This window comes from Typopeltis vanoorti, chromosome 6, assembly GCF_054136105.1.
Source record: "Typopeltis vanoorti isolate ZY-2024b chromosome 6, IOZ_Tvanoo_1.0, whole genome shotgun sequence".
NCBI lineage: Eukaryota > Metazoa > Arthropoda > Arachnida > Uropygi > Thelyphonidae > Typopeltis > Typopeltis vanoorti.
In genome coordinates this window covers 73380292-73452380 of record NC_143554.1, presented here as the reverse complement: position 1 = coordinate 73452380, position 72089 = coordinate 73380292, and positions in this window count along the sequence as shown.

Genomic DNA, 72089 nt, shown 5'->3' with positions numbered 1-72089 from the left:
ATGTTCAGGATTTCAAGAAATATATTCTCTATCCAAAAATGCGGCACATTTACAATTGGTATCTCTAATAGGATTTCTCAAGTTCTTTCCGTTTTCGTTTACTAATTTTCACTTTATTTTGAAATTTGAGTTATGAAATATTTCTGACTTTCTTATTGATCGTCAATAGGACTTAAAATATACTTCAAAAATAGACACTGTGCTCAAATGTGTTGAACACAACACCCAAGAAATGAGTAGTCTCTGATATCTCTCATTGCTGAGAAAGGCCATCTTCTCCAATGGCGGGGGGGGGGAGTCTACTTCTTACATCGTGACCCAGTCCGTCTTGGAAGAGTGCATATAGTGAACGTATGAATGGAAACAAGGACATGACAAACATTCATGCCCAAGGTGGTATTCGAACCTGCAGTCTTTTGGCTGTAGGGCGGATACGTAACTACTCCAGGCGGGTACCAGAGAAATAAAGACAAAAATTAAATTGTTACCTTCCCCAATAAGATTAAACCCAGCTGTAACCTCTATTATTATTTAATCTATATTACTGACCTGGTTTTCCGAGTGTTATGATCTCCAGTGTATAACCAACTGGCTGTGGATTTACCCATGGAAACATCAAATGTCTGGCTGTGTTTCATTTTGCAAATGCAATTGGTGTTGTTACGATGTTCAACAGGAGTTAATTAAATTTTCTACCATAGGTTATTCTGGGTACTTTATTTTTGAAGAAAACTGAAATATGTACCTCACGGCGAAACAAACAACACCAAAGAGTTATTATTTCATTACTTAGGTAATAACTTAACATATTGATTTTCTAGAATTGGTTTAGCGATACCCCCGATAATCATAATACCTGGGTATTATGATTTTCAATGCCAGACTCTAATCTTTGAAAATTTTCATCTCCTTCCTTTATTTCTGTGGAAATTCTTACAGATTAGAAACTATTTTACGAAGATATCTTAGTAAATATTTTATTTATCGAAATTGAATAACTTAAGTGTTTTGTGACTCCGTACTTCACTCAGTATCGACGATTCTCTTTGGTTGGAGAGACCTGGGTTGGTATCTCGTCTGGGAATCGAAGAACCTTTATCAAACCGAATAAATTCAAAGTGAGTTAACCGATCTCATATGGAGGTGGAAGGATTTTTTGTTCCTCAAAAGAGGCAAACTGATCAGAAGCCTAAGCCTAAAATAGATTTGGGGACTAAGATTTCATAAATAGAAATAAGTCTAACGTATGAAAATTAATACATCTCGTATTTCTAAATAATGGTAATCATATTTGTACTTTATAGAAATGAACAGTATAAAGAATTTGGCAGCAAGCAATGCAAGCTCGGTACAGTTTACACTGACGTCGATTTTTCGAACTTGAAACCCGGAATATTTAGAAAGTAGAAAATTTCTGTTGCCTGTTGTCTAAAGATAAATCAGGTGCATTTCTCAAGGCGGCCACAAATGTTACCAAAAGTTCCATAAATGTCATTCTTCTAGTTTATACTACTAAATCTTCAGCGGCCTGTCTTGTTTATCGAAAACTAGAATTATCTTCATCTCGTATTATAATTCTCAGATCTTCACTCAGCTACAAAATTCTCTTCTCGTGACAGTATCCATAACGTTTTTCTGACATGAACACACCACCTTCAAATGTTTCATTATGCATCCTAAACTTTCTCATTAATTCCCCGCATTATTTTTTTCAGCACAACTCCTCTCCCTTCAAATGTCGGATACGCTCCGACATATATAGGTGACCGCAGTAACTATTTGCCTACCACAAAAAGAAAAAAATGTTTGACTCCAACATAAATCATGAATGTTTTATAAATCCTGTCGTATACAAACTGTTGGCTTTGTGAGTTTAGAATTGTGTTAAAATCGTGCATTATATTTGGAAGATCAAATAATTTAATTAACTACTCTTTTCTCACCGATTCCTTTTATCTCCCTATTGTACAAAAACGTAATTCTTGCTGTATGCTGCTTCTAGATACTTCAATATATTTTTTTTCTGAATGTATACCTATAGTTTCACAACAATGTCACACTTGTAATCATGCATTCACAGTCCTTCAAGCAAACTAAGTAACAGTTGCAGATTTAATTACTATTGTAATTATACATGTGCTTGGGATTACATCTTTTTTTGTTTATAGAAAAGATGAATAATAACACCCGGCACAAAACTCAACTAATCGTCATCTATAGACCCCGGGGCACTCTCAAAGTCAATTATTAAAGAAAATCTTTTTTTTTTTTTTTTTTGCAAAACCTTTTTATGCCTTGCTTAAAATCCTTTGTATTGTCGTTTATAATCCCCAAGAAACAAAAGTAAATAATTTATGTCGTAGTTGCGTGTATTCTCCAACATGTTTGTTTGTGTTCTTTGAAAGGGGAGAACTAAATCTGAATCCAGCACAAAATATGTTGGATCAGCACGCAAAATAAAGGAATCTACTTTGAAACTATCTAATTTTAATTCATTTAATTTGAGTAGAAGTTCCAATTTCAGAAACTTTTAAATAATTTATGTCGTAGTTGCGTGTATTCTCCAACATGTTTGTTTGTGTTCTTTGAAAGGGGAGAACTAAATCTGAATCCAGCACAAAATATGTTGGATCAGCACGCAAAATAAAGGAATCTACTTTGAAACTATCTAATTTTAATTCATTTAATTTGAGTAGAAGTTCCAATTTCAGAAACTTTTCTCTGTGCATTTTTTATGTGCGATCACGGAAGAATCAAATATTTTCATAAAAAGGAAAGTTACGATTAAGGAAATTTTATTAATTCATTGGATCTCCTTTTTTCACACTAGAAAAGCGGATTAGTTCCTAACTAACGAATGGACTTATCTGCATTACTCTGAGAAATGGCGTTTATATACTAGAGAAACCGGTGCTTCATCGGAAAGGTGAAATTGATGATGCTGATGATTTAAATCCCTAATGCAAGTGCATAACTGAGATCTGCTTAGAACGAAGTTATGTACAGAAAATATGTACTTTTGTCCACTTTTTTCACCACTCTAATACGCAGATAAAGTTTTCCCTTCAGAAAGAAAATACAAAAAAAAAAAAAATACTAGCTGGAGAACTCTTGTAATGATTAAACAATATATACTCATATTAGAGCCCTCGATGTAATCCCAAAACAACCAGTTTCCTTTTTAATTATGTATAAGATGCATTAGTTGCCATTTTCGCTACTCTGAACATTCTCGCGAAATCATTAGCACATAACGCAGATGAGGAGATAATGAGTTTCCCTTCTAAAGACTTTCATTCACTTAGCTAAATCATTTAGAAGTAATGTTGCCAATCAAATTTGTCTTAACGAGTGAAGTTCAAGTTCTGCTGAGTGAATAAGCAAAATATATGTAATGATTTTTGTCGCATTATGGATAATTTTTAGTATGAACCATTCCTTTCTTCATCCCTGAATTTAAAATACTTGGAAAAAGCGCTTATACAAATGAGAAATAAATATGATAAAAAAAAGAGAAAAACTTGTAAAAATGACAAAAAATGACTTGTAAAAAAACATTTGAAAAATAACGTGTTTGATTTTGTGTCTGTTTAATCCGATTTCGTTTTATTTTAATTTATTTGTTTGCTTCTCGGATGAGAAAACATGGCGGATTTATATCCTGCATACTGAAATAACTTCAATGCCGTTAGAAAACTCATAGCATTCCTTTTTGTCTTGAAAAGTAAATAATTCCTCTTGCATAAGAAAGAGGAATTATTCACTCTTCTCAATACTTCACAAGAGTGAATTAGGTTGCCATACTCTTGTTGCATCTAAAGAATGGTTGGGGGGGGGGGCATAGAAGAATCTGCTAACAGGCACGTTTGAGTACTGTCGACTAATGACTGCAATCTGTTACCAGAATCAAAGATTGTGTATGCGATCTTTGATCTCAACATCTGATAACAAGCAGCTAAGCGAGGATTCGTGCGTGTGATAGGTGAACGTACTCAAGATTTTTAACATGCATATTTAGTATTATATTACTAATTTGCGTTTCTTGTGCCACTTCTATAATAGACGAAAGTACTGAAATTGTACAACCAAAATGTAGATTTCTCATAAATTTAGAAAATCTCTTGTGGAACTTTTTCGCGCGTTCCTATGGTTCGCTTCCTTTCGATTTTTTATTCGGTACTCGAAAGATGAAGCTATTTGTTATATGCAATAAATAGTTCTTCATATTCATCTCACATATCCAATTTTTCCTTGAATATTTTACTAAAATTCCGTTGTTTCGTTCTACGTTTTATACATCCAACAGTAATTGCACGTACCTTTTTTTACATGACTTCCACCACCAAAGGTTGTAAACCAGCAATACGTTATCGTCATGAGTGGACTAAGATTTTTTTTTCTGTTTTTATAAATTTAATATATTCCTTTCTATTGTTATTCATTTCTACCTAATCCGGAAACTCTGCTCTCTCTTGAAGCCACTTCGGGCCTCTAAACAAGCAGGATGATGGCCTCACCCTGAGCAATGAAATTCATCCTTCACTTAAAGACATTCGCAAACATACGTGCCCACAGCGGTATTCGAATCCGTCTCTTAGTTGTAGAGCAGGTATTGGTCACTCTGACAAAAAGGTCGGAAACCTAAACGAGTGTTGTTTCTTATAATGCTATATATATATATATATATATATATATATTTTTTTTTTTTTTTGAATATTCAGTACGAATGCAAAATATTAAGAAAATTAATCTTAAGATACAATAAACCGCATTTCCTAAGTTATATTCGTACATTCTGAACTGTGTATATGTTGAAACAAAATGAATCATTGGGCTATAATTTTAGCTACTTTATCAATAGGATATCCTTTATCAGTTTGTTACATTGTTTTAGGGAGTCTTTATACTGGTCCCTTGGGCTCTGAATAAATTCTTTTGCAGAGATTAATGAGCGATCGATTCTTAGAATCTGTTGAATTTTTATGAGACAGTTGCCAGATAGATGCATTTACTAATGAATATGAAGCAGTTTGTCTAGATTTTAGCACAGCCTTTAATATTATTCATGATCTGATTGTAATGCACAAAATTGGTATTGATAATTAGTTAGTAAAACGGGTAAAAAATTAGTTGACTGGTAGACTAGAGGAAATAATACTGCTTAGAGGGTAGTTTCCTAGAAACCCTGATGGAAAACTCCAGCAGTTGAATTTTAATGGGCCTTCTTTGCTTATTTTATTCATTAATAACTTGCATATGATGTGAAACTAGGCAGAGTAGTAAACTTGTTCCGACAATAAATTCTCTTCGGGATGATCTGAAACAACTGGGAATACAGTTTAATGTTAAGAATTGTATGTGTGATTTGATTTTAAAAAAGTGCATTATATCAATACGAATTGAATGGATATTATTTGTAAAGCGGTTTGTTTGCTAATAAATGAAAGGGCAGAAATATGTTTGTAAGATAACGAATAAACTCAGACAAGTGATCTGTGACCCGGCCAATACGAAATTTGCCAAGATAATTGTGAGAATATTTAGATATTTCTAAATGTATTTTAAAATTCCCTTCTAAATACATTTAGAAAATAGCAGAAAGAAGTGAAGCTCAGGAAAGAATTATAGAAGAACACAATTTAGGTAGTTTGAAATAAAATTAAGTAATTGTTATAGGTGTGTTGTACGTTAATTAATTGTATAAATGTACAGATACTGTTTATTCTTCAACACTGCTGAAAAAAGGCATGTATTTAAATGAAGAATAAAATAAAAATATATAAATTTAAAAAAAAAAGCAATGTATAAGAGAAAAATGGAAGAGAGAGAGAGAGAGAGAGATGTGTTATAGGAACAAATGCAAAATCCAGTGTGGAGAATCTCGCATTACTTCTATCGATTACTTCAGGCCATAGCGGTGATTAGTCAAAATACGGCACACCTGCTGATCGATCTCTTGTCAGCTACTGAGTTAGTCTTGTTTGGCTGTGAAGTGTTCCTCCAGATGCTCCAGTTTTCTCTTCGACCTTGGACACAATTCATGGTTGATTTCAAGCGTGTGTATTAATGATTTCAAGAGGACCAATGTTACAAACCCGAGCCAACTAACCACCCAAGCACTCTCATGGACACCAATTTTTTTTTTTTTTAAGGAATATTTACTGAATTAAGTAAATGTCACACATTGAAGTAGCATTATGTTGCAGCTGACTACATAATATGTTAATTTACCATTATACTGTATATACTCTATAGTGACAGATTTTTTTTATTTATTTTCAAAATTAGACCTTATTAAAAATTATTTCGGTCGAATGATTTCTAGAAAGCCAGTAAGTATATTTGCAAGAATCACAATAAAACAACTAAAATTTGAAGTATCTTAAGTGGTGCATACACTTTTATTGCATAGTACCATCTTGTATAAATTTAAAAAAAAATTCTATAGTTAAGGATTAGCTAATCCGGAAATCTTCTTCTTCTAGAAACCAAAATAGAACTCTTCTTTCACGCTTCAGATCTTTCGGTATGTAAGATGATTTCATACCCGGTGGTGAAAATCATCCACCCAATCCAACTACAAAAAAATTAACCGTTTATTTAGATACTTAATAAAGGAATGGTTAAATTTTAAAAAAATCAGTTATTTAAATTTAAACTAAATAACTTTCTTTTTTTCGAGAACGATAAAAATAATCCCAATTTATTAACTAAGAAAATTGGTAATAAACTGAAGCTAAAATAAACGTTAATTTCTCTCTCTCTTCTCTCCCTCTCGCTCGGTAATAGCCTTGAGAGAATATAGGCTTAAGCTACCTTAAAGCGCAAAGAATCCACTCGATATTGCGCTGCTCAAAATACTAGATTCCCTGGATGGGAACCGTATTTAGCCTTTCATTAACGTTCTGGAAGGCATTCAGAAAAAGGTACTCCAAATCCCAAGTGCAAGAAGCAGCTTCGCATGTCAAGTTTCTTGCATTCAGGATAGCACGCACTCTTCTTCAGCCATTGCTTCTACTTATTATTTTTTGTCCAATCAGAAATTTGAAGACAGACATTTTTTTAACATTTTCTTGTTCATTTTCCTTTAAATATATTTTTCCTCGCAGTTTTTTGTAAAATGTTCTGAAATATTTCTATTAATTTTTCTGTGAATAGGTACTTTTTTTAAGCAAAATTCACACCATTAGATCTTAGTGAAATTGTAAAATAAATAAATTTTTAATTTCCCTACAAAATTTATGTACCTATCCATGGGATACCAGTACTGAAATCTGTCTGAGCCACTAATATACTTTATATTGGTACTGATTAGAAAATTACTCCAATACAGAGTTATGGGACCAGTATATTATATGTCTGTATTATTTTGATAATTGGTTGATTTGTCCGTTTTGTTGGTTTCCACTCAAGAAGGAAAAAAAAGATAGGATTTTTTTTTCTGAAAAGCTATTATAAAGATTCCTGTCATCTCAGATGAGATTCAAACTCAATTCTTTCCGACTAAAGAGCAGTCGCTTTGTCCTTACCAGCACACACACACACACACGTACGTACGTTTGGAACTGATTAGGACGTTACAAGCTCAGTTAGAACTAGAGTAATGGAGTAGTTTGAAAAATTCTGGATGGATTTTGGTATAGAGGGGGTAAAAATTATAATAATTTTGATTTTAAATAGTTTTAAAAACTTCATAACTGTTGAAACAAAATAATTCATTCAACTTGTACAAACAATGTACAGTCCATTTCTTATAAAGTATAGTTATAATATTCTCAGTTTTCTTTTCTTTCTTTCCTTTTTTTTTTTTTTTTTGTAGTATTTTAAAAATTTTTCTGCAGTTGAAAATTTCTAGAAATGTCTATATCTGTAACCGTGGCAGATTTACATAGAATTAAATATATCCGGCTCACTGGGACGAGCCATATTTGCGTGCATTACCTCGTGACAGTTGGTAGTTATGCATAAATTATATTTCGAGTAAATTTTAGTAGCAGACCTTTAATGATTTAATATATGTGATTAAAAAATCTTTATTTTTCTATGTAATAAAAATATGTGAGGACATTTTTACTAATTCTGATCTGTTTATAAGAGCTATAAATATTTGATTACAATAAAATCCTGATTAACTGAAGTCGTAAAGTATATTTTACTTCTAGAAAAACTTTTTATTAAGCATTGTTTTTCCATGACTGTGAACAAGTAGAGTATCTCTTTAAAAACATGACATCGATCTACGGGTCCATTTTTTTTCCCATCTGATCAACTTCATTTGATTCTCTTCCGAGTAAACAGTTAAAAAGATCTTGCTGTATAACGACACTCACTCACTGGGAAGAAATGTTGATGCCAAGAAATTTTAAATAAAGTATTCTTGACTCTCACGAAATGTAAATAAATTAATTATAAAGCATTACTATTTATTAATTAACATTATTGCGGTACTAAGTATACGAACTGCGTCAATCGAGTAGTGTCTTTTGAATACATTTGGAATTTCTGGAATCTAATATCTTTGAAACTACAGTAAATAAATAATATTATTTCTCATAAAGAAATGTAACCGGAAGGAAAGAAATGTAACTTTTGCACAAAAAACACATTTTTGTATAGCTCTGTTCTTTCTCTTAACCACTTGAAACTTCTAAATTGATCATTTTTCTTTCAACGAATGACATGTTAGGTGATTTTATCTGAAAAGGGATTATTATCAGCTTTTCTAGCTTGCAATTATCCAATTATCTTTGTTCAGTTAGGATCATGTGATTAGGATAATTATTTAATTATTTGTTTGGCAACTCCTCGGTGTTCTTATTTCTTCATTATTAATATAATAAAAACTGTTAATTATCTTAAGCGTTGATTAGATAGTTTAATGTGACGGAAAATAAATTAAACGGACGAAAGTTAAAAGAAAACGTTTAGTACGATTCGTTCATATTACTCTTTTTTCCTAGATTGATCAAAAATCCATTTAGTCTATAATATTTTTTATTCTGAGGTATTTTTAATAGAATGTTTAGAAAACTTGGCCAGAATTTTCCCCCAGCAAATAATACATTTTCTTAAGTGGTCTCGGAATTGGTGAATAAGATTGAATTGAAAGGATTTCTCCAGTTGATAAAGAATTTCAGTTTTCTAAAACTTATGGATTCTAATCTGGTCGTGTTGAATCTAGGAAAAATGCATTTTTTTTTTAATTAACCACTTTAAAGTGGTCTTTAAGGAACGGAAAGCTCTGCTTTTATATCCACTCCAGGTTTATGAATCTTACTTAGTGAGATAACAAGATTTGGCATTACTTAATTTACTTTTGTCCATTTATGTTAGAATGAACTCGCGATTTACCCATGGTTATCTGTTCTTGTCGATGTTCTCATATCCTGCTGCAGCAGATATCATCATCTAGATTCTTTGATTTTAAGTTAGTGAAGAATGCTTTCAGAAAATGGTCTAAAATTTAGAAAACATATTCCTGCTATTTAATTTAAAAAATATAAAACCCTAATGCGAGTTTAATTCTTGAAAATTCCTTTCACATTACTATTGTATTTTCCTCTCAATTGTTTATTCTAGATTTTCATTAATATAAGTGCTTGGTTTACTCAGTGTCGGTTCTAAGGTTTGCGGATCCAGTAATTTATATTCATAAAGTATATTCGAATTATTTTATAACTGTAATAAAATATGCAATTATCACAATAATAATAATAATGTGTTTCTGTCTTGCTTTGGGGACAGGGAGAATAAATACATAAAATATTTTTATAACATAATAAATTATTGTTATTAAGTAAATGCATTTCTTTTGTTCTTGGGATCCCATGCCTGCTATTTGAAAAATTGCCTAGCAACTCAGTTATCTAAGAAAAGTTTGTGTAGCTCGATTTAGTATTATCAGACGAACTGTTTCTGTTAGCTGCTAAGTGTCTTATTCAGTGGGAAGTCACGGGATCAGAAACTTAAAAAGTTTTCGAAAGACTAATGATCTATTAAACGTGAGGCAAATTTAAATAATAACTGTTTTCATAATTGGTTAACTTTTGAGCTGTTTTTATTTAAATATATTTAATAAATATATTATTTTAAAGACGCCATGCGTTGATACTTTTTTATTTGGTATTTAACTATTTCCTGTATTTTTGTACATTCCCAGCTGCCATCTTTATAAATAGCGTAATACTAAAGTGTAGATTGAGATCCGATACGAAATCAGCTAAGTAACAAAGATCATAACGTTTCACAGTTAGTGAAAAAAGTTGATAAGTATGGCATGCTCTCCAAATGAAAAAAAAATTTTAAAAAAAAAAATATATATATATATATAAGATAACAGCTCATTGTTTTTAAATGCCTTAAAATGGCCCCAGCTTTCTTGAGGCATTTGTGTGTGTGTGGGGGGGGGGGGGGGGGGGTTAACAGATGGTTAGTCCTTAGAAAGATAATCGTCGTTTGGAATTTAAAAAAAAAGAAAAAGGCTAATACTTAAGAATTAGCTGAAAAGAGCAATGCCAGATGTCATTCCTAGATCTAAATATATGAAGCTTGTCTGCTCTATCTGTTATGCGCAGTTAGATGCGAGTATTATCGTAAGACAACTGGGCACACTGTACTGCTGTATACTTATGGAGAAATTACAATCACTTGTTTTGCATTATGCATGCAATAACAATATAGCTTTTAAACTCGATGAAAAGCTAAATGAGAGCTCTCATAATATTAGAAACTATTCGATCTTTTCTCATGGCAACTGATTTATTGCTGGGTAAGAAAGTTTAGAAAACACTGTTCCAACTGTTCTTTACCCCATGAGGTCGACTTACCCTCCCCCCCCCAAAAAAAAAATAATAAAACGCTTTGGTCTAACCTGAAATTCTTATCCGAGAAGTTTAAGTTCTAGTTGATGCCTCACAGAGAATGAATATGAGTGTCAGTAGCTCTCTTTCTTATTAATTAAAACTTGCAACATTTGGTCATGTCACAGTTAGGCATGAATTAGTTTCTGGTGGTTGAAAGGACATTTTAACACCAGAATATCAGAAACTTGACTATCACTTTAATTACGAATATCAGTATTTGGAGCATTAGTTGAGTTAGAAATATCTAAAACCAGTTAACTGAAAAACTTGCCTTTTACAAACAAAATACCTACTTTACTCCATTCTTTCTTAAATAAGGTTACGCGTTCTTTTTAGCTAAGCTTGGAATGCACTGCTTCTGTGAAATGATGCACTTCTCACGTGAACACTGGATGAAGACATCATTAGTCTAATGTGTTTTCTCTGAAAGATTACAACCTGCAGCGCCATTCTGAAAGCATTATCGTTGAACTCACGTAATACTGAAAAGAAGTCTATTCGCTCTGGGTAGAAGCGTTAAAGGCTTGATTGGTTTGTTGATGAATAGAAAGGTGAGACAAAAAAGAACATATTAAAATTACATAAACGGAACATGGAACGTTTTTTTTTTATTCGGAGTAGAATTTTCCGCTGTTTCTTCTCTTGGTTGTGCAATGCTAAAAGAAAACATACAAGCTGAACAAAATAACGTATAAAAATAAATGTTATGTACAGCAGGAAAAGAGTTCGGTCTGCATTACGATTAGAGTCCAAAAGGAATAAAGCAGGAATCAGGTAAATGTAAAAACAAAATAATAAATTTTAACCGGGTAGGATATTTGACAAGGTTACTTTTCATAACCAGGAGGGTTTAAATCTCATTTGGTTTTAATTCACTTGGCTAGTATCATCAGCGCATTCTTTATACAGTCTTTGTATTAGAACACGGCTTTTATTATAGAACTTAAGTTTTGTTCCAACTGACCACGCTCTGTAGGGAAGAACCCACATGATGGCAATAATCTGGTCCAACTCCTGTTTTACATAATCCTGGTGTTCTTCGTAGCTGATGTATCTCCGGCGGTACTGACAATGCTCTTTGGTTGAAAATATCTTAGAATCCTATCGAGGATAAGTTTTCCTTCCCAAAAACTTGGATTTTTCTTCCAACAAAAAAGACAAGCCAGCAGGATGACATGTATACAATTAACAGACATAATTCACTAGACGAAAGTCTTAGATACTTTGATTGTAATCTAACCACACTAAACCAAACCTTCCCTGAGAAGAATAAGATAATGCACATGAACAAGGATCCTGATAGACTTTTGCGTAGAATAGTGGAGCAAGTTAGTCTTTAGGAAAACGCAGAAAGAAATCCCTCTAATCCAACAAAATGTTACTTGTATATTTAAAGAACATAAGAGCCTCGATATTTTTTTCTGACAAACGTTTGATATATGGCATGGAGATCGGATATGTTCTTGAGGGAATCAAGAACGAAGACTATAGCTGTTTATTGTATCTTTTCTATAACATAAGAGTTATAACTCTTGGAAGGAATAGCGAATTTAATGTGTTCAAAGTTCTTGTTAAAGTGTTTCTAGGAACATACGGCTTAAGCTCGCTATACTAAAGTTTTGATGTTATCTGACTTTTCTGGATGATAGGTGGGATATATCATCGTTGGTAAGCTGTCTCCTACTTGTCTTAAAATGAGCAATTCTAAGAACTGTTGCAACTCTTCAGGTAAAGAGTTGCAACTACTGAACACTCCCAATCCTTCCATTTGTGTGCTGCTCCAAATGTTTTATATAATAGTTTACAAGAGTAGGTTAGATCGCTGTTCCTTCGATTTATTTGTATAGCTTTTTTCTGAAAAATGAAATAATTGCGTTAATTGTAGAATAATTGTAGATTATCGATCAGTAATTCTAAGGTATTATTATTATTATTAAAAAGGGAGACTGCTCCCTGGCTTATTAAAATGTTGGACATCATGTTTTTAAATTTTTCAGACTTTTTGATAGGGGAGGGAAAATTCCTATATCATACGTTTAGGATATGGGAAGGAGAAATAAGAATTACTTACAAAGGCCTAGGACTATGATAGATTTTGTTCGACTATAAGTTGGACTGCTTATAAAATCGACTACAGGCCAACGATGATGGTTTGCTTGACGCACACTGGAAGACGATACAACGTAGGAAGCCCTGATATAATGAAAATATTATCATTCCATGACTGCATTTCATCATTTTTATTCTGAAATGACGGTCGAAGCATCTAAAGCTGTGAGATTATTCTCATTGTCCATGCGAGATTCATATCTTGATCTTTCTCTCTAATCAAAGAGCACCATTGCTACACACTGAGCTACGGAGGCTTTATATTTCCTCACGAAATGTATTTATTTTGAGATGAGATGAGATTGTGTTGTATCTCTTAAGATGTAGCATATTGAATAATTTTACACCAATAAATCTCTTTTCCTGTAAAGTTCCTTTTTTGTTCAGAACTACTGCTTTCTTCCTTGTCAACCGTTATAATAAAATAGTCATTCAGTTTGAGAGAACTGAGACACTTAATTTCGTTCTAGCATAAATTAGGATGTGGCGGTTTTTCTGTGTGCAGTATGACAGCTGCTTCGAAGCGATTTCTTCTACCGTTTATTACTAGTGTTGTGTAGACCTCTCTCTATTATGGAAAAATCTAGCACAGGAATTTTTAGACGTAATTGCTAATCATATTATTTCACCGATATGGAGATCATTTGTTAATGAGCGCCTTGAGATGCTCAGACAATGGCTCTATTAGTATCATTAATCTTTCTTACTAAGTAAGTTAAATACTTGTATAAGGCAGTTTTTGGTGATATTGAAACTCTGTGCTGACTCTACGGAAATTCTGTAAATAATGTCATCAAATACTGAAGTCAAAATCGTACGCAACGCGTTGACTTATGAACGTTAACATTTTTTTTTTTTTTTTTTGCTTCCTCCGATTGATTTATCAGAAGAGATGTGCTTGCACATAGATATGTGCTATGAGCTGGTTTAGACCTGAAAGCGTTTGATCATACTATTTAGATTATGTATACTTTATTTATTATAATAAATAAATTATTTATTATTTATTTATTATAAATACTGTATAGACATACATAATTGTTAAAGTTATTGAGGAATTAAAGTATAAATATTATCAAACTGTAAATCTGCTGCCCAATTTTTAAAACTTCCACAAGCCTTCTTTTCCTCCTCCTTCATCCCTGCTACTGTACTGTGGAAGTTTTCCCCCTGACGTATTTCCCAAGGAATACAACATACAGGCTTTTAAATCAAATGTAAACAAGTTTTTCCTTTCCCAACCCATTACCCATATACGGTACTAAGGTACTATAGGTTGACCAGCCAACCTCTCGTATATGGACCCAACATAATAAAAAAAAAATATTAAAAAAAACCCGCTGATATTCATTCCCTCTTGCTTTTATTCCAAACAGAATATGCCGACTGTTGTGGAGCAGTTACTGTAACTAGCTGCTAACAAAAGTTAAACTAATCTGAACTTAGCTAACAAAAGCTAAATTCAAATTTTACGTAAGGCATTGATGTTTTATATAGACATCTATTTCTCTTGAAAAATGATACCTTCTGGAGTTTATAGCAGTTGTCTTTTATAAGTTGTAGAAGATTGATGGGTAGGGGAGGGGTCTTAATCAGACTTCATTTTGATCCCGTATATGAATGAATATGAACAGTATATTGCTTTATTAAGTCACATGAGTTAGTTGAGAAATAAAAGTATTAAAGCTAATTCATTTAACAGGATGTTCGAAAACGATGAAAGTATTAAACAACATATTTGTTGCAAAATGCGCAATTCAGAAATTGTGTATTAAATTAAAGTTAAAACAAATTCATGTTAATCTGCGGCAACCTCTTATAAAAATAACATAAGAAGAATAATAGATTACTAAAGAACAGCAAGAAGCGATGAATAAACTTATAAGTATCGATAAAAAGAAAATAGCTAAAAGAAGAAAATTTGAATAATCCGGAAAGTGTGCTTCAGAAACCAAACATAGAAGTTTTAAAGCCACTTCCATCCTGCAGTAAGCAGAATAGTAGCCTCACAACAGGATATGCAATTTATCTCCCACTCATTCATACCCTCGTGGGACTTCAATCATCGACCCATTGATTGAAAAGCAGAGATGCTATCAACTCGACAAGGCAGGCAGGTCGGCCGGCATATAATATACATTTAATGCATTTAATACAAAATTTAAAAATCTATTGAATTTTAAATTACGTTATCGATTGCGGAAATAAGAACAAGTGATTGTCTAAGAATAAAATAAAGTAATTTAAACCGAATAACCAAAATCTACGAGCTTCTCGGAAGGAACATAGAATAGTATGAATAGCGTAGAATATAGAACGGCATGAATAGGATAAAGCATAGAATAGTATGAATAACACTATTTGTTAACTCTTATTAACTGGGGGGAAAATATATAAAAATATGAAATTAAATGGAAGAAGGAAAATTACGTCTGACCTAAAAAGTAGACATAATTTTCCGAATTTTGCACAATAATACGTCAGTACATAGAATCAAACCGAAAGAGGAGGAAGAGAGAGAGAACAAAATGTCAATGTTTACTTATGCGCTTTTGAGAGAATGAAGAACAAACTTGACTATAAGTATAGTATTTTTTTTGACTCCTCAAACAAACTATCCCATAAACTGATACTATCGTCTTCGTGAGATAGCGAAACTTTCAAGGGATCGTTTTTTTTTTTCCCCTCTCTTTCTTGTTTGACTTTACGACCGATACTACGAGAAGAATAAGACCTTCTTTGTTTCCTTTAAAGAAAGGTCAAGGAAGTTATGACACATCCTAAAAAACGTATACGTGCCTCTTGCTGAAGTGGCAAGATTATTGTGGAAAGTCAGCTAGCTCAATATAATTCCCTTTAGTCAAACAGTCTTGTTTGCTTCGTTAGACCTTTATTCCTCTTCTCGTGTGTGTGTGTGTGTGTGTGTGTGTGTGTGTGTGTGTGTGTGTTAAAATAAAATTCGACTTCGACGTGAGAAGCCTAGCTCCAGTTCATATTTAGTTCAACGCTCTGATTCAGACATAAGTTTATCGACCTACTTTACTGACTACTGATATTTTTTTCTTCATTCGCCATGAATCGTTGACCTGACATTTCTATATGCAGTAATGAGGTTCTGCAGAAGGGACCTATACGTAAAATGAATTGTTAACATTCCCTTGAAAAAGGATGTTGGTGGCTTGAAGCTCTTATATCCTGTTTTATTCATATGTGAGGATAAAACAAGTCTGTTTAGAAAAGTAAAACTGTATCAACGCCAAAAAGATTTCAATATACTAAATAACTCATAATGAGTGTTAATAAATGATGTAATTATTATAATTAGAGTGGTACCAAGAGATAATCTCTGCGAGCGCAAGTTAGGTTTCCAATTGATTCCATGCTATCTAAAGCTTCGAGAAAATCGGTGAAAAACAAAACAAAACAAATTTCTATAATCACCTGGTAAAATCCCCTATTCTCCATATTTTAAAACTAGTTTGAACACTGTTTTATATACTGCTTCTTTCATTTTTTAAAACTAACTTCTGTCTTAGTCTATATTCAGCTGTCTTCCGACCATACCGATATTGGTTATTCTGTTTCCATACCTCATTTCCATACATATTTCCATACCTCATTTCCATACATATTTCCATACCTCATTTACCACTTTAACTAAAAATTGTGCTAAATAGCGAAATGTATAAATAGCCATTTTCTTGCCTATTTTCATAGTTTAGTCCTTTTATTACTGATTTTATCACTTTGTCACAAATTTGTCTAAAGACCTTTAAGGGTTGTATAGAGTAATGAACTAAGTTTAGCATCCCTTATTTGAATATCAGGTTTCATAGAACTTTCCTTAATGATGCGATCCGTGCGGAGTATGGATTATAACAATGAAGATAGCATACACTTCTAACTGCGAATTTGTAACTTATGTATAATTATGTCTAAGCAATATATCTCTGTATATAAGATTCTGTATACACTTTGCTGATTTGATTTGGTGCTTGGAACAATGTTTCCCCCTTGGTACCCTATCAAATACTTTCTTTTTTTTTTTTTTGAAGAGCTGCTCGATGTCATCTCTAAAATATGATTTTACATAATCTAGCGATATAGAAATAAAAACCTTTAAATCTACAATGATACATTACCTTTTATGATATTTTAAAAAAATCTTAAGACGGTTTTTAATATTTTCCGGATACACCATAACATTGTTGAAAAGACCTTCGTTCGAATCCTACCAAGACACGAAGAACGTTTATAAAGGTTTTTATCTTCGGGTGAGTTAACCGTCTTATAGGAAGAACAATCCTCCCATAAACTTGGGTTTTTCATCCCGAAAAAGACATATTCTAGCCAGAAGAATATTTCACAAATAACAGAAATAATACACTCGTGCCATAGCCCTAGTTCCTTAGGCCGTAATTACAAGCAATCCAACATTCTTAATAAAATAATACCCTAGGTATTTGGTTATCTAACATTTTAGCTGGAGCCTTTAAAAAACAGGTATTTGGATCTGCCATTCACTTTTCCTCACTTCTACAAACACATCCCTCATCGCCCTTCTTTGTGCTAATTAGCTAACTTTGCACATGTAATCGTGATGCGACTACTGTCTCCCGCTACCATCTCATGCATCTCATGTGACTAATGAATATTACCCTCCTTTCCACTTCATAAAAAAAAAAAAAAAAAAATAGCCTTCGCGGGGGTAATATCTTTTACCTCCACGTTTGTATCCATTTCTTTTTATAACATTTTTTCTTTTATTTTTAATATTTGAAGTTAAAACATTAATTGGAAAAGTATCATTTAAGTAAATAGCATCCCAGAAGTAACATTAATAAACTATTTTTTACTAGTTGTAAAAAAGGGTTATTAGTGCACTTTTACGATAGGCATGTATATTGTACAGGCAAATAATTGCCATTTTTTGAATCCTTTCAATTTGTTATAAATTGGAATGTTTAGCACATTCAGAGTGTAAATAAAGGAATGGGAGAGGTGAAGCTGTTCTCTTTTAACGATAAAGGTCGGTGTTTGTCGCAGATAACTTTAAGAATGAATACTAAAGTTTCTACGTATTTGGATGTGACTAAAGTGTTTCTTAGATCCATTGTAGAGAGAGAGAGAGAGAGAGAGAGAGAGCTGTAGCGCAGTAATCTGTTATTATCATAGAGATTAAACTTCAAAATACATTTATTTATTGAATCAGGTTTCTCTGATACCTGCACACTCGCGTACATGTATACGCTAAATCCAATAAAAGAAGTTTATGAAAGAAAATGTCACTATTAAAACAGTTCGATGAAGCACAAGTATTTACGCATGCACGTGCATAGCATAAATGTCATACTGCAGCATGAAGGAGTAGCTCATTTTTTACAACTTCCTTGTATTTTAAACGACTGAGTTATTTATTTAATAGTCTAATAACCGTGTTTAAATTCAAATGTAAACAATTGCTTCATAGGCCATATGAGTAATTTCTTCTATAAGGAAAAACAGTCAACTAATAGTTCAACTGCCTACGTAGCGTCTGCCATATCAAATAAGGTATATTGGGCTTGATCGGTAGCTATAAATCTTAAAATGCATAAGGATGGTGCTGCAAAATGGTAATTAAATTATTCTTCAATGGTTTATGGTTTTTTTAGAGGATAATAAGGAAATAATTATTCAATATTGTGTATTTATTATTATTATTATTATTATCATCGTTGTCCTCAGCTTTCAACCGGTGAACTGAAGTCCATCCGAATGACAGTAGCATCGACTTTAAGAATTGGCGTTTTTTGCTGTGTGTTATATTGTTTACCTTTTTTAGTCAGTTTACCAAAAATCCTTACCGCATACTACTTTCAAATCCTAGCTTTGTATAATCATGAAGCTAACTTACAAGAGACACGTCACGATAATGCTAAACGTGATCAGATAACTAGTAACGCCTTTTAAAACTGAAACAAGTACAAAAGAGCAGACCTCCCAACAGGTGGTCAAAGAGAACGTGATTTAGCCTAAGACCTCGATAAATAAGGAAACCAAATATACTCTGATTCTTTAAGTTAAAAAAAAAAATTCCTTTTCATTGGTAGGTTTTATCGTAAGAAAAATCACACGTTTTTCTTCGTGACGGGCAAGTTGACTCCCTTCCGTTTTCTTAACTGGTGGCAACCTTGGAACAAATGTTTAATTTATATTTGTTACTGTAGGGGTAGTGTAATATAGATTAGGATGTTATAATGTCATATCACTTTCATCTTGACTGACAAACAGTACCAGAGATTGTGTTTTCTACGGAACGAAAGAGCTTCTAGTTAAATCTTTGTAGCCATAAATGGATACATCCATCACTGATTTGATGCGAGATTTAAAGTTGAACATATATATATATATATATATATCAGTTTTTTTTTTGTTGTTGTTTTAAAACAAGTTGCTCAGACAAGTTTACTTACAGATTTGTTAAGCCTAGATGTGCTTGTGCTTTAGAAAAAATGCATTTTGTAAGAGTCGCTTAGATAACGTCTCTGTAAGGTACCTTAATAGCAAAAATATTAAGGCAACACAAAAGAAAAGTTATCCAAGTAAATTAACCCCTTTTGCTTGATTGCTAAAAGACTATTATCATTAAGTTTCACATGGCTCACATGTAAGCGATATGCGATCCATACGTAAATGAAGATATACGGCAATGTAATATTTAAGTAATACAGTTTGTAATTTGTAACTGCGTTGTTTTTACATATGCAAGTTGTTGTTGCACCTGAGTAGAAATTACATCTGAATATTATTACTGTAAGTCCGCTATTTCTAGTAATAACAAAACTGCTAATAAAAACAAAAAAGTATTATTAATTCTGGTTTGATTTGTTGTGAATGTCATGCTGGCATGAGCGTCAGTTAACAAATCTGTCTGTCTGTGTTCACTGGGCATCTACAGATGCCGTATGGTCACTCCGATGCTCGATGATGTTCCACGCTAGGCCTCGCCATGTAGTCCTGTTGTTTGCCCTTCTGGCAGCCTCAACTCTCTGAAGATCAGTCACTCTACACACGCCATCCATCCATCTCATTGATGGTCTACCCCTGCCTCTTTTTCCAGGAACTTTACCTTCTATTACTGTTCTGAGAACTCCTCCTTCCATCCTTTCTATGTGTCCAAAATATTTTAATTTTCTTCTGTCAATATCCTTAAGGAGCCTTAAAGTTCTACTAATATTTTCTAACACCCATTCATTTGTACGCCTTTCAGTGTATGATATTCTCAACAGCCTTCTGTAACACCACATCTCAAAAGCAGATATCCGTTTCTTATCTGACTTCTTTAGGTTCCAAGTCTCGCATCCATAAGTCGCTGTTGGAAAAACAGCTGCATCCAAAATCCTCAACTTTGTTCCCATGGAGATAGATCCATCCTTCCAGATTTTAGACAGGTCTCTGACTGTTGTTTTAGCCATTCCTAACCTTTTTCTGACATCTTCTGAACAGCAATTCTTCACATTAATAATGGATCCCAGGTACTCAAACTTGCTGACTTCTTCAATTCTTTCTCCATTAAGATACATTTGTTTCTCAAGAGCTTCTCTGTTTGTTTTTCCTTTGAGAACCATGATCTTTGTCTTGCTAGAATTGAGTTGAAGTCCTCTGTTATTACTTATCTTTTTAACTTTGTCAAGAATTAGTCCTAGTTCTTCCATGTCATTACAAAGGAGTACTGTATCATCAGCGTACCTCAGATTACTGATCAATCTACCTCCTATCGTAATTCCTGTCCTGAGCTCATCCAATGCTTCACGCATGATGTCCTCTGCATATATACTAAACAAGTGAGGAGAAAGTAAACATCCTTGTCTAACTCCTTTTCCAACTTGAAGCCAGTCAGTCAATCCAACACCTGTTCTTACTGTGGCTTCTTGCTCCTTATACAAGTTGGCTATCAACCTGATAGTGTGTTGAGGAAAACCCATTCTTTTCATTACGTCCCACAGTTTCACATGCTCAACACAGTCAAAAGCTTTAGAGTAGGCTAAGAAACACATTACCAGAGGGAGTCTGAAATCTTTATATTTTTCTATGATCTGTCTAAGGCAAAGGATCTGATCTCTGGTGCCCCTACCTTTCCTCAAACCTGCTTGTTCCTCGGGCATCTCTGCCTCAACTTTGGCCTCAATTCTATTTAGCATGATATTTAATAAAATTTTGCTTGCATGAGATATCAAACTAATAGTTCTATAATTCTTGCATGCCTTCATATCACCTTTCTTGTGTAGTGGTATGAAAACTGACTTCTTCCAGTCTCTAGGCCATGATCCTGTCTCCCATATCCTTGTAATCAATCTATGAAACACTCTTATCCCTCCATCTCCTGTGGCCTTAATTAACTCTGCTGGGATTTCATCTGCACCTGGGGCCTTATTGCTGTTGAGCTGCTTAACTGCTCTTTCAACTTCATGCCTAAGTGGAGGAGGTTCCAAATCAAAATTTTCTTGGTGGGAGGACTCCACATTTTCTTTATCCACTCTGCTGTACAGTTCCTCACATTATTCTTTCCATCTGTTTTTGATTTCCAACTCTTCTGTTAGTAATGATCCATTCCTGTCTTTGATGACATTCAATTTAGGCTTGAACTTGTGCTTTAAGTCACGAACTAAATAAAACATCCTTTTATAATTATGCCTTCTCATCTGGAACTCTATTTCTTCATATTTATTAGTATAGAACTTTTCCTTATCCTGCTTGATGGCTCTTCTGATTTCTCTATGTAATCTCTTGTATTCTTCGGTCCCTGTGTCTCTTTGTTTTTCCAACCGCCTTCTTTTGATTAGTTAACAAATCAGAAACCTAAAATTTTGTCTGCACGGTATTATTCTACAAACTACAGTAGTTTGGAATAATTTCAGGATTGAGAATCGGGATGGTAAGATAGAGACCTGAAGTTCAAAGAGCGCGCTCACGCACACAGTGTCTGATTTGTGAACACATACGAATTTCTAGTATGTTAATAAAATAAAAATGAATAAATAAAATATAACTTTTATGTGTAAATATATAGTGCGAACATTATTTTAACATGGTTAACCCTGAAGGCTTGAAAAAATCAGAAATATGTTATATATTTTACCAACAATTAAAAATTCAAAGTGACTCAGTAGGTATTTATTTAATAAAGAGTTAATTTTAAGATTTAATTAGAGTTTGCACTTTTGAGATCATAGAATTGTATAATTTGCATTTAGAAATCTGAATTAATGACCTTATATGCAATCAACTCACATAGATCTCTCACCTTTTTTTTTTCTTTCATTTCTCTTGTTTGCGTGCTTGTGCACGTGACAGAAAAACAAGAGGCCGACATACAAACAAGAGGTTTGTATGTCGGCCTCCGAATCAAAGCACTGATTTTCATCCATGTGCAGCTTTATTTATCCAATGATCCTTAACAAAATTTCATAAATGGTTATCGTGTTGTTTATTCATGAACAATTCATACTTCGGGTGAAATATTTGCGAATGAAGTTGTCTCTGTTGGTAGAATGGCTTTATTTTCAATTTGAGCCTATCCTATCAGTGTCCTATCAGGTACTTAAGCGCCCACGACCTTTCCAAGTATTCTTGGACTTCGCAACCGTAATTCGAGGATACGTGGTAAACCCCGGTGTATCCTATGTGTGTGTGTGTTGATTGCGTGTGTTCACGGGGCTGGATTGCCTGTTCTGGGGAACGAAAAACCCGAGTTTCCGGGTGAAAAAACTCCTACCTCTGTATGAGACCGGCTAACTCACCTTTCGTCGAAAGAGACCAGATAAAGGTTTCTCACGTCGCTGACGGGATTAGAACCAAGGTCTTTCCGACCAAAGGGCTTCGTCTATACCGACTGAGCTACGTAGGTTCTCAATTTTAGCACATGAGATTTGAAAGTCTGAATTTCTTTTCACCTGAAACAATATCATAATAACTCGATACTCGCTAAATGAGTGGATGACCAGAAATAGAAGGACTAGCACAATTTGCATCCTTAACTTTAGTTTTATCGTTGCCTTTCCGAATTATAGAGGCGTGCTGATGTGCTCAAAGTAGATGGGAAAATTATTTCAAATCATATTCGGAATAAAATAAACTGTGAGTTTTCTATAATTCTCCATTATAGAAAACTCTATTAATCAAAAACGCGCGTTTGACTTTGCTTCGGTATTTTTTTGTAAGAGCAAGAAGGGAAAAAAAAACTCGATCCTGAGTTGACATCTGATATTTTAATAATAATATTCCGTAATAAATAAAAGGTTTAAATTCTTATTTGTTTGAGGCAAGACGCAATATTCAGCAACAAATTTTATATTAATAATTAACAGAAAAGGTTTTTGTTGTTCTTCTGATTTAGCCTTATATAAACCTGTTGCACAAGATATTCACAAATATCTAGTTCGAAGTGCGATTCGAAAACACATACGTTGATTGGATAACGCAAATCCAGATGTTCTTTACCGTCCGCTCGACCCCCAAGCTGGCTGAATTTCTGACTAAAATAATGTCGTTTTGTAAATGTTTATTTATACTTTTTATTTGTGTGTGTGTGTGTGTGTGTGTGTGTGTGTGTGTGTGTGTGTGTGTGTGTGTGTGTGTGTGTGTGTGTGTGTGTGTGTGTGTGTGTGCATCAGCTGCCGTAATAAATCATGGTTTATTATAGCATTAGGCATTTAATTAATTACAATGCCGTGCTAATGCACATTTCTATGAATCAGCAGAACAGAAAATGAGAAATCGTGTGCATCCTTGACAAATAATTTCTGTCATGGTACGTACGTATGTACGCACATATATTTAGACTAAGTCTCGAAAAATACGTAACCACCGTTTATCACTCCTTTTTATCACGACCGGGTGTTTTTGTGCTTATAACAGTCCATCTCTCTAAACAAATTTTGATGAAATTTACTATTTAAGATCTTCACTAAAATCTATTAACACACTTTATTTTTCGTTTAAAATGAACTCTAATTTAGCCTAGTAAATAGCATTTATACTTTCCCACTTTCAGATTATTGGTTCAAATGCCATTGTCGACATTGGTATTTGCGAATATGTGCAAGTGATAGATTATTTTCATTACCATCCCGCTTAATGAGTACCTGAAATGGCTTGAAAAAGTCCCATGTTTTGACTTCTGAGCAAAGTTCCGTATTATCTAAACTCTTGTCCATTTTAATCCGTGCTGTTAAATGTATTATAAGTGTTCATTCTTTCGCCCGTGGAACTGTTACAAAATATCCTGTTTTTGTTGATTCACTAATGGCTTCCACTTTAAAAAAAAAAAAAAAAAAAATCAGTATTTTTTATTTTTATTTTTTCATTATGATTTGATAGTTTTCATATAGCAGAATTACGTTTTAGTAACTTGACTGTAAACTGTTTTATAGCCGATAGTAATTGTCACACGTCACTAATAATCTGCAAGATTGAAATTGCACATCTTTCTTTCCCTGTTTTATTTCGAAAAGGATTATTCGACATTTCAGCAGGGGAGGTAATATATCATTCTATTTCCAGAGACATCCTTGAATTCGGAAAAGACAAGGGAGAAGGACGTCCTTGCAAATGTAGGCCACTCTTAATCACAGCTAACCCTTTTAAATTGTTGCATTCTGCTTGAAAGCATTTATCCATATTGTCATGTTGACTGCAAAACGTTTACCGAATTTGCAGGTAAACAAAACACTGAGAAATGATAATTCCATTATCATTTCTCAGTGTTTTTATAACTGTAATTATATGCAATGGAATTTTTGAATTATTGTATTAGAATTTAGAATTATTAAGAATTTTGAATTATTGTATTGTTCGAATACAATAATTCTAAAAATAATGTATATTTTTCGAATTATTATTCGAAAAATATACATTATTCATTCTTGGTGAATGAGCTAGACTCTAGCTCATTCATCTAGCTCATTCACCTAGCTGCTAGAGAATTTTAATAAATCTTACAATATTAGCAGACTTTAAATCCAAAAAGTGATCATCCACGGATAATATCGCATTAATATGGAGGGATTTTTATAATCCTAATTTAATAGTTTATCTGGAAATAAGCATGCTGTATTACGTAATTATATTCGTATTGAAAACTTGAATGTCTGCGCAGTATACTGGTTTCTGGATTTTAATTACAATTTATTTAATTTATTTTATATATAGTGAGACAGAAACAATTTGGTATGGAATCTACTAGCTAGCTTTTCAATGGTTGCTTCTGCTGCTATGCTTCCGAGCACTTGTGGTTGAAGTTATGCTAGCATAACGGATAATACGTCTGCATTAAAATCTGTTAGACAACAATTGCGCTAATGGATTACGCTTGGTAGAGCGCTCAGTAAACGTGTTTACATATGAACTGAATGCACGCATTATTAAAGTGCAGCTAGTTGCATTAGCAGAGTACAGAATGGGATAGTCTGGAAACTTCGATGTAATTTGAGAAATTGGAACTTCTGAAGGACTTTTAGAAACTAGTTTCGTAGTGGAGACTTAAAATGCTTTCATTAACTGGATCGTACAGCGATAGCATCACTAGCAATTACAAAAGCAATTAAAATCCACATTTATGAGATATTGCTAATTTATTCGAATCTAATTCCCGGTTGCAGAAGTCATGCATTTAATCTCACCGCCTATCCATCTTCTTAATTCTCTCCACCATTTCAAACTGTGCATGACAGAAGGACATCCATGTCATAAACAGCGTTCTTCAGCTCAACTCCGAAGGTTACAGGGTCGGAATGTTTTATGATCAGATACGTCCTTCGTCTGAGCAAGAAGAGGTGGTGGCGGTGTTGATTAATTACAGGCCCTGGCGAAGATTTCGCAGCGCTCTCTCTTTCCCCTCTTATCTGGCGCACTTATCGTCCTTGGCGCCTAGGTCACATGACACACGCGTCACCCCGGTGCGGGTGACAACCGTGCGTATCTGAAGTGGCAGCGCGTGGGCGCTCTGCGTGAGAAACCTCGTCCGCGTGATGAAAGAACGCCATCCGGTCGTCTCTACGTAGACAGGGCTTCACGGAGGGTGATCCGCTTTCATGAGTGATGGAGCGTAAAACGTACTCCAGGAGCGAAAAACGGAAGGTGGCTTTCAAGGATCTGGGAGCGAGGTTAGATCAACAGTGCAAATTTCTTGGCACTGTTTAATGCACCGCTTTTGACCCGCCTCTTCAACCTTCAGTTGACATCTGTATCTCCACCCCTGTATTGTTCACCTTGGCTTGAGGAACTGCAATCCAGAGACATCGTACACACATGTATTGAATGAGTTGTTAGTGCAGTTCTTTTTCACTCTTCTCTCCAAAATCTTTCTCTCTCTCGATTTACAGCCCTTCCAACATACTCATTAATAATACTCTCTGTGATATTATTAACGTTGAACACGCTAGCATATGGAATAGGGTAGGGGGCATACATAATAGAAGGGAAGGGAGAAATACATTGATAGGGACTCAGGCAAGAATGAAAATGAGATAAAAATAAGAAAATCCACAGATAGACTCAACCGAATAAAAAAAGAAATAACGATTCTGGGATGAACGGATGGAACAGGTGTAAATGCCAAATTAGAGTGATAATATCACAAATAAATCCTAAGTGGAGGAATTATTCGTGGTTCACTTTTTATGTTTCAGGGGAAAGAAAGGGAATCAGAGTTCTGGAGCGCGTTTGCTGCGACGCTCACCAACTGAACTATGTACTGACGTAGAGGAGAAATAGCTTCAGAAATGAATCATGTTATCTGTTCTTTATCCAAGTTCATTCTACCAGTGCTGTTCGTTCCAGAGTGTCCAAATTCTCGGTTATAAAAACCACAATTCGAAGAGCGAGAGAGCGTTTCCGCATAGAAAATTGCTTTTTATTTTATTAATTGCTACAATTAAACATACAGTTCATTTCTTCGTAAATACGACCAGTTGATCTCAAGGTGAAAATGATTATATGGGCTTGTGTAAGATTCTTTCCTGGAAACGGAATCCACTTTCTAGAAATTTCCACTGTACTCGTAACAAGAAGTTGCTCTGATCAGTCTTCATAAAAAAGTAATTATATCTTTTCATTAAAAAAATGCACACTGTAATACCTGTATTAAACAACGGATGCTAGAGGAATGTACACGTATATAAAATAAGTATATAAATAAATAATTTATATATAAAAATTATTGGAAAAGTTGAGGCATTTCTCCTACGTCATGTCATATACTGAATTAGACACATTTTTTATGTATATTATGGAATATTCAAATTTTTGTTATATTTTTGCTGGTTTCTAAAGCATATTTAGAAAAAATCTATAAAAAAGGATTTTTTAATCCAGTTTTTTTAAGGGGGAGGATATTTTTGAAATCCAGCAGTCGTTTTTTTTTTTTTTTTTTTTTTTTTTTTTTTTGCTCTACATTCATTTTTCTAACTTATTTGCTTTAAAAGTAACAGAATTCTCCTTCACGGGGTGGATATACAAAACTGTTTCCAGTACTCTATCTAGATTATTTAATACTTATAGTTTTTAATCTTTTCCAAATTGGGACAGTACCGGCGGTAGCAAATTAAGACCCTGTTGGAATCATTTTGGCAGGGCCTCGAATTTAAGATAATTAGGCATCTGGAATATATGTTATTATTTGATTTTTGATTATATTTAAAAAAAAAAAACAACTGATTATAATGATTTTTTTTTCTTGTTTCATCACATAGCGCGGGGACCAATTGGCCAAGTCAGTGCAGTCGTTTTAAGGCCGGTCTTGTTTTAGTGGTTCCCATTATGAAGGTGCAAAAAAATGCTCCCAGCAGTATTTCGAAAATGTAAATAACGAAATGCCATTCCGATGATAAATCATTGATAAAGGTGACACATTTATGTCATAAAATAACAGTCAATTTCCTTGTCAGTTGTTGTAGACAGTGCTTTTTACCATATTAATAATATGGCCTATCAAAATTATAAAAATGTTTTCTGCGATTCATCTCCATATCATTCCTGCAAAACAAATGATATGAATAAGTTTTGAGTACTTGGTGAGTTGATTATTGAAATGACGCCAAATTTCACTCAGTATGCTGATTGAAATCCCAGTATTCGAGTTGAAACGCTACCACTGTGTTATGAGACGTGCTAACTCACCAGTTTAGTTGACAAGCTCATATATACTGTTCTTGGTATACTACAGGAATCGAACCCAGATCATTTTATCTAAAAGGCATCCGCACGGGATTTTTAGCATCAATGGGAAGTTAACTTACATTAGGAACGAAAGCAATATTCATAAATAATATAGAAAGATGAGAAAAATATTCCATTTATTACATTTAGTATTTCTTTCCCTTAAATCTTCTTCCTGTTTGTTTGAAATTTTTTGAAAACTCATGAGCAAGTTCAGAATGGATTACTTACTTTTAAATTGTTTGTAACGAGTACAGCGATATATTTGCTCTTGTTGCTCACTTATACCCTATTATACTTACTTCTGCTGTATAGCTTTGTGTTTAGTTGTTTAAACTACAATACAAGCTTTTTTTTTCTCTCTCTCAAGAAGTTAAACCAATGTTTTAATGCATTTTTAGATAATCAAAATGGCGCGCACATTCTTTGGTCCTCGAATTCTAAAAGGCAAAAATTAACTAACTACCTTAATACAAAACATAAATTAATATTCTTGCCTTGATTTAAAAAATGAGTAAATAAATAAAATTAAAAGAAACTTCCCAGTTTCGTGAAAAAGAAATGAAACCAAGAAAAAAAAGTATTGAATATCCTAGTAATTTTATGTTTAAAAGAGGCCCATTTGTAGACTGAAACACCGATTTTTAAATAGGTATTATGTAAAAATAACCGGAGTAGTGCAGTTGGAACATAATAACTGTGCATATATTAAGTTAAGGAAGGTCATATATGGTAATGAATTCTACAATTAATGAAGCAGTTATTTTTCATTAGTTTCACCTTTCATCTTTTTTCCATTTTTCATCTTTCATTAGTTCATGACTCCGTATTAAGTTTTATACGCTGGGTGTTCCTGAAGTATTTCGTCACCTTCAAATCACTTTCAGAAATTGCTAGTGTCGTCAAAGCGACATCTGGCCCAAAGGTGTTTGAAGTTTTACATAAGTATGATGTTTCATAGATAACCGTATGTCTTAGGTGATTAATTATATCTTCTATCAAAACTCGTGGACATATCTTTGTGTAAAGAATCCTGCTATAATTAAGGTGTTTAAAGTCTATTAATAGATCGATCGATCAACGTAAAAACCTGTGTAATTAGGAAGGGTATGAAAACATTCAGAACTGATCTGCCATTCTTCTCTCCCTTCCGATCTGTAAAATAAGCTAAGAGATTAATTTTACCTCATTGTACAAGGAGAAACACGTGTTCTTGTCTTTTCTTACGATAAGGTGGATAGTCAATAGTGATAATATCTCTTATGTTGTAATTCAGTTCTTGACATCGTCCAATCTTACAAAACGTTTTGACATCTCTATTCTGTACTCCTTCTAAACGCTTTCCATTTTCATTTAATTCTCTGTGTATATTTTTTCTAGTTGTTTTCGTACAATCTGAGATTTATGGTTACTTTCACATGAAACTATCGAAATACCTTCAATTGACAGAAACACTCGTATAAAAACGAGGTATTGTTTCTGGGAAAATTCCCATGTTACTCCTCTAAGTAAATATTATTTTTATGACTAACTACCCCAGGATGCCGCTGAATAAGAAGACAGCCAGCAACATCCTACTAAGGTATGTCCAAATTATTCTTCCTATATATTCATATATCTGTCTATATTGAACATCAGTAATGCCCTAAAATTTGAGTAAAAAGCCAATGACGTTATAAAAGGGGCACTCCTAACAAAAAAATAGGCTAAATAGCCATAAAAATAATATAAAAACTAGTTTCCGCAAATAATTTATGAAACGTATATAAAGAAACCGAAAAGTGTATGATTTTATAAACGTCATTGATATAAACTTACATAGCTTAATAATTTAAATAAAAGTGCGATAGCTATTCGACTGTACTGGGGGATTTCTCTCATATAATCAATGAAACCCTACCTAAAGTTTTTAGGATGATTTTTTTTTTTTTCAGTAAAAGTTGGAATAATGATTTCGTTATTTTGCTCTTCTAGGTAGTTGAACATTTGGAGACATTTGCTACATAAATCACATATTTTTAAATAAATGTCAGGCGTCATTTCATGCTTTTATTATACCTTTCCGTAGTTGCAAATCTCGGATGTTATGCTACATGAATAGGTAAAATTCTGTATTAGACTTGAGAAATCATCAATAGAAAGTTAAGAAATCATGAAAAATGTTTCAGATGATACTATAACTTCAGCAATTGGGTAATTCAAGCATTCTAAACAGAACCAGAAAAGCTTAAAAGATTGTCTTCCACGTCTCGAAACAAAATCAACATGACTGATTTTGCTTACAGAACTGATGCATACTTATAGGATCTGCGAACTATCATTGCAGGTGAAGATCTCAGATATGGAAGTTACCAGACTGTCACATAACGGTGTAGACACGTCGTATCTAAGCATTCTCCTCACCGAAAATCTTAACCACTGAGCGGATAATAGAAAGAATGAAAATATGCCATGAGATATTTCGACAGCCTTCGTACTTGCCGAGCTTAATCTTCTTGTGACTACTGATTTTGGAGAGAACTGAAAATTATCAGTAGAGGACTAGATTATTAGATCATATGCATATGGTAGAAGCCTGAACGGCGTAGAAGTTTATTGGTAATTGTATCATTGCGCATTAAGCTGGTGAAAGCAGTTGCCAACGCATTCGAAATGTAGCATATGTATACAAAACAAGTACGTGAGTCACATAATTCTTTGAAGTATTATTTAGGAAATGCTATACATAACTCTACAACTTTATCTGTAGGGATGAGGAGTTGAAGGACTAAACAATACAGATTACGCCACCCGCATTTGCACTGTGATTTCTAGCATAAGTGTAAGTAAGCTCACCTTAGACTTTTCTTTTCTTCTTCAGATATTTTGGATCAGCAAGTCTCGTATCACCATTGAGAGAATGAATCATCATGTTGGTGATTCAGGAATTTAGGAAAATAATCAAAAACCGTTCCCAATTTTATGACTGAATCAGGATGCAGTTGTAAATAAGGGCACGTCACTAACGGTTTGATATTGTTTAAAAATATATGATAATTAATTAAATTAAAATAAACTTAAAGATTCACTGAATTCTAGAAAAAATGTTCTGATTCAAAATTTTACATACACGCTTCTAATGCTTCAAAGTTTTATGTACGATTCAGTTTCACTGTGAACTTCCTCACCAGCACGCTCTTTTGAAGAATATTGGTGCATAGGTTTCATACTTGCACAATAAAATGTCAGCAAAGTCGGAAATATAACAGTTCGATCTTAACTTTTCAAGAATGATGAGTTATTCCTGTTGTATTCATGAATCGTCTCAACGTTTAGAAGCAACAAAAAAACAATTCTAGTAAGTATTAAAAATTCCTTGGCATTTCGATGCTTAGTTGTCGGATACGGAAAAGATATAATGTATTGTATAGATCATATATAATATCTGTTTGACTGAAGGAAGTTATTCGGACACTCGTCTGAAATAAAAAAATAAATAAAAAAACTTGGGGAAAGGACAGCAATTTAAAACATGAGCCGGGAACATAATAATCACTCCGTACACGCACATAAAGGCCATGTAAATTATTTCAAACTTAAATACCAAAATTTCTCAGTATGTTTAGATTACGGATTTTCGCATTGATCTAGTTAAAAATGTAAGGAATACTTTTACATGCAACGGATTTTCCCCGAAAATAGACCAAGCAAAAGTGGTGTGTATACAAGGAGTGGTAAAAGGCTATAAAATGTAGTCTAACGTAGTTTGAACAAAGAACCTGAAAATGCTTAAGTTTGCCTAATGTCACTTGGCATTTCAGTGAAAAACGTAAAAATCTATATTTCATTTATTAAAAGCAGTAATAAAAGGCGAAATACTGTTTGCAGCAGTATTTTAAACATAGAAGCAACTTTTAATGCAGGGGTGGATTAAGCCGGCTGGGGGGCCCCCTAAAAAAAGTGTTTATATGCTACAAAGAGAACTAGGGCTTCACTACAACAAAAAATTAAACAGCCATAATATGTGATTTAATATTTCTATTTCAAAACATTGCAATTAATTTTTCTTTATAATAACATCTGGCAATAACGCCATACTGTTTAACCTGTCTTCTGACTTCGTACTTCTTAGGTAGTTTTTTACCCTTTTTAAGACAGAGAAAGATCTATCTCCCGATGAATTGGATATAGAAATAGTCAAAAAAAAATTAATAATCTCTACATTTGGAAAAGTTAACATTTCTCTTGCAGCCTGGTGCAAATAATTTTTGCGCAAACATAAAATATCGAAGTGCAGTGCTACAACTTTCTGCAGCAAAATTGCCAACTAAATTTAAAGAGTGACTAGCAGAAGGGATGTAGATCGCACTCGGACTGTAGTCTTTAATGCGTGCCTGTAATCGTGAGTACTTTCCCGACATGTTCGCAGCGTTGTCATATGTTTGTCGTCGACAAAGTTGAATAACCTATACCTCTAAATCGTGACCTCTAAATGCTAGTCCTAATCGACTTATTAATTTTATGGTTGATATTATTCTTCTCAACACTTCTTGCCAATAACTCTCTCTTCATGTTCTCTCTGCTGCAATAAATTAATATCGATTCTTTTTAAATTTGAAGATCTTTTATATAAAATACACATAGATGACATATGTTCTTTTGAAAGTTCATGGTCGGACAAGTTGTAGTAATGGTTTTCCAGTTTTAGAAGTTTCAGAGCTATGGGCCCCATGACGGCCGCCAGGCCCGATACCCGCTTGATCAGACTCTGTTTTAATGTCATTCTTGCTCACATAAAGTTGTAAATCTAGAACACATGAGTAAGCTGAGTGTGAGCTAATGGAGGAATCCTGTTGTAGAAACCAAACATGGAACATTTTTCTAGCAAGCTCAGCCCTATAAAAGTAGAATGGTCTTAAACTAGACGATGAAAATTGTCTGTCCTCTGAATACATTCACAAGCATCCATATGTGTGTGTGATTAGAAATCACAGCATTATAGCTTGGAGAGCGAATGCAATATCCACTTAATCAACCAAAGCCATTCTTCGTTATATATTATGTAGTTGAAACAGCTTTAATTCCACAGTGGATCTTTCCAGTGGTCATTGCTTAGTTATGGAGTATAACTAAGCAAATGTGTGTGTGTGTGTGTGTGTGTGTGTGTGTGTGTGTGTGTGTGTGTGTGTGTGTGTGTGTGTGTGTGTGTGTGTGTGTGTGTGTGTGTGTGTGTGTGTGTGTGTGTGTGTGTGTGTGAGAGAGAGAGAGAGAGAGAGAGGGATGCTCTAACAGTAGATGTGATTTATTTTATTGTTATTTGACTTTTCACTAAAGGAATCTCCGTAAGAAAAAAAATCACTTACAAGCAAATGTATTTTTTTCAGGATCATTTAATTGTAAAGCGTGATCACGGCTAGCTTCAGAATTTTGATATGAAGGAGAAAGATGAGACATCACTGATAATAACCAGTAATATGTTCTCATGTAACATTGATGGGTGTTACATCAATGTTACACCAAATATAGACAAATCAAAGTATAACTCTCAGATCACCAATAGTTCACATCAATGAACGGTGAAATACTCTCTGTTCAAATTTAAATCCTTTTTTTTTTTAATAAAAAGTCACAATTAAAAGTGTCATTTGGTTTTCATTTTAATTTTTTATTAACATATTGTCTGATATAGCCATTAAATTCTAAAACTTAAGAACGTTTGGGTATTGAAATAAAAATTCTTTGTCTGTTTTACGGCATTTTTAATTAGCGTATTAATGATTGCTCATCAATACGCTATTATAATCTAGCAGTTATCCATTGTTGGGATTTGTACCTTATTTTGAGATCAATAAGCTACGAAATCAATAAGCTTTGTTCCTTTGTCCAGGTACGAAAATCCATCCCTGTTTAATTTTAGTAGCTGATTCCGAAACCTAAATGGTACATCGATTTTTGCTATCCATGTCCATAACTCAGAGAAGAAGAAGGATAGATAGCTTTTTATACTTACTTCAGCTCTCCCTAATTACATAGATTTTTGTATTGATCGATGTACTGTTTATTAATAGCTTTAAACACTTTAATGGTAGTAGCGCCATACAGACGGGTACATCTGAACAATCTAAATGCAGCCCGGAGTTGGGCTTTATGGATAAATAGTTATGTGAAGGTACGTGATGTAGCAGTATGGGCGGTGAGGTAATGTGGGTGTTAGGGAGAGGATAATTATAGTGTGGGAGTGAGTGATGAGTGAGGCAGTAGCTACTCGCGATAGACCACTGGTCACCTGGTGGTAGGCGTAATATTAATAATAAATCTCTTGTGCGGAAGTTAAATTGTCAGAAAACACCTGGAGTTGGGCGGATCAAGCACTAATCAGCATGACACAGAAACAAAGCCATCCCTCTGACCTCCATGCACCAACCTTATTGATATTTTTGCTATTTTTTGCGGATATCACGGAGTAATTAAGTGTAAATAGAAAGAATCCGTTTCTCGCATTGTGTGAGCAAAACATACAAGATCCTGCAAGCCAGACCTCCTAGTAAAATTCATTCCCTTCCCTCCCTCTCGCTCTCTCTCTCTCTCTCTCTCTCTCTCTCCCGTTTCCCTCCTCATACATAATACCCCCTTTCTTTTCTGTTTCACGTCTTCTCTCTCTGTTTCGTTTTTGCATGTGCACGCACACGCATCGAATTCTCTACTAACGTGACGTATTCCAAAAGCTCTTCTGGTGTGTTGCATAGTGATTTTGTTTTTCTCCGTGTATCTCTTCTCCGTTTCCTTCAGTGAGGCACGTATGTTGGTTTCTCCTGACGCCTAGCTGTTTTGATCACCGCTGCTATTGCGAAGTCTAGCGTGTCCATGTGCGTGGATGGCTTTCGTTATTCTGTCCGTGATAGTCAGACATTACAGGTCATTGCTTCATCTGCCTAGCAACCAGACACCGCACAACCTCCTTAAAACACGACAGAGAAGGATAAAGAAGCAACAGATCAAAGGCAGGAGTTGTCATGATACGGACCCTTACCTACACCTTCATGACTAAACACCACCTGGTGATGACCAGAGAAGATGTTTACTTTGCATTCGTTTCTTAATTTTATAAAAAATTTAAATTCAAATGTAGCGAACATCCAAAACGAAACTGCACTAAATGCAAAACTAAAAAATCCCCTCCACCTTAGGACAGTGTTTGAATGTATTTGCATCGTACACAAGCTGGGCATTCTAAATTCTAAATTCTTCTTTCATATTTATTCATTTTTAATGAAGTTTTGTATTTTAAACAAACTAAAACGCATTTTACTCAAATCTATATTTTAAAGTTTCTTAAAATTAATTCTTCTTGGTTGTAATGTTAACATTCGTTTTATTATTATTTATTATTATTTTATTTACTTTCCAATATTTGTTTGCAGACGTTGATCAACTTCATCTTTATGCTTCACTGTTTTACCCCTAGGTGCAGTCATCACACAGCTTATTATTATTAATTATCACCATCCAAGCATTATTCATAAGATGTTAAGACACTGTCCTTAGTTTTAACTCACAGTTCATTCTAAACTGTAGAAAGTACTATTTCGAGAAAAATCTCGACATCATCCAACACTTAATTGGAAGTGTGTTTTTATTAATTTATCCAAAATAATAGCCGTTAATATATTTAATAGAACTAGATAAAGCTCATTTTTTGAGAAACAGCAGGTAAACAGAAGTTGTATTCTGTAGTTCATTTTTTTCCTTACCTGGAACTGCACTGTATATGAAGAGCAACCTTTTAAGTGGGATTATATTTATTTTGCTAGTAGTGCCTTCATCGTGCAAGAAGGGGTAGGCCCTTTTCTATTATCACAATTTTTTTTTTTTTTTTTTTTTTGCATTTTCATAGTGACATAATGAGGTCAACCAGATTGAATTACAAAACTTTAAAAATGGTAAAATGAGGAAGAAAAAACCTTGCTAAGTATTATGAACATAAACTAGTTTCGTGAAATTCGGATTTTTTAAAAACGTAGTTTAGAAATGTTTTATGTATAAAAAATAGCACAGCAGTAGATTATATTCATTTTCAGTCACCAAAAGCTTGATTTTTTCGAGCTGTATCCTTTTTAAGTTCCGACAGTTTTCTGTTATGATGGAGATCTCTGCTGATTCTCAGTGATTAAGAAATTAATCTTCAATATTGATAACCGGTGAAATACATCAACATAATGAACAATAAATACTTCTTCCTAGCGAGCGAGATGCTGGCAGACAACTGTTTGTGAAGTTAGTCTTAGATTGCTTCTTGCCCTCTGCCTGGTCGTAACAAAGGATTTTTTTTTATCGAATTCAAGTAAAATATATTTAATAATAGGCAGCATAAAGGGATGATGTTGTGGATGCAGCCAATCGTATCCTGTTATACTGCAGTCTTCAAATAGTCTTCGATCTGTTGCACCTTTCAGAAGCGCCTCTGTTGTCGTTAACGATTTGGGCACACTGTTCTTTCGGTACTTTAGGTAAACTACGGTGTGAGTATATGTTGTCACCCTACCTTATCCTACCTTCGAAATCATTATTTCATTCTAAGCTTACTGAAACAAGTTAAACTTAGCTTTCACAAATCAAACGGTGGCTAGATAATTCAGCCTCCATAATCTGTTATGTCTGTGAATGCCTGTGTTCTCTGGCTAGTTTGTCTGTTTTACATGAGAAAAAAACTTAAGTTTTGGATAACACTTCACTTCTTCATAAGAGTGAATAACTCATCTTAAGTCGAAAATCTTTAATCAATGTTCCTTGCGTCCTAGACTTAATCTGACTTACATCTTTCTAGAGGGGCTCATTGCTACGAACTGCGCTATGGAGACGCATTTAACAGTTGCCAAAAGCAAGTACTTTACGAAAATTGCTGATAAATTACTCATAAGGGTATTATCCATTACTGATCGATGACTTCCCTTAAAAATCTTGAATATAAACGAACGATTGTTTAAGTTATTTATCGATAATCATTGCTCTTATTGCATTCTGAGTTTTGTTCCGAGGAGAAATATGATTGCACATTAGCTAAACAATGACAGTAGCTGAATAAACTGTACGTTCGTATACAAATTATTACGAATTGACGTATTTGACATAATTTAGGAGTATAGGCAACTATTTCAGAATTAGGTCTCACTCCTAAGTAATTCTGTAGATGCGAATCTAAAATAAAGAATTCACTTATCCGTTCCCCACCGATATTCACTTATCGGTGGGGAACCTCATCTCAACTCTAATCTTAATAGTTGAATTAAACTCCTTCAGAACACTAACAGGCTGTTACTAGGTTATATTTCCATTATTACTCTCCTCCCATCCTCCATGCCCAGTAAAGAAATAAGAAATTTCATCGGCTTCATGAGAATTTTAATAATAAGCCTCTTGAAAACTTTCTTCCGTACTGCAGCTTTGCGGTATGGTAGTTCCGCCAACTTCCTGCTATCACTATATAGGTATTATCTATTGTCGACCGATTGCTTTTAATTAACTGCGACGAAGAGTTAAATAACCGAGTATTTCTTTATTTGACAGTTATATATAATTGCACTCCCAATATCATTCAGAATCTAGTTTAAACTTCATAGGCTTTTTTTATCTTTTGTCTTACTCTGTGATTCACATTCCTATTAATCGATCGTCTAATTAGTTCTTACATACATTCTACGAGAGCAACTATACCTTGTACACAACCGCATTCTTTTCATTTCAAATCGATTTGTGTGTGTGAGAGAGAGAGAGAGATTTACCTTACTGAGAAAGCAAAGTCATTCCTGTCTATAATATTATTAAGACAAATATAAAAATAGATGAAACCTGTAAGTCACATTATCGTTATCTTTGTATTGTCAATTTTGGTCCTGTCACTGTTTATATTGATGCCTCCTAAAATTCAATAAATAATTTTGCAGCTTTAGGTGAGAGCGGGAATTCCATCGTCCCTATTTTCTGTTGTACATTTTGTTATTCCGTTCATGGAGTGTTGTAGTAAGCGTGTAAACATATTCTTGGGGACCTCGCTGTTAAGTTTTAAGCCTGTATCGAATCTTTTATCGAATCTTTCAAGAAACGGCAAGTATTTTCTGGTTCTTGGTTTAGCCGGTCTCCGATGGGGGAGGAGGGAGAGAGAGAGAGAGAGAGAAGCGGGAGTATGAAATGTAAAGGTTCCTTACTCAAAAGAAACAACCCAATCAGTGAAAACACAATTCATAGACATAACACATTCCTTTCATCGTCTCATCTTTCCTCTATCGCTAATTCTAAACAATCCTAACCCCGTTAAGAAATAAACATGATCTAAGCATAAGCAGATGATTTTTGTACGGGTAATTAATAATCTCGATAACTCTGTTATTTGTAGCATTCATTTCAAAAAAAAGATATTGTTGGATTCAACATTGTCTCCTTAAATACTTTATCTCTATTACATTTCAGAACGAGATATAGCAGAGAAATTACGCTGCTAATTGTGCTTAGCAGTTAATCGAAACTGCTTAAACAAGTTTTCGAAAGCTTAAAAGTTAATAATAAAAAAAGCATAAAATAAGAAATAAGTAGCTTGTATAAACTTTGGTTGTAACATTTTTGAATTAACGTAAATATCACCTTCATAAGTTGATTACAGCTGATGTCAAGATGATGTCAACTGAACTGTAATAGAACAAAAATAAATGTAATAATATGTAAAAATGCCATTCAGCTGAGAGGTTATAAATTATTAGCATAGTCAGTCTTCTGATAATCAATATGTTTTGATTAGGAAACTGAAGATATTTCGCTTATAGAAAAGTTCCCTCTTTCTAGGTGTTCTCTAACTAAAAGTACCTCGTGTAGCCTAAAATTCATGTTTAAGACCTGAAGACGCCATGCTACTAGCAATAAAATAGTGTTATGGTACCCCTGAAATGAGAATTTAACCTGCCCTCCCTCCCTCCATCAATAAAAATAAAAAATAAAAAAATCTAATGAAGCTAGTTTTGCTTATCTTTATAGCCAATCCGTAAAATAAAATTTACTACTTTCGCAATTAATTGTTATGACTTATTTTACAACAGCAATTCATTGAAGCTGGTTATATAACCGATCTTTCTCCCTGACTCTTCATCTAATTTTGCACTGAGGTCAGACTTCCTCAGAACAAAAATAGATAGATTGAAAGATCGATAAAGAGTAGCTATGTAAGTCTAAGCTTTATGAATCAGCTATCTAGACGAATTTACTCTTCATATGTTGATATTATTCGGAAAAGGTGAAGTAAAGTGAGAGTAATTTGAGTATTTACAAGCAAATTAAAAATAATAGCGTAATGCTTTAATAAATTTATATTATTTTATCTTAAATATCTTTATTTTGTTGAGCATCACAGGGACGCTGCTTTAGGCTTTGTCGCGAACTACATGTGGTCCCTGGACTACAGTTGAATAACCCCGCTTTGCTCCTTCCAGTAACCCTTGACTGATGTTCCAATAATCGAACAGGACGTTGCCAGGATAAACTCCCTGCCGTAGCGCGAGTTTAGATCCAGAAAATCGAATCACGTTTTCGGGGTCTTCTTTAATTGATTTCAGCCACACTCGTCGTTTGTCAACTCCGTAACGACCTCTAGTCCAATATACAACAATTTTCTTCGATACCGGATATTGTGGACGCGGAAATCCCATAATCCCCTCCTTAGTGTACATTGGATGTAATGGCGTACCATAAAAACCTGTTATTAACCTTTAGTAGCCCGGCTAGCAATCTATTATCAGCCAGCTGATTTAATGAGTGTGTAAGTGCTCTTATTGATGACGGTAGAATGAGAGGTAATTTAGAATACTTCTTAACTGCTTTAATTAGAAAGAGACGTGTAGAAACAATAGTACCAATCTAGTTGCTTGCTTCATCAATTTATTGGGCAGATTTGAAACTGATAGCTTTGATTAAAAATAGATTTAATTCTCCTCCCCTGTAATAATTTGTAAGTAAATAGACATATCTATTTTATTGATTTATTTTATTATTATTATGCACGCACATTCTCTTTATCATGTTGAATTTCATATCATGTATTATGGTTGTTCAAAATAAAGTTGGGTGATACTGACTCATACTTACTGAGGTTCTTGACAAAATTATATTTTGTATCCTGAGTAGGATTCCCGGCTTATCTAACACTTGGCTGCTCTGTTGGACTAGTGTCATCGTATTATATAGACAGTATTCAGTTTTGCGTGAGTGGGAATTCGCATAAAAATAACTGAAAAATCGGAGTTCAACGTTAGGGACGATAGAGAGACACCAAAAGTGGCATGGCGTTTTAATAAGCGTATTTTCCTTCCGGAGGGTAAGCTAAAAATAAATTATAATGGAATCAGTATTAGAAGGCTCTTTATTTTCATATCCTTCATCTCCACTTCTCCACTGATGTGTGTTCCTTCCCGTTTCATCCTCTACATCAGTTTTTCCCGAATTTTTCCTACGACAGAACACTTTCAAATCCTGAAATTTTAAAGGAACACCTTGGTTAGAGTCCCATTCTAGGCTCATATTAATATTAATTTTTAAAATTTTTCACGAAACACTTAATCACTTTCCGAGTAACACAATTTTGGAAACCCTGCTCTACATAATAGACCTTCCCCACCTATATTTCCAACATTCTTTCTCTTTTCAGCAGAATAAAACCTTAGGGAAATGAGAATTAATTCCTCTTCCTGCTTCTTAGAAATTAGTAAAGAATGTTGTCAATAATGCGACTATCAGTTTATATTTGAACCTACCAGATGATGGGCATTCCATTAAACTCTTAATTCTGGTTTTTTAAAAAATACTTAAATGAATGAAAATTCTGATTCATCAAAAAAATAATAAAAATTCATCACGGTATTAAGAAGCTTAATCAGCCTCACCCTTAAGCATCATAATAGCATGATGAATTTTTTAATGCGATAAAAATTTTCAAACCACTCGTGTTTGCATAAATGCATGGTTTCCTTGATATAGCATTATGTCATCTTTTAAGATTAACTAACTAAAATTTTAAACAGTTTCCTTCGAGCAGTCTTTAGTTCTTAATTTAAGATAGTCAGTTATAGAACTTTGAGAGCCTCCTTAGCTCAGTCGGTATAGACGAAGCCCTTTGGTAGGAAAGACCTGGGTTCGATTTCCGTCAGTGATGTGAGGAACTTTCATCTGATCTCTTTTTATATAATACGGAGGTCGTTGGTTTTTTCACCAGGAAACTCGGGTTTTTCAAACCACTGGAACAGGCAAATTGTCCCCGTGAACACACGCGGATTACAGTCAGGAATACTTAAGGCGGTCCCTCCAGCCATAGGTCTGATTCGTCAACTATGCCGGTCCAGAGCCGGGATAAAAATAGGGGGGGGGGGAATTGAGATGGTGCCGTACCTCTCCGTAAAAGGGGGCTCACGGCCGTTGCATCATCATACGAAATAAAAAAAAAACAATAGAACTTGAAGCAAATTGTTTTAAAATATCACCTTTCTTTGAGGTATTCAAATGTATTTTCTAATAAAAATAAATTAGTAAGTAGTTTTGTACTAATCAATAATTATATAAAATGGATTATGAACTGCACACTCGTTTTCAAAAGAGAGACGTACGCGATATGATTCGCTTATCAGTTATGCACGAAGAGATACCTTAATGAAGTCGTTTAGACTTTATAATTACTTAATGAAGAAATGAAAAGTCACTTAACGAGCTTCATTATTACATTCTTAATGAGCGTTGACTGTAATTATGAGTCAACTTTGGAATTAATTTTGTTTTACTTACAATAAATAACATATAAAAAGACCGATGTGTACTTATGTTTACACTCTAGTGAAACATTTTTGGATTATAGCAAAATGATTTTCGTAGTGTTGCTGGAGGCAGCTGTGGAGATAGTATTCTAAGTAGTTCGTTGTAGAACCGATAACCACACGCATCATGGGAGAGCAATAACCCTCCTGGTTGGCCGAGTAGTTAGCGTATCCCTTCTCCCCCAACAGGCCGCAAGTTCGAATCTCGCCCTTGATATGAATGTTCGTGATTGTGCTTAGGTGAGTGGGAATTCGCATAAAAATGACTACAATATCGGAGTTAACGTTGGGGAGGACAAAGAGATACTAAAAGCGGTATGGCGATCACACCCTTCAAAGGCTAATGTACGAACTTTAATTTGGCTTCTTTTGAACCAAATTAATTCTTTGATAGGGCAGCTAATCCGATCTGCATGGTGTATTATAGCTGTCAACTGCGTGTATTCTTCCGGTTTGCCTGTTTTGTGGATGAAAAATCAAAGTTTCCGGGAGGAAAAATGTGCCACACCCATATGAGACCAGCTAATTCACTTTCAGTTGAAAAGCCCTGATAAAGGTTCTCCTCATCCTAAGAAGGGATTCGAACCAAGATTTTTTCAACCAAAGGACATCATCGACTGAGCTTAAGGAGGTCCGTCGAAGGTTATGAAACCTCTTAAGTTTTTGACACTTTTGTAACTTTCAAAGAGCAGATATTGTTTTTTTTTTTTGTTTGCTTAATAAAACGGAATGGATGTATATTGTCCGTCCTTGAAATAACGTTCTAACACATCGAAACATTTTTGACTTTTCCTTCAACTTTACGATTTTATTTATTTATTTATTTGCACCAATCGGAAATTCAATTAGGAAAGACATACATCTTTTTTTTTGTCTGGTGTTTGAATGCTTCCGCAGCACACTAGCAAGAACAGCAGTTGTCTTTAGTAGAAAAGACCTAATTCGCATTTCATCTGCATCTCGAACCATATCCATAATGACTCTTTGCCAAATGAACGTCAATCAGCCGGGCATATGCTTTTAAAACTTTGTCATCGACTAGGAGATAAATTAAGATTAAAAATCTCTTTCTAAGATTTGTTTGGTTTATTATCCACAATTATTATTATTACTAAGAAATAATAATTTTGTTAGGAATTATTGCGAATTGGAAATTAATTGGCTAACTGAACTGGTTAACTGAACTAACTAGCAATTTTTGTCTAGCACGTAGGATAACAGATGAGGGTGGGGGAATAAAGAACTGGATTCTAAAAGAAAAGAGAATCTGAAAAAGACCAAGGTGAAGATGGAAGGAGAGTCTTGAAAGACAACTACAAGCAGCTAACTTAATTGAGAAAAAGAAGGAAGGCTCTTTCTAGGAGTTGTCATTGGCATGGTAAAAAGTATAGCACGACTGTTCCATAAATAGCCATATACGACTGCACCATAACTTCCGCTAGTTCGCATTCATATAGTTTCCATGACGTAATTAAGTATCAGTATCAAAAAAAAAAGGGGGGGGGTTGTGTCAAAGTTTAGTTCTGGCGTTAAATTTGCAACTGAGGTACCTAATTTTTTTGTTCGTAATCGATTTTTTTTACTGTAATTGATTTCATCCTTTCAGTAGATCTGTTGTAGAAATATTCTAATGAATTTTTCATTTGATAAATGCTAATCGCATTACTTAACACCAATACTGGAACTTCTCATCTTGCTTTTTAACTTTCTCAGTCTTCAAAAGCTTCGGAATATCAATATTCTTGTTTGTTTATTTTCTAAGTGTTTTATCTAGGTCGCTCAAAAATAAATTATTAAAACTTCATAGCATCATTTTGAGTCCTATGTACTACTTCATAAACGTTAACACTTGTTTGTCTTCGTTACTTATTCCGTGCTATCATGATGAAGTTAAAATAACGATAAAAAAGAAGTGGCATAAACAAGGAAAAAACATACCGCAATGAATAATAAAAAATGATATGGTGTCAACTTTTTCATGTTATATTTGAGTTGTTTAAATTAACTAACAAAACGAACTCTGTCTCAATGATAAGCACGAAAAGAGTAAATAAATTTGTGAATGAGGTTAACGAGATTAGTAATAAATGGCACGACGATGCTATCTCTTTCATCTCACAGCCATAGGCATGCAATAATCAGCGTTGAGTAAATCGTTCATGTCAATTTTTTTTGCAACTAAATAGTCACTTCGATTATGTGATCTTATAAACTGTCGCCGATTTTAATGCTGGAGGCAAGGAGCAGACAGGATGCATGAAGATTACTGTCAAGCATGCGGTGATATCTCGTTTAGCTATGTCATTGAGAACAGAACTTAACTGCTTCAAATTCTTTCTCATCCCTCATTCTTTTTCTCTTCTTTTTGTTCCGTTTCTCCCCCCCCCTTTTTTTTTTCTATTCTCAGTAAAAAGAGAAACAAAGAAAACGTATTTGCATTCGGTAAACATCTTAACCATGATGTATTATGTTTGCTAATTACGTGTGTTCTGGCTGGCTTGCCCTGTGCTGAAGGAAGAAAAACCTTTCCACCTGTGTGTGTGGGGGGGGGGGTTAAAAAGAGAACCTAACCCAGATAAAAATTATTAAATTAACAGAACAGGTGTTTTGTCCTCATGCTTTCAAGTGATACGGATTGATGAAATAGGTTAAAATTGTATGACGCAAAAAATAAAAGTTCATATTCATGACAGCTCTGATTTTTTTGTGTTCTGATTCTGCTGGACTTCCGTTTTTTTTTTTTTTTTTTAATGAATAAAAGTTGGTATTGTAACGGAAAGTTCTAAACCAGTCTTTTAACGAAAACGAATTTGTAGATTGGATTACTTTTATCGCTAAGTTTTGTGTTGCAAGCCACCTGGAATTATCTACAACAGTACTTCATGGCCTTTTCTTTAACGATGTCATGAGGTTAGAACTCCCGGACACCTGTTGACCTTTGAACTAAATCGACGTGAGTGGAATACAAATGTGCAAAATGAAGGTAAACTACCCTTGAGAGGGGAGGGGGTACAATAGGGTAGTGATAGCACATCGTTTTAAGATTCCACACGTGTATGAGTGAAATACTTAATAACAGATTACAGCCGGAAATGACCTCAAAAAATATCCCCCATTGAATGCTGATGGTGTTACGTGACCTCACGACACGACCTTCGACATGTATGTATTATCAAAACGTTATCAACAGGTTTGGACAGATCCTAATTTTCTGTGTGCTCAATAAACTTGTTACATTCCGATGACTTTCTTTTTTATGTTTTTCTAATGTATGAATATTTGCTGTACAGTACCTTCTGTCGTAAAAAATAGCTCTGATTGCTGTTAACAGATACTATAACACCATGCTTTTACATACTTGCAGTAGAGATAGTATTAAACGACTGCAGCTTAAATGAGATTCTCTTGGAATTTGTCAGGTTATTTTTATTTTTATTTTTTTCATCAGATAACATCATAATGTAGAGAAACGTTTAGAGCCCGATTTATTTTATGGCTGTGGAGTGGATAAATTAACGAACAGGTTTTTTAAGGCAAGGAATCGATCCATATCTTAACATCTCTGTGCTATTATGTGCACATTTAATTGTTGTTCATTTACTTGGTTAGCACATGCTTAAATGCACTTAACACTACATGGTTTAGCACTTGAATGTAGCATTCTTTCCGATTGTTCAAAACATCTGCAACTACGGTATATTACATTGCATATTAGATGGCATGCTTGGTCACTGGTAACCTCAGTAATAGCCGAGAACTTGTTGATAAGAGTCAGGCCAGTTTATATTATGATGCTAATATTTACTTATTAATAGCAATGTATTATTGCAGTATGAATAAATACTATATTAGCCCAGCTTCCCCTTGATTGAGTGTAAGCAGGAATGAAGGAGTTACTTTCCTAACACACACTTTTTTCCAGAGATTCCAAATCATGGAGCCCACGTGTCGCCTTTTCAAATAGGCTTGTGGAATCTTGGCTCCTAATAGATCCACAAACGTAAAAATTGTAATGTTTAGCTATTATTTTTATATCACTTTTATTATAGTAGAAACTTCAAATAACTTGGCTTCTCTCCCATCCTCACAAAAAATACAAATTTTTCCCACCTCAGTTGCTAAATAAACTGTTCTTACGCGAATAAGAATTATGTTAAAGTTAAAGCTTTCTACAAGAATTATTTTATTTAACAAAAGGAAGAGGATAATATTACAAATCTATCTGATATAATTACTGTTAGAGCAGTTTATTTATTTATTCGTATGGGGGTTCCCCCCCCGTTCTTAGGACTCGTTGAGCGCTCTTAGTGAGGGATTAAACATGTATTTATGACTATAGATTTGTGTATGTTCACGGACCGGTTTGCTTGTTCTGAGGGACGATAAACCCCATTTTCCAGGTGAAAACATCCTCTACCTCCGTATGAGACCGGCTAACTCACTTTTAGTCGAAAGAGACCAGATAAAGTTCCTCACGTCATTGATGGGAATCGAACCCAGGTCTTTCCGACCAAAGGGCTTCGTCTATACCGACTGAGCTACGGAGGCTCATGTTAGATCAGTAATTATATAATTCAGGTGCCATAAAATGAAGTGATGACAGGACAACTTGATTTAATAGTGCTCTATGTACCGAAATGGGTAGCTACTGGATAAAAATTAAATTATCATACTCAAAATAAATTGTTCTAACAATGTAACTATAACATTAATAAGTTGATAATATCAGTAGTAACTCTATAACATATAACAGTGATAATGTTACAGCGGTAATTACTCCTACGCAAACAGTAATTTCTCTTTCGAATTTTGAGATTTGCTATAACAGATTGGAATTCCCTCCGAATATTTCAGTTTTGTATTCCTTTGATAAATTCCGGTGAAGGATAACCGACATATTCTTAGTCGTTTCAAAAACAATAATACTTGACAATAAAACACAAAATTTTCCACTTGATATAGTTACTATATAGAAAAGCTTAAATCACGTGTGGAAACGTTTTATCTATTTTATCTATTAATTCTATTGTACTCGAAGGCAGAATTTCTGAAAAATGACTTGTTTTTTTCCCGATTACTAATTTTGATAACTACGCGGCTATTTTGATAACTTTCGACGTATAAAATATAAAGCAGTGTATAATTTAGTTTCTGATCTGAGAAACTTAAAAATTACATCCGTGAACCAGTGTGCTTGACATTGAAAAAAAGCTGTTGCTGGTTTCCAGTATGTATATATTTATGTGAATCTCCCTCATGAAAAGCTATAGCATATTAGCATTGCCACCGTGGAAGAACTAGCAGTTAAATAATCAGAAAACCATATTTTTTATAGACCAGACACAGAACTTTTCCAAGCCACTTCAAGTCTGTGGTAAGCAAAGTGGTGGACTTACCAGGTTACTAAATTCATATTCCATATACATACATTGACAAACATCCATGTCACAGTCGATTCGAACTTATGATGTATTCTTCGGAAAATGGATACGCTGTCCACTTTTCCAATCAGCAAAGTGGATAACAAAGCTTCCCATGTTGGAGAAAACATGGGAGGGGATATAACAGGAGAACTGATTGATGAATGTTGCCAAAGCACAGACAGAGATGGTACTTTTTTCTCCCGCCGACCCGTCAAACAGATATTATTACCTCAGAACTCATGCATAGAAAAACAATGGACATTACCTTTGCCTGTGTCCTTAGTTTGCTTAATACAAAATTTAAACATTCAACCAAGAGGGGAAAAAAAAAAAACATCAAATCATCTTCATGTACTTTTCGAAATTCGTTAAATTTGGATTATAAGTTTCTTGTCAAGTCTGTTTACAGGTAAATTATAAAGTAGTACTTGTACCTTATTATAAAACGGAATGAAATTTGTAATATAGATAACAATTTAGCATAGTAAACTAAGTAGTTTAGGCGTAGTTTAATCGAAGTATCCATTACCACTGCTAAGAGTTTTTAGGTATCCAATTGTTTTTTAATCCAGTGATTCAGTCACACGAAAGATAACTGGGATTGGGCTAGTTACACATTTGTGTTGCTGTTGTTATTATCTCTAAACAAGGTTGTAAGCGATGTAGTCATCGGTTTAATTGCCCCTGTCTTTTTATGTATATCACTATGAAGTCCATAAAATGAAAGTAGGACGCGCTGACGATTAAAAAAAAAAATCTTTCTTAAACAGATTAAAGCTTTCTCTCTTCCTTGACTTGGTGCCAATTATTCTATTTTCAATTTCTCTGGAGGTAAAATTGTATATTCACTCTATAGATACCATCGGTTTCCAATAGGAAACTGTCACGTATCAGCTACGGAAGACTTAAAGCGGGAAGTAATAGGGAAAATGAAGTTCAAAATTAGTTGAGGAAAATTGATTGATCGTTTCCCCTCATGCATATCTGTTTACAGTATCTGTATTCATTGCAGCGACTTTAAAGTTTTAGGTAAATTTATTTAGATATTTTTATTCATATAGCGTATTCGAACTGTAAACTGGCTTCAAATTATCAATTCTCTCTCTCTCTCTTTGTGTCGCTTATCGTTTACTTTATTCGCATAATTGTTTTCACTAAACACTTTTCCATTTGTGAACATCAAAATGAAGAGCGTTATATTTTAAATTTTAATTTTAATTTTATATTTTAATTTATATTTTAAAGTTGTCGATTCTTTGTTAATAGCGTTTCTTTTTCTTCAAAATGTTATTAGTCAGTACGTTATTGTTACTTCTTTCCCTGATTCTAATTTATTACTGAATGAGACATTTAAACTCGACACTAAGTGGGAAAACTTAGTTTTCACTTAGTCCTGGTGTTTTCTCCATCTCTTCAAACAGCAGTTATGCTAAAATTCAATGTTTATTGCCACAGGATCCGATCGTAAATACCCCTATATGTTACTGTGGGCTACCTCGACACAGTAAAAATTATTGAAGAAAAGTGACGAAAGCCATTTTAATATATTACGCGAAGTCCAACTCCCACATCCCAAGTGCAAAATAACAGTACGTTATTTTGCACTTGGTGGGTGCGGGCAACATAAAACAAGTTTATCGCTTTGCCACTACTAGTACTTTTTTCTAGTCATTGTACTCGTCGTAATTCTAATCATCAGCAAAGTCACTGTTTGTTCTTGTTAAACACTTCTATTTAGTTAGTTTAAATTTTTAAAAAATCATATTACCTAAATATTTCTCAACTAACTTTTCAATAACAGTTTATTTGAATTAGGATTTATTCAATGAACACAACAGCATAAAATATTTATTGGACGTGTAATTACAGTACTTTTATCAATGGGTGTGTTTACGCATATTACGATAATTCAAGATAAGAAAACAAAGGAAATTTACTCCTCATCAGTAAACTTTCATTTAAAAAAAATAAAAATAAAAATCAGAATTAAACCAATACTTAACACGATTTCAAATCTATTTTACGTGCATTTGTGATAAACTCTTGTTATTCGTTTTATTTGTGAATTATCACCTTGTAATGGTTCAGAGTATTAGTTTTGTTTTTCCGTTTTTGAATGAATAATTCTTTTTCTTTTTCAGTTTCAGTTTCTCTTTTTTATCGTTAATTACAAAATCTGAAATGCAATTATAGTTGCTTTGGAAACATAAAATCAGACAAAGAATCGACTTTTCGTTAAATCTATTTGTCGGTGCTATTTTAAATTACGGTCCTAGCAACTAAGGCTATGAGAGCAGATTAAATCTGCTATTAGTAACTGTGATCGAGGAATTACACGAATGAAGATATAGAGTTACAATTTGACTACGCTTGAATTTAAAATCAGAATTGTCTGTCGATTTTAATGAAAGAAATATAACCGAATTATTTCGCTTTTGAAAAATTATAAATTCAATTTCTGTCTGTGACACATCTCACTCAACAATCTGATGAAAATTAATTGCAATTAAAAAACATATGCTTATTAAAGGACTTTCGTGTTTTATGAAATCACTTTAAAAGAGACAGTTTAATAAAAAAATAAAAAAAAATGTTTGTGTGAAGACTATAAAACATAATCCTATTACATGAGAGATTCCCATCAAATTTAGCGTGTACGAATTATTGTAACCATTAGCTCAGCATAATGTACGAGCTGTTAAATGAAGTCATTGCACATGAAGCTTAGGTCGCTGACGGAATGATACTTCAGAAATTGAAATGTTACTTTGACATGGTCGAAATCAAGCAGTGAGTGAAAAAAAGATTATATAAATCAGGCGTTGACCAAGTTAAGTATGCAGATATGTAGGGGGAGGATGGGAGGTGATTTGTATATTTTACAACGATGTTGCTTAAATTATACGGACACCTGAATGTTTCGCAAATTCATTTTCACACTTCTCAATACTTTGTCGGCGCACTGTTTGCCATTACAAATGTCATTCTTCTGGGTAGACTTTCCACTAAAGTTTGATAAACGGATACAGTCTGATAAACTATGTCCGTTTATCCTCCATCAAAATGGGAGTCAATTCCTGTAGTGAATCTGGGCGTGTTGTTCTTGCCTTCAACTGATGCGTTGGTTCAGGAGAAAGTCAGTACACCCTTGGGAAGAGTTAGAACGTTGCGACGTTCTAACTTTTCCCAAAGGTGCACTATAGAATTGAGATTGGAACTCTGTGCCGACCATAACCTCTGCACGCCGATTTCCTAAGACCATATTTCCACGGCCCTTGCACTGTGACATGTGCTTTATCAATATACTCAACTAGATCATTTCTAAAGAACTGCCAAAGTATAAGCGACGGGTGTAGAATATCACTGTAACGTTGTGTTCGTTTTTACAAGCACAACGACATCAGTTTCTAGTTCAAACCAGGGAGAAGTATTTTATACCACAAGACTACGCTTAACGGATGGAACGATACACTCTGGAGAATGACCTTATCCTGGCAGCCACCATACCAAACAGATCCATCTGATTTGTAAAATATGAATCACGATTTGTTACAATACTACATTTGTCAGTGCCCATGAAAGTGGTTCATAGCTTTGTTTTGCACAACTCATTCATGCAGTGAAGGTCAGTAATTCAGTTCATAATGTTCTTGAACAAACTTCTACATCCGTGGGCTTCCCTGACTTCTTGTTGAGAAAAATCCGCTGATGTATACGATATGATAGGAGGAATGCTGTCAATGGTCTTCCGACTGTTCTTTCATTTCTTTTCACTATCAGGTTTTCACCTTTTAATGCGTCGCTACAGTTGATCTTGTTATAATTGTATTGCATCACGTAAACTGGTTGATAACTAATATAGTAGTCAATATAGTACCTCATTGAGGTCTATTTCTAAGCCACCTCCCATTTCCAGTAGTGTACACATCATGAATCATTTAGTTGCACCCTTGACTTAATACTTTGCCGTGTCACGTGGTTTTTTTCTCGCTCATAGAAGATATTGAAAAATGGGGTTTGGGGCGTCTGCATAATTCGTAACTAATATAGCGTATGTGCAAAGAGATTCAGAAAAGAATAAAATATGAATGTAATTTGGATAAAAGAAAAGTTGACTATAAAAATATAAAATATAAAAATTACATTTTCGATATTTCTTAAGGAAATAATCATTTAGAAATTTTGTTTGTTTGACATTGTTATGTTCAGATGAGCGGAGCTCGGTATCTAAATATTATGCATAAAAAATAAATTATTTATTTCATATGAGTAGTTTTTGGTAGTTCTCAAAAGAAGAATTGAGACGAGTTTGAAGAAAAGCTGAAGATCTGAGACAAATATGTATTAATGAAGAGATTCTTGTTGACCGACATAAAAAACACGACCTATGTTAAGTTTATATATATATCGATACAGTACGAAATAATACTAGGGTCGTATTATAAAACATTAATGATAGCCTCCCTATTATTCAGCCTTTCCATATATGCACATATTTGATTTGATTTAATTTGATTTAATTATTTATTAATGAATAATTAAATTATGAAATTAAACACTGAAATCGGTATGGAAAAGATAGCTTTTGTGATTTCAGAATCAAGTCTCGTATAAATACTCTTTATGCTCTTTGCTCTATAAATAATCACCGTTCTTGGATGTTTTTCTTTCCCTCTTCCATCTTTTTTTTTATTTATTTAAAGTGATATGCAAAGGTTATTAATCAAGAAATGAGTTGCTATCCCCCCAGGGGAGTGGCGATTCATTTCTTGAGATCAAAAACAATTGCCATTAATATTAATGTAATCAATATATAACCACTTCATTAAAGGTTGTTAAATTAAATTGTTAATCTACTTTATACCATTATCACAGCAATTGAAAAACGGAACTATTCGAAAGATGTTATTATTTTTTTCTCCTTGGAGAAAGCAAAAACTATGACATCCAAAGAGTCATGCTTGTGGTTAGAATTCTAAACATGACCTAGACAAAGTCATGCTGAATGCGTTTAGAATTATAAAGTGGATTTCATACGCATGAAAAACTGATATTATTCGATTCCAGAAAATGTAGAACTGTCAGTGAATTTAAAGCCAACCGATCATTAACGAGCGCATAAATAATCAAGTTGACGTTCATCATTGCATCGACCGTGGAATTTACGACATAATTAGAACATGTTAGCGTGCCTAGATTTATGTCCCCTTATCAATTCGAGAATTACAAGAACTTCAGTTATATGGCTGTTCTTTTAAATCGGTATTAGGATCTGTTCGTGCTCTAAGGGGAGTTTTGGTATTTATTTAAGTGTTTTTTTTTTCAGGGATTTTCATGAGTCTTATTTGTCTTTACGTAGTTGTGCATTAGTTTAAGATAAAGCATCCTTTTAATCGTTGCTTATCTATCTTATCTACTGTTTTATTTATTGGTACTTTCCATGTCACCGTTTTTACAAACACATTGACACTAACCTAAACAAGGAAAGTTTAATAGGCTTAAAGGTAGAAGCACATAATCCAATTACAGAAGCCCTACGTCGAGGTTATTTTGAGGCGTAACAAACCTGCTTTTCCTGGAAATGCCATCATTTATCATGCTACGCATCTTTTTTTTTTTTTTTTTGCTAGTTTCCTTAAGATAAAGCTGTCCAATGGTACCTGAATATTCACAAGGAAAATACGTATTTCGTACAAGGAACAGCAATCTAGTCAGGTCTCTTAGTGTTTTTTTTTTAAGTTTTTTTTCAGTTTTAGTTTTTTGTAACTACCCGAGCTACAGATGCCGAAGCTTATTATGTTTTTATAGTGACTTTCACCTCTTTTTTATATTATTATTTTTTGTCGGATGTGCACATATTTTTATCACCAATTTTCACTTTAGAGCTGTATGTATAATGCAAACTTTTGTCATTGCATGCGTGAAAATAATATCAAAGGGATTATACTATAATAAATGCAGTCTTAATGTTACACAAAAGATGCAAAATGTAACTTAAAATTTTCCATCCGAACATTTATGCGTGATTGAAACTGCAGACTAATCCGCACTTCACCCGATATTATCATTACGTGGCATTTCTCTCTAAGGCTTCTGCAATTACGATACATATCAGGATGATTTCCAGTATAAAACTAATAGTTTAAGTAAAGGGTAAGAATAAATCAGTTTTTTACAATGACTAGTTTTCCATCTGGTCTTTATACGGGTAATGATCTTATTTACTTGATGTATAGACAGGAGCAATTCCCTGCAATCAGCCGACATGAAGTCATAGAAAAAGGTGGCTGATGATATAATAAACTTTGAATAAACGTAACTCTTATTTTACAATACGGTAGTTCGCTTAATATCTTATGCTAAAGGAAGCCTACACCTTTCTTCTATTAACAGTAATAGTATTTTTTTTTTTTTTGAAAATAAATAACTTGAGTGGAAACCTTTAGCACAGTATTACTATGTTGGTTGACTAAGGATTGGTTAATCCTTGCACTAGAAATTACACATGGTCTTTTTCCTTAGAAAGGAAAAGTCGCTGTGTGCTTGGGAACCCCGTCCTGCGAATAGCGCCACCTTAAATCGTTCAGTATACTTTCATACTAATCACATACCCATCATTTGTCCAAATCTGGTTAAATTTTTCAAATGCGTACTCAGTTTTCAAAAAAAAAAAAAAAAAGAGCGAATAAGAGAATAGTATTATGTGTGGATAATATAATAAAACTGAACTATTGTTAGTGATTTGCCTTTAATCAGTTCTTATCAGTTATGAATCATTGTTATTCTTATTAAACTAAATGCCAGTGATGATGATTTTTTACTATCATCTGTTCTAGAAGTTTTATTTTAGTACGTTCGATCATTTCTCGAGGTTGAACAGACAGGGATTAAGCGATCAATCACGGCGTAATATATTATAACTGTCGAATAAATAAATCAGTCCAATCTTCAACCTTGGAGTTTTGGAATTCTGTATACGTAAACAGGAAGAATTATATACATTAATTTCAAACTAGATATTATCAAGATATTATTTAGGAAAAAAATTGTACTTCAAAAATTATGAGTAGATATGTCAGAATTGTTGTTTTTGAGTCATTTTCGAAGTAATCATGCTCGTATTATATTCAAATCATCATAATTATCGACACAATTGTATATCGTATTTTTTCCACGAAGAAAAGAAAGAAAATAAATTGTTGTACACCAGAAAGTAAACTTAATTTTTCAGCCCAGTGCTTTTAGGAGAAAGAAAATTTATACAGTTAGCCCTTGATTTGCGAGTACTACTGAGCTAAATATCATTTTCTTTTTCCCACTCAAAACTATATATATATATATATAAACTGTGTTCACAAACTGAATAAGAATTCAGCAATAGAGACTAATGGGATTTTTATTCCCGCACGGGTGCTAAAAGAGTATTCAATGGCTGAAATGGCCATTCCTTTGTATGTATGGTAATCTCATTGCACAAGGGTGATGTAAAGATCGATGTATCCAACTATCGATTAGTAAACCCATGCTGTTGATTAGCAATCAACAGCATGGGTTTACTAAGGAAAGATCATATTTTAGCAACTTGCACACATTATATAATAATGTTCCCATTGAACTAGACAAGGGGAATGGTACACCATGATACTTTGGGATTTTCCTAAGGCTTTTGACAGAATACAGAATGGAAGAGTGTTGCATAAATTAGAGGTATGGGTTTGTAGAATATTAGCGTGGATAAGAGGATAGCTAACTGACAGATATCAAAAAAGTGGTATACGGGGGATGTGATTCAGCAAAATTTAAGGTAACCAGTGGTATACCATAAGGATCAGCCCTTGGACTTATCAATGGGGATAGTCCTTGATAAGACCTCACTTGGACTACTGTGCGCAGATCTGGTCTCCTAGTTTCCGTTGTGATTCTGATACAGTGGAGAGAGTGCAAAGAAGATTGTTAAAATGATACCGGGATTGTGGAATACTGATTATGAAGACATATTTAAAATTTGTAGACTGCAGACACTAGTAAACAAGAGAAAGAGGACTGATATGATTGAGACTTACAATTTTCTGAAAGAGTCATACAGGATTTAAATTGATGGAATTTTTCATTTTTTGGAGGGTGAGGAAAGGACAAGAGGGCATCCTTGGAAGCTGAGAATGAAGGCTGCCAAGAAGGGTGTAAGGGCCAGATTTTTCTCTCAGAGGGTGGTGCGTGATTGGAATGGATTGCCATTGGATGCTGTGAGTGCAAGCAGTGTGAATGAATTCAAGAATAAGTATGATAGCTGGTGTGTGTAGTATGTTGCCTCCCTCGATGAGTTCCTGACTCCCTGGAGGTCTCTCTTAATAATAATAATAATAATAATAATAATATAGAATTTAGACATCTACCATTTAATCATATATGCTGAGTAAGATTTTATGTAAAGAATATAATGTCAACACCATAAAATCAAGGAATCTTTGTACTAGTCATACTGCCTGATTTGGCCGAGTGTAAAACTTACGCTCTTCAACCAATATGTAGTATATTCGTAATCCATTGCAAAGCATTGATGTTTGCTAATGTCTTTAGGTGGTACATCTACCATGATGATACTGTGTGAGACCACCCACCATTCTACTTATTTAAGGCGCGAAATCGCCTGAAAAATCTTCAGTAAACTACTCTCCAGACTGGTTGCTGCTCGTGTAGACAAGTTACATTCTTTATGCTGCTTCAGATAGTTATATTAGGCGTCTATAGTCACTATATTGTTCTCATGTGGTACATTTCGTTATCTATGAGAATCAGGAATACTTTTGTTTGAAAATATTTTAAGATTAAGGGCGCATTGGGATGAATAGCATTCGGTGACGCCTTAATTAAAATGCAAGTTTTCGAGTTCTTCTGCCGTTAAATGATACGCAACCATCTGTTGAAAGTGAGGATCGTCCTAGACATTCTACAACTGCTTCTCGTTGTCAAGTTCGCGAGGGACTTTTATACGAGTTTTTCGAATGAAAGCGAGTTAGTTCATTTATCTCATAGGATGGAGGTCAGGTTCCCCCTCTTCGAAACTGGAATTTTTATTCCTGTAAAGCAGAGACAACTGTTACAGAGAAAAACGGAATATATTTGTGATATTGCAATAGTTACTTTTGTGCGATCATGGATAACTGCATGAAACAATTGCATGCATGTGCACACGGTACACTCTCACACACGTGTACTAAATATATTCTTAACCATACTTACAGATATATATGTTTAACATAGATATATATATTTAACGTCTCCCATATGTGAGGTTCTGATATCAACAAAAGCTTACTTGTATCATTTTGTTTATCGTGTCAACATAAAAGCAGGGAATCTTTCTGCTAAAAGTCTTTCGAATTAAAGTAAAAGAAAAAGTCACAAGGTGCCGTGTTCCGTGAATACGGAAATTGTCTTGTTAGAGAACTTTTGGCCAAAACTTGCAGTAAAATAAGCATTGTCAAGACCATCAACTTTGATATCTAGTATTGCCTTGAATATAAGTTATATCTGAAAAGACAATTTTCCCTCAATAAATTATGCGATTCACCTACTTATTCTGGATTTCTAGCAGTTGTAGATACGTAGAAGATTGGATTTTCTATTGTGGAAATCCAAATTTCCACAATAGAAAATCCAATCTTCTACATATGTGACCAATTAACTCACCTTCAGTGGAAAGAAGCCTTTATAAAAGTTCTCCATGTCCCATACAAGGCCCCAAGATGGCATAAACATGAGCTGATTGCTGAGCTGATCTCAGCAATCAGCTTGCAATTTATGTTGAATGTTGCACAAACTGTCAATCAAAAGTACGCTCCCGATTAATTGCTTGTAGGTATTAGCAGTTATTTGCTGATGAGGAAAAACTTGCTTATTCTTTAAATTACCGAGTTATGGCCGTGTTGTCTCTGTAATAAAAATGTTGATTAAACGAATGAGGAAATACTACATCACATAAATTATTAACAATCGCAAGAAATAGGCTTTTCCCCATCTAGTAACCTTTCCTTATCAATCTACTGTTCGATCTTCAGATCAATAAACATCAATTTCTGTTTCCTTTTTTTCTTATTTTTATAGATTTTTGTTTATTTACATATATTATTTCTTCGCCCTTTTCCAAGTTAACTTTGAAATTCTCTGTATTGTGAATGTACGGTTTACTAATTCGTTAATATTTTCATACCCTCTTCGCTTAGTCTGTTTTATATCTAAACTATTTCCTTTCTACAAGGTTGATGCATTTTTCTTATTTTCATTTATTTTTAGTAGTTTTCTACCTTTAAAAAGAAGGTAGAAGTTTTCTACCTTCTTTTTAAAGTGATTCCTTACTCAGGGTAAGTTATAACATAATCTGATTATTTTCCTTCTCCACTCTTCCGGAGCTCAACTTCCATGTGCTAACTCTGGATACTTTTTTTTTTTTTTTGTCATCTGTTCTCCACATTCCTTATTTGTTTTACTAGAGGAAAAGGCTCTTGCTCTTTTTTCTTAGTTTCTAAATGTTTCTTCAAAATTTCGTATTTTAATGAAATAAATACAGAATGAGGTGAAAAGATGAAAGAATTTATCGTACATTTGATTACGAAGTGTTTGGTTGTATAGTCTCGAAAGCAGGGTTTTTTTTTTTTTTTTTTTTTTTTTGAATTCGTCAAATTTGATTTAGATCGGATCGTTTCAGCGCCAAAATTCAGCAAAATTATTGGATTCCAAGATACTTTTTGCAAACAAATAATATGAAGTATATAAGCCAGAAATGGTGGGCGAATTTCTGAAATAATGAGGTCACTATAGAAAAATGCTATTATCTAAACAGGCGATATGATAGCCTGTCTAGAAAATACCTTTTTTTTAAAAAAAAAAATCCAATTATACACTTCTGCACATTATTTCTTTTAATTTTCATAATACTGAATAATAATAGAAACGTAAAGTTCCTTTAGTTCCCTTCCCAGAAACGTTTGATCTCATCTTTTCAAACAAGCAAATCGGCCTGAAGAAATAAATATGAAAATAAATGAATGTGAAAATTGTGCACTTTCCATATATTATTATTATTATAAGGAAATTATTATAATAATATATTATTATTATTATTATAATGGTATTTCGCAGTACTGTAGTTACATTATTAGGTGTGTGCACGCGCACACACACAATAATGTAGCTACCATACTGCGAAATCCCATAATTCAAGAGTCCCAAAAGTACAGGTGAAACAAATGAGTGCTTGTAAGATGTCTCACTGAGAGGATAAAGCCAGTAGCGGATTATGTTCCCTTGAGGCCCTAGGCGCAATAAATAAATAATAAATATATATAAACGTCACTAAATTTTTAGAGGCATATTATCTTTTTGCTATGTAATTTTTGAGGCCTCTCGAGACGACGAGGTCCTAGGCGCGCGCCTATTGGTTACTCCGCCACTGGATAAACTCTAAGAAGCCAAAGAAAGTTTTACTGCGGTTGGGAAGTATTCGCCATAGTTTCGAAACCCACTCAAACATACACGCAAAAAGAGAAAGCTAGGTAACTTAAAGAACTGAAATTCACGCGTTCAGAATTATAACGAGAATATTATTATTCTTCCTTCCATATTATTTCCTTCAACTCATATTTTTCTTATTGCTTTTAAACTAAAATATTACATAATTTACACGAGTATAAATTTTCGACTATTTTTGAGTTTTTATATTTTTGAATGGGGCCTCTGCAGTTCCGTCGGTAAACTCACAAACTGAGCAAACCGAGTAACTTTCTCACATCCTATAAAGAATTCGAAAACACAGGTCGTTTCAACTGAAGATAAGTTAGCCGATCTCACACAGAGATTAGCAAAGTTGACAGATGTAACAGACTATGTAGATTGGATTAACCTCCCTATCACAGAACTAGATTTTTGCGAAACTAGGTTATTTGACCGTAATAGGCCATTGAGCCTAAAGATGATATATTTCTAAATTTTTGCTTACATTATTTCACGATTGTCTCTGGTGGTAATAGTTCTAAGTGCTCATCAGATTGTTATAATCAAAAAAAAAAAAAAAAAAAACTATCAATGTACATGTTTCTAAATCATTAATTACATTACAAAATGAGATTTAATATTCTTCATTCATCTGCGCATAATTTGACCACTTGGTTTTCTTAATGTTTGCTTATATCTATGTTAAACTTGTATTTGACTGCATTCATGTTATTTGACTTATAAAATTCATTCTCTTTCACTTCCGTCATTAGCTTTATCTAGGCGATTTCTTTATCTTTTAAGTTATTTCATGAGATATATATATAAGTATGTTTTACAGTATAATCTAGCTTATTTCTATGCGTTTTTTTTTATAATTAAAGTTTTTTTAATCATCTTGAGTGAAAAAAAAAAAAAAAAGAAAGAGAGAGAGAGTGGGTACTATTTTGCTCGCATGTTTAGAAAAATTGAGAATCGGATGTTGCTTCTCGCTCGGTGAGAAATTAATTTCGACTACTTTCCGTATAAGTAAATTTTTGTAATCCCTTCTGTCGAAAACCAAGAAAATTGGAGGCTCCATTTTTCTTGGTTTGTGTATTGTATTAATATTTCTAGCTGACATGTTCTATCTATTTTTGAACGGCTTTTCTGCTATCCTCTGTGATTGAAGGACAAGATCATCGGTTTACTAGATTTATGAGAAAGATCTGTTGAGTCTTTGTGACTCTTTTACGCGGTTCTGGAAACGTTAAAGGTTTAAACGATGTATCCCTTGTGTGATACCACAGAAACACAGTTACTGTTCTGTGTATCCTAATTGAAACTCAAAGTTTTCTATTCTTTTACTACAATAAGGACCGAATTTGAATTAATGGCACCCTGAAACATGGACTACATCTTTGTCCTGAAATCTTATGAAAGCTTTTGCATCGAATTGTGATTTCTCTACTGTATTAATTGCTCACAGAATCTTCTTTTCAGTGACACTAAAACAAACAGTTATATGGTTCTGAACAGTATAGAGCAGGTGGTTAACTCCTGGCTCTTTTCATATTTTCGTGATCCAAATTATTATTGTGTGTTTTAAGTATTTTTTATTATGTAAATGTGACTATTTTATTTTTCGTGCGACAGTTTTATAAATTTATTGCTGTTAATTAATACTGGTAATACTGGTTTTTGAGCGTAAAATTCTATGGTTATGTGTAGACAGAGGACCCGATGATTGAGATTTTGAATTCGCATTTTCGAGCTAAAGGAACGGTGTGAAATCCCTAGGTGACGACATTATCGGCTAGTAAATTTCCGCGTGCGTACAATGACAAAACATCGAATAGTGTAATAAGCTTCTCTCTCTCTCTCTCTCTCTCTCTCTCTCTCTCTCTCTCTCTCTAATGGCTAGTCCTAAGTTTCATATATCCATCCTTCCTTGTAACGCTTTAATTCATGAACGTTACTGAGCTAGGCAGTATACTCAGTGAATCATATTTCAATAAAACGAAAGTGCCTCTCAACTGTGTCGAAATCCTAGTCGTCGTCGTCATCATCCATAATGCTTCCAGCAGAGTACATTGAAGATATAATAGACATTACAGGAAGTTTTTAAATGTTAGAGAATAACATTACACAGAGCTCTTCTTTTATTTTCGTCACTATTCAACATGTCATATGCTATAGTGTGACAGTAGAATATTCTGTAGAAATGTACCTCCTTAACATGAAGTACAGTACCTTTTTTTTTAATTTATTAGGTACTTTCGGTTCAATCTATATGTATTACTCGTATAAACAATGTCAAAACTTTAATATTTTTTCATTCATCAGTTTTTCCGAATCTAAATGATGTAGTCTCTCTTTGCCATCAGTTTTCTGATGGTATAAATCATAAGCTAATGAGATTTTATAATGCATGCGCATTATAAAATCTCATTAATCGCAAACAGTAAACCAAAAACAAATAAATACAATTAATGCTTGGATAACACTTTACTCATTTTTATTATTATTGTCATCAGTCACAAGTAAAAATGTGCAGTCCACTTCAGGAGTTTCCAAAATACCAAAGTTATCATTTCAGTCACGGAGCTCATCGATCAAGCTGCGGTCATTTCGAAGTATCCTGTACTCGTTTTATTAGCAGAAGACAAGGATCGGCATATTGATGCTCATCTTTAGTTCGGTTAAAGTCATCGCCAACGGTAATGCTCTTCTTATTTCCTGGCATACTGGTGATAAGAGGATAAAATGTACTCACTTTACGATGTTCCGGGGCTACCCGTGTTTTAGATACGTATAGGCTTAAATTTTATTGTTGCTGCTCATGAAGCATAATATCCAATTTATTTACCACTCAAAAATTGAAAATGGCTTCGTGGTTCGGTAGTCAAGGAAATGAGGAGAGAATTCCTTATTGATCTTTTAAACGTTTTTTTTAAATATTTTTTGAGATAGTTTAGTAAGCCAGTACCTCAAAAAATTAATGATCGTATCTTCTTGGCGTATAATTGATATACTGTATATCGATCGTAAGATTAAGTCCAATTACGGGAAAATACGGTAATCTTTATATGACCAAGGTATTCTTGGTTGCTTTTTTTTTTTTTTTTGTCTGTAAATTGCATGTATTTTCTTATTGCATATCATACGAATTGTAAACCTAAGTTTCAAGGAAAAAACAAAACAAAACTGCCATCTCTGTATTAGGTCTTGACGAGTAATGACCATTATTAGTAATATATCGTCTTTTAACTGAGGATGAGGTATTTTAGATGTTTTGAAATATACATTGACTGAATTATTTATTTTATATCACATCTATTAGTATTGCATTTTGAATTTATTCAAGTAAATGTAATTATAGCTTTCAGGATGTTTGGTGAGTTGTGTTATGTTTGCACGTTCTGTTCTTTTATATCTGTTTGGATACTTTTCAAATTTATCTTTGAAACATGTTTCATGTTCCAAGTAAGAAATCCTACCTTCAAAAACTTAACGTGTTTATTGATGGAAAAGAAAGAGAAAGTTATTCGATACGTAATTCAGCTGTGAATTGTACTGTTTGATAAAAAGAATGGTGTGTTTCGAAATATCAGAGTTGCAAAAATAACTGATCTCCGCAGAGCGGCTAAATAGAAAGCAAAATTCGTTTAATACCGCCATAGTCTTGAAAATATGTCATCAAAAGTTCATTAAATCATTCTAAATACGGATGGCGAGATTATTTTGCTGTAATTTTCTCTTTTATGAATTATAACTCTGATTTGGTCTGAGTCACCTCAAATATGCATTAATAGAAACAACAATAATTCACCGGAAGTTTTATTCGTTGCGAGCAGAGAGAACTATCATTGTAACCTTAGTTCTTATTTTCAAACATTTTTTTTAAATATTTCGACTTTTTTGTTATTTTTGCCGTTCCATATACTCTTGTCATACTGTCCGCATCGTCGCTGAGGTTGCTTTGATCGGTCGATACTTGTGTGATGTCAAAGAGCTGACTTACTTTATGTTTTCGACTTCCTACAGACAGGAAGCAATCTAATATAAACACTTAGTCCTGGTTTAAAGCTTCCCTATGTATGAGATTCGCTCCCCCACGTGAGCTTTGTATTCGTATCTCTTAAAACACACATTCCCTTCCTCCTCCGAACAACGATACAGGCGGAGAGTCTACAAACATAACAAAACTAGACTTTTTTTTTTTTTTTTTTTTTGTGCTATCTGCAACGATCTTTTTGGTAGCCTTGGCAACGGAACGTGTCACCCACTGGACTGTACCATCTAACAAAGACGGTAAGACGCAGCAGAAGATGGGTTCGAGAGCGGTGGTCGATTGCGTACATATCCGTTGTTTCAGAAAGCGTGACATCACAGCTTAGAAAATTGCAGACTCGAATTCTTTTTGGATTACGTGAACTGCACCTTCACCATTTTTTTAATCCCGTGGTAGTAGCGTAAATCTGATATTTTAGAGAATATTAGAATTGAACGAATGTCTTTTTCTTTAAAAAAAAAATACTTTTTCATAATTAGATACGTATGTGTGATGCTCATAATGACTTTTGATCATTTTGCTAAAACTTTAAAAATATGCTTTTATGATTTTTATTTATTTGTTCAATTTCAGTGACACGTTCTTCTCATAAATCACGTCATATGGCCTACATTAAAGTAATTTAATACAGAATTACAGATCTTATAAGTTAAGTTAATATACCAGAACGATATGGAATGCCCACCATCTGAATTTCTGATATGCAGAATCCAATGCATTCTTGAAGAGCTCTCTCTCTCTCTCTCTCTCTCTCACTCACTAACAGGCAATGCACCAGTGTTAATTTACTCCACAGTACTACACAGTATTTATATTGAGGGGAAAAAATGCACTTGGTGCATGAAAAATTCTTCTACAATTCCTAAAATATTTGTACCATAGTATAAATAAAACAACTACGCAAACGTTTTGAATTTCTTTTCGTTATCCTTTTTCTCTCCCCAACTAATTAATATTCTTTCTGTTAATGCTGTTATATTATAGGAGTATTATATGAAATAGAAACTTTGAAATAGAACAATTACCTCTTTTCTATTAGGAAGAAAAATTGCATAGTATTCTAGATAAATTCCCATGCGCAACCTTGACTGTTTAACTCCGCTTTTGGTTGATTTCAGTACATATGCTAATTCCTCATTGATAATAACCTTAAGTTCGATATCTCCCAATTTATATTTAATTTATGAACTGTTCCTACATATTTACAGTTTCACTACACTTTGATTAAGCTGAAATAAACGTTAAAGTGACAGGGAAAAAATTAACCTGTAATTATAACGTATTGGACAATTATTACCTTGTCCAATATGTGATCTAATTTGATTTTATAAACGCCTAATGGGAATCTCTTGAATCATGTTTATTTTTCCATCTAAGCATTTCCCTGATATTTTCTGAGTAAATGTTTCTGATTTCCTTTAGTCGGTGCCACAGTTAATACAGACCTATAATTCTTTACATAGTCCTAACTAATAACTGATATTCCATTCCTTTTTCCCATTTTTGGACTATAGCATATAATTGTAACTAATAAGATACTGAAAAGTTCATCATCCGAATTCAGAGACAGAGAAATAAATAAATAGGAAGATATGCCATAATCTCTCGAAAAAAAGCTTTCTGTTTGACATGCTCTTATTTGTGATAGGTTGCAGTAAGTCTAAGGATACTGCGATTTAATTTTTTTTAAATTTCAATAATTAAAAATTTGGTGATATCTTTATACTTTTTGCTTTTCTGGGATACTCTTGAGTTATATTATTATAATTCAAATTACTCTCCACGCTGAAAAATCATAGAGTTCAGCCTTCCCAAACTAGACAATCCTATGGACCAATTTATTCTTTATTTTCTTAACTTTTTTTTTTTTTTTTTGCAGTCCATCACTTATATGTGCACGTATGTGTGTCGTTTTCTGAATTATATAAGTAGATTTATAATAATAGTAAAACTATTTAATATTTTTACTGGTATTATAAAGTTAGCTCGAACTATGCATGTATTTTCTATGTATGTACATGTATTGTATGTATGTATGCATGCGTTATTACACTTCAATAAACAACAATAGTTATGCAGTAGTTAATAATATTTCGTTTATTATTTTTTATTGTATGATGAGACCCAATATATATATATATATTTATTTATTTATTTATTTTTATTTTATTTTATTTATTTTTTTTTTTTTCAAGAACCGGTACTGGCTGCGTACCATAGTTCGTGGCAAAACTGTTAGGAAGGTTAGCCATTACTGACTCATACTTAGTCGATCAATTTGTCTTTTATTTGCACTTACCGTAATAACTAAATGAATCATAAAAAGCAGTGATTTGTACGAGGTATGTACTAATGCTAAACTACGGATTGCAGTGATATAGAATGGATTTTTTTTCTCCCTGGACTTGATGTGTTCATTCAGAATAAGCGAGTTAGCAGGAATGACGGCACCTCATAATTAAGTGTTCAGCTGTATAACGGATGCTTTCTTGTATTGACAATAACCACAGTGATTGTAAGTTCGAAATAACCAACTTCATAAATAGCTTTTGAACTCTTGATAGCATGTTGTCAGCGAACGCAAGAGTTGTTCACGTGACGGTTTATGAACACATTCTGCCTGAAGCGTTAAACTGTGCTGCAGGCAGAATTCCGAGGTTTATTATTTGCGTGAACTTTTGATAGTATAAAACATCGTATGGCCCGTAGTATAATTTTAAAGAATTGTTTGCGTACTCAGTAAGTTTGATATATCCCTCATTCTGTAAAGTATCCCTCATAATTAAAACAGAATGAAAAGAAAAATAGACTTAAAAATGGAAAATGCCTAAAAAATAGAACCACCGTACGACAATTAGTTATTTAAATAAGCTGAGAGTTTTACAGGCGAACTGTCTTTCATTTGTGTTACTGTATCCAAGGTATTTTTTTTTAAATGTTCATAAAAATTAGCATGTCTGAGAAATGTTATTGAAAATCTTATTGTCTTTATATTTTTTGTCTTTTCTTTAACTTCTTAATTACGAAACATTCCATTTCATTTTGAGAATTCGAAAACAAAACTCATTACTCGGGAATATAAGAAACATCACAAACTTTTTTTATGAACACTTAAAATTATTTTCTAGAAATATGCAATGATTATTATTCAACAGAAGTCTAATTCAGAAAATGAGTGGATTGCTAATCCATTTGTAAATCATGAACACAAACAACGAAGAAGCAAAATTTACAGAATTCAAATTTAGGATTATAGAAACCAGAACGAGATGGAAAGAACAGCTTGAGACAATAGAGAAGGGACAAGTTCTGAAATCTACAGGGGGGGGGGAAGCTGTTTTAGGCATAACTTTTAGTGATGATGGCAAATTAAATACGGAATAAGCAAAGCTGAAATGATGGTCACCAGTTACTTGCATTTATATGTAATACGAGAAATTAGTCGAATTTATGGATCTAACTGGATTAGAAATAATCAGTTGATTATAAGGAAGGAAATAAATGGCAAAATCATATTAAAAAGGAAGATATTCAAAAGATACGTGACATGATCAACATTATTTTGTTAATAAAGGCAAGTACCTTTATAATAGCGTCATATCCCCAGTTTAAATTTGCTGTCCTCATATTATTATTATTGTGGGCGAGCAGAAAGCGCTGTGGTCACTTAAACTTTATAGAGGAACTTTAGCAAAGCACGTGTTCGATGCCACGATGGCATCAAATGCCTATGGTAACGTAAACTTTATGTTTCACTATTGTAATATCCTGTACACCCCTTAAGGATATAATGATGATAATGGAAGGAAGGAGTGTTAGGAGGCCGAGACAGAAATGGTAAATTTTGAAGCCAAAACTAGACATCAGTTCTAAAATGATTTGGGACCACAAACATTCATCGATAAGGTATAACACAATTTTAATTAAAAGCAAAAACTGAATATCCAGTTCTCCACCAAAGGTTCATTATCTTTTTTTTTTTCAGTTATCTATATGAAACATTTTCCGCTCTGACAAGAATAAAAGCAAAGAAATCAGTTATTGATATTGTGGTGCTGTTCGACGTCTTGCAGTCATTTCTTTAAATCCAAGAATAGAAAAATTGGTGAGTAGGAAACATCAGCAGTCTTGCTGATTATCTTCATGTTCTGCAATTTTAATTATTATTATTATAGCTTACATATTTATGTATGCGGATATGGGTTCTGTTTCGATGACTAAAGACATGAATGAAAAAAAAAAGTCTATGAGAATTTAAATATTTTATTTGTTTGGTAGCCTAGTTTGGGTTGCACATTCTGCGTTAAATTACATTCCAGAAGCAGGGAGCTGCTGCTTCGTAAAATCTACCTGCGACTACACATTAAACTGGTCCGAAATTAAATATTCCTAAAGTGCACATATGACAGTGGTACCATGAACAAAGAGGAAGAGAACTCAATAGAGAAACAGAAAGAAGAAATTAATACTGTTAACGAAAGAATTTATCACTCAATTTAAAAAAAAAAAAAAAGCTAAGGAAAGATTTAAAAATATATATTCTAAACGAAAAATCGAAATGGAGATGATGCAGAAAGGATTTAAGATATGAAAAATTGTACGTGAAGTCTAGTAAAAAGGACTGACAGTGTGCTTATTTGTTATTTATGTGGTTATTCTCTGAAGTTTTAATATAGTGTGTCATGAAGCAGACTGTCTATTCGAAAAATAAACGAAAACTAAAATAACAAACTAATCACACAGATCAGCGACCTTCTTCGAGATGTAGTAAGTTCCAAAATGCATTCCAGGTTCGTCCTTCGGTGAGTAATGAAGGTTGTCACCCTTCAGTGACTCCCTGTGGGCGGTCCAGGTGAGAAGTTCATGCCGCATCATGTACAACGGAGGGCTAGCAGGCAACCGTTTTGCGTTGGTAATTTGTAGCACACACATTTGCTACTTCACCTGCTTGGTTGAGCACCGTAAATACACGTCCACGCAGCTTTGCTTTAATTAAGATTGTTTGCCTAAGGCTGTTGTTTCTCCTTACAGCCTTGGGCAAATGACAGCAGAGAAACTCGGATTCAGTACCGAATAAGAAGGCACGAATGGAGCATGCATGTAATGATTGGCTTCCATTAATTGACTAACACGCAGAACCCAATTGTGGATGAATTAACTTGAAGTATCTTTTCATTTCAAAGATATTATCTATATTTTGTCGCATACTCAGTATTGGATTTTGTTTTTTCTTCCTCTTTAGATCTTATTTATGTTCTTTAGTATATTATTAATGTATCTTGATTGCAATTCATTGGATATCTTATTTAAGTTTACCGCAGTTACCTCATTCTTGACCTCTTACATGTACAAGTCATCTCGTGGCTTAATTTCATATCTGTAATGCAAGCAAGGGCGGAGAAACTGCAGCCGGCATTCCAGGCAGTGTGTTTGTTATCTTGTGATCACGACACCCACAACCATATCATTAATGTATCACCTGTTTGCCAGACGTCCTACACGGTAATAAATTAGGTCAAAGAGTAATGTTGTGCAGTCAGGTGTACCGTAGCGCAAACCCTAACATTTCCCACTGATATGAATGACCTGGTCATGATTACAATGTATATACAGACAAAGGGGAAAGGCTTAAGGAATGACTGTTAATGACTATTTGTTCATCCGATTCCTAAATAAATAAATAAAACTGTTAACTAAAATTCTTAACGACGCATTTCTTTCCTTGCGCAATTTAATTTAATGTACTGTTATCCACAATATATTCAACTTTAATGTCATCATAAAGACTAATTTTTATGTTAATCCTACTAAAAAAGTTAGTAACATTTAGGAACGCGTTTTTAATAGTGCTTTAGGAACATGTTTTTAATAGTGTGAGTAAATTTAATTCAAGAATCTAGCCCTAAAGTCCAAAATATCTAGCTCTAAAGGGAACTTTAGCGACTTCAGGGCTTAATACGTGGGCTATATATAGTCTCACAGGAAGGCGAAAATCAGTGCTTATGCTAGTTAAGCATCTTTTGTCATTGTAAAGGATTAAGTTGTAGAAAATGGCTATAATATTACGATTATAAAAGTGCTTATACCTCGTTGTATTTCCTTTTACCTAAGCCATTCGAGATATGGCCAACTCTGTACAATAGATTTGTAGAGTCAACATACCCTGACCATATTGTATCCCTGCAGCCAATATTATCCCCAGTTTCATCAATGATGTGGCACAGGACCGTGAACAGCGCAGTGCGGAAAGAATGCGTTGTTTACTTACTATAAGGCCTACGACTTACTACGATGCCTCCCACTTGTGGGCATCATAGTAGAATATACGTAACAAGAAGGAACTCCTATGCTGTCTTCGGCAATTAACATTTGGTCCTTTTACGACTAGTTCGAAAGCAATTTCAATATTTTGAAGAGTAGTATGTTTAGAGATCTAATAGCACTGGAGATGTAAATATTGCTCAACTACTCTGCCTCTGAGATGAATATCCGATAACTGGTAAGGTGTTTATTTTTAAAAAGTATGGAAGGTGAAATTTAAAAATGAGAAGTCATAGGAAATATTGTTGAATACTTCTGTTTAATTAGAATTAAATGATTAGTGTACTAATCATTTAATTCTGACTTTTGACAGAAACAGCTTTCCATAATTGATGATTATAAGCATGCTCAATATTTTAGCCAAATTAGTACTGAATGGAGAGGATAAGAATTTGATCATGGATTTGATCATATAAAGAGCGATAGATATAATATTCAATAATTTTCGGATGCATTTGTTGCAGACATGGTTCATCCATTCTGTAATTCATTGTGAGGGTCAAATTAGCGACGGATAATCCATTAAAGCGTAAAATTTTGGACTTAATTAGATCAGTTAAACCTCCGGTTGGCTGGTATTAACAACGTCCTTTGTTGGAAAGACCTACGTTCGAATCCGGTTTAGGTCGTAAAGAATCTTAATTGGCACTTTTCAACAGAAGGTAAGTTAGCCGACCACATATGGATATCAGTTTTTTTTTCCCTCTCTCTCTCTCTCTCTCGGAAACTCGCGTTTTTCCCTCCTGCAAAATAGCCAAAGCCGGATCACCTGCAATTTACATTCAAAAATGTGTTTATAGACACAATAACTAAGCGTCTCCGTAGCGCAATTGGAAGAATGATGGTATGTTGCGCCCTTCGATTAGAAAAGGCCTAAGTTCATATAAAGATTCCTCCCGTCACGACGGGAGGAATCTTTATATGGACTTTTTCAATTGAAGGTGAGTTAGCCGATCTCATACGGAGGTAGCAGGATTTTTTTTCCCGGAAACTCGTGTTTTTTCATCCCGCATACAGACAAATCGGCCCTTCAGAACACACTCAATTTACAGATAAAAATACTAGTTGTGGTGGGAGGTGATGTGGATGATTGGTAGTAGGTGTCCTCCCGCGATGAGTCTTCGGACTCTTTGGAGGTGTCACGAATAATAATAATAACTAAGGACCTTTTTTGTAATAAATTATGGTTACGAAGGCCAAATATATTTGGCAAGCCGTTGACCCTGAGGACTTGTAAACAACCCTGATGAATTAATAATTATATCAGTTATCAAAGAATAATACTGAAAATAAGGATTTGATAAGTCAAAGAATCGCTTGATGAAAACAAAATGATTAAATGTACAAGCTACATGCATTGTCTATACTACGGTCTTATTCTCAGCATGGAAAATTAGTAATACATTATATTCTTCACTTGTGTTGTGTTCTAATGGATAGTTTTAATTTCTGTTTAACCAAAAAAAAAGAGATTTAAAATAACTTGCATAGGTCATCTACTTTCATGAGTTCTCACTTTTTTTGTGTATTTCTCTTGAGTAGTTGTTTCATCACCTGCAGTAAAATATTAAAGTCATTTAATTCTGATGTGCTACGCAGTGTTGGTAAGTTGCTTGTATTCTCATGCTGTCTTTAATTTAGAGCTCCACCCTAACTCATCATTTACCTCAATGGTGTCTTTCCGACCAAGCTTCTGTCGGAAACTGTCTTGGAACAAACTTTCATAACTTATGACCCTGTCACATTCAGTCAGTTTCAGTCGAAGTAATAAAGATGCTTTCTTTTTCCCGTGAAAAAAACACGAGTTATTATCTTCAAAACAAGCAAATAAACTCTTTTAGAAGATAGAGAGGGATGAAATTCAATTGACAAAAACTGTATGATAGAATGATTAATAAGTAGGATGTATTAAATGTACAAGCTTCTGAAGAGAGGTTCGGAAGTGATCATAGTAAAAACGTTAGTTAGTCTATTAGGTAAAAAATATGGGAATTTTATCTTTCTTTTGGATAAATTTTAGAACTTTAAATGGTCTTTTCTTAACAATATACATCCTACTTATTGTACATCCTACCTATTATTGAGTTGCCTCAGTATAGTATTATGCAAACAACACGATCTCCGAAGAATCAATGTATTCTTCTTTTATTTACTTTCATATGTCACTTTCGAAACTTCCTTAAAAACTGAATAGTGCAAATGTAAATTAAGGAAGTATAAGATGTGATTATTTTATCTTTATTTTGAATTAACATTTGTTAGCTGCCCCTGATCAGTTATTTGAGTTTAGCTGTTCACTTGAACGAGACAAATGACCACTGAAGTGAGATATTCTTATGTGAATCCATACACCAATTTTCTTGTTTGCACCTGTTTTCTGTAAATGATAGCTGGAAAATGATCCGCACATGGTATCCCTCTCTCTCTCTCTCTCTCTCGAGCCCATCGACCTGTGAAGAATATCGTGAGAAGGTGGAACACGATTAATTTCATAATTTTCAGTGGTTATAATATTATATTACATATTAATCCGGATGTATTTTACCGTATTAGCAAGCTGTCGCTCTATTTTAAATGGGACCAATGACATTGCTCTTCACTACCAAACTAAAACGTAATGCATCTGAATAATTGATAACGCAATGTCCGTTCACTTTTACATTGTAGAGCATATTCTATGTATATTTAAAGATCAGTGTATCTCTGTTCTCTCTCTCTCTTTCTCTCTCTAGCTGAAAAAAAAATCGAAATTTTAAAATGGATAAACCTCTATCTTAAAATTCCCTAGTCAGAAATCGAGTCGGTATCCGAC